This window comes from Rattus norvegicus, chromosome 6 (genome assembly GCF_036323735.1).
Source record: "Rattus norvegicus strain BN/NHsdMcwi chromosome 6, GRCr8, whole genome shotgun sequence".
NCBI lineage: Eukaryota > Metazoa > Chordata > Mammalia > Rodentia > Muridae > Rattus > Rattus norvegicus.
The window spans coordinates 54,478,508-54,550,596 of NC_086024.1; the positions used below are offsets into that span (position 1 = coordinate 54,478,508).

Consider the following 72,089-nt stretch of genomic DNA (forward strand, 5'->3'; position numbering starts at 1 on the left):
TATTAAGCACTAAACGTGCCTGTGTGAGCCTGGGGTTCTCATTTGAAATCAGAAGCTGCTGGGGAAAAGTGTTTGCCTGAAACACACCCACATACCCAGAGATCATTTTTCTCCTTCCCTCACTGAATGTCAGCTGCACGCTCAGCAGGGAAGAGCTGGATGACCTGGGTTCATCTGTGGGAAGAAAGAGAGAGAGAATTAACTCCCGTCAGAGAGTTTCTGTTCTTCCTTGCTTCCTGTCAGTGGATTGCTTATCTTCCTTGATGTTATGGTGGCTAGAATGAATGCTAGCCATGCTTAGAGCGAGCATCTGTGCCTTTTCAGTTAGCTGCTGTATGGTAGAAAATGTGACTACCAGAGAATGTCTTTCCATCTTTTTTTTTTTTTTTTTTTGGTTCTTTTTTTCAGAGCTGGGGACCGAACCCAGGGCCTTGCGCTTCCTAGGTAAGCGCTCTACCACTGAGCTAAATCCCCAGCCCCCTTGTCTTTACATCTTTAAAACAAACAAACAAACAAACAAACAAACCCAAGCTCCCCACCCCCAAAGGAAAAACAGGGTTTCTCTCTGTAGCTCTGGCTGTCCTGGAACTTGCTTTGTAGACCAGGCTGGCTTTGAACTCACATAAATTTGCCTGCTTCTGCATGCTGGGTGCTGGGACTAAAGGCGTGTGTCACCATGCCTGGCTGTTTAAGTCCAAATTTAACACACAGAGAGACACCGACTTCCCAATAGCATAGGGATGGAAGTATATGTGTGTAATATCACAGAAAACAACCAAAATATTTCTTTATGTACCCACTGATGGTGAATGAGTTTTGAGATCCATGGCCTGTTTTTCCTCTGTGTTTCCAGTGTAAGAGGAGGGTAGAACCCAGCAGTCAATCCGCTCATTGAGTGAACATCCAGATCATAATGGAGTAGCCTTGAGGTAGATTCCTGACCAAATGGCTCCAAGGCAATTTGACTTGGAATAAAACAGCAGTGGAGTATAATCCAGCAGACATAAGCCAGAGGGAGCTGAGAGGCAGCCACGGGAAACTACCTACTCATCATCAAAGAGGAAAGCAGCTACACAGGTAAAAAGACTAACGGACACTCAGAGGAAGATCAGGCAATGTAGATGAGGGGCAATGAGCTAGGGACAAAGTTTGGAAAGGGTTTTGATGGATTCTGGTTCCCGTTTCTCCACCTAGAAGCTAAGCATATGTTTATTTTGAGTGTTTTGTGAATTAGATTTATGCACTTAAAGGAAATCCCATTTTGTTCTTCATGAGAAACATTTTTGTAGTAGTACTTCCAGCCAAAAGGACCAGGCTTTCCCAGACTCTGCTTGGTTTATTTGTTTCCAACTGGCCTTGGACTGTGAACTAATGTAGCCATTTCTGGCTTAAACTGGTAATGCAGTCAATGAGAATTTCATGCTTGTAAGGGTGTCCTCTACACTGGCCACTGGTCAGGTCTTCAGACAGGAGTGGGAAGGTGACCTACACAGGAAGACTGCTCTCTACACAGCTGATGGTGTCCGGTTGGAATGGGCCTGGCTTCTTATAGAACTGATGTAGGGCAGGCTGACCAGGCAAGGAAGCAACGGAGAGATCCAAAGCCCATCCAAGGAGGGCCTCTCACACTTACGTGGTCACTAGAGAGGGGCTCTTCTGCAGGATCGACCTCCATCTCTTGCTATTCCAGAGGAGAATCATGAAGCAGAGGGGGAGGGGGATAGATGGGGCTTCTTCTGACCTCCTACTCCTGCGTTCTTTCTCTCTAACCACATTCTACTTTATTCTCCTAATGAAAACAGAATTTAGAGTTCTGGGTTCTTCCTCTCGGGGTTACTGCAATATACAAAATGTATGATCTTAAATATTAGGAATAAGACATCTTGTAACACATACGCGGCTATAGAGTTCACATAAGGAAATTATGAAGTATTTATTTTTAAAGCAACAGAGGAAAAATATGAGTCCACAGTGAAGGAGCCTTTTTTTTTTTCCCCTTCAGTAATCCTGATGTAGGATGTTTAACTTCAAACTGTCACCATAAGCTTTGTGCATTCTGATGCCCAGCAAACTCTGGTCACACAGTAGTGCCACCTCAACAGTGTTAGTGTGGACAGGGATATGGCAAGCAGCAATCTGAGTTTTGACCTTGCATCCCCCCAGTTATATTCCTTGCCTAAACAATTCCTATGTGCATCTATGAGAGTCTCTCTTCTCCTGACAGCTGGGCTTGTGGCTAGATGCTTCTCTGAGTTTCTCCTACCGCTGCATTAACTTTTGTCTAAGCTGTTTTGATTTGAGCACCAGTCTTTTGCAGCAGAGAGCATACTGCTATGGTTTGGATGTGCAATAACAGCCCCACAGTTCCGATGCTGAGTGCTTGGTCCTCTGTCGGTTACGCCTTTTGGGAAGGTGGGCCCAGCTGCAGGCAATGGCGTGGGTGCTTGACCGTTACACCTGGCCAGCAGTCTCTTCCTTTATTTTATGCTTTCAGGTCGCCGTGAGGCAAAAGGCCTTGCTACAAGTTTCCACTGCTGCGAGGAACATCTGCAGAATCCTCCCAGGGACGTGGAGCCAAGTGAGTGGGGGTAGAATCCGTGGATGCTGTGAGCGTCTTCGAGTCGCGTCTGTCAGGGGCTCTGTGCAAAGGATGCAAAAGTATCTAACACCCCAGGTCCGGCCGCGTCACTGTTGGCCTTTTATTTGCCTATGCTCTTCTTTTCTTCTCTGATCCTAGATGGGACCTTGCTTATTCACAAGGGTGTGGGGGTGTTGGGGGAGCGTTGTCATCTATGTGTGTGGATGGTCAAAATGATTGAAATTGCTCATGTGTAAATGAATTAAATATTCTAGCTGGCCCATAGAAAAGACACAGAATCCTAGTATTTTATTTTCAAGCTGTAAGCCTAGATTGGGTAGATTTGGGAGCTGTTCTAACTTACAACTCAGCCAGATGTCCCCTGTGACTCGATGTTTCTCCTGGCATGTGCTCAGGGCCCATCGTCTCTCGTGGTGGTTTTCTCCTCTCTCTCTCCCCTTGATTTCTCTTCATGGTCCCTGTGAGATCCCAAGCCGTGGAACTTTGCTCTGTCCCCTTTCTTTTGACAGCCCAGGCTGTCTTTACTAACCAATCAGGGATAACTTGGGTGTGAGGTTTATACAATAACAACTGGTATACATGAGGATGTCCTTGTCCCTGAGGCTCTCCTCACTGGAGGGCAACCAGATCTTGGGGTATAGAATTTAGCACTTGAATGCAAATAGCATCAGACCAATCCCCCTACATGCATGTTTTTCCATTACCTGTCAACTAAATCCAGCTTCCTCTGCTCAGATGAGAGGTCTAGAACGTCCTTCTTCACCCCCACTCTTCTGCCCTTCAGATGTCACTCCCAGCATGGCTCTTCATTTGTATTTCACTCCATTTGCACATCAGCCCTAATTACCTATGTCATTACTCTTTTTGATGTTTCGATCATATTAGTATCTTAAGAGCTATTCCAGAAGTCACTTTCCCTATAAAACCTTTCCCGGTTCCTTAGCCAGAATGAACTCTTACCACACTTGTGTTTTCTCAACTCTTTATTTAAACCTCTTTTATCACACTCTATGATATGGTTAGTATATGCTCAGCCCAGGGAGTGTCACTATTAGAAGGTGTGGCCTTGTTGGAGTAGGTGTGGCTTGGTTGGAGTAGGTGTGTCACTGTGAATGTGGCCTTTAAGACCCTTATCCTAGCTGCCTGGAAGTCAGTATTCTGCTAGCAGCCTTCAGATGAAGATGTAGAACTCTCAGAGTTCCTCCTGCACCATGCCTGCCTGGATGCTGCCATGCTCCCACCTTGATGATAAAGGACTGAACCTGTGAACTGGTAAGCCATCCCCAGTTAAATGTTGTCCTTATAAGAATTACCTTGGTCATAGTGTCTGTTCACAGCAGTAAAACCCTAACTAAGACACTCTATCTTGTTTTCCTAGTCTAGAGACTTGTCTGTGTATCCCTGGCCAAGGGTGTGTTAGGGGACACCTGAACACACTGGCTTGTCACAGGTTTTCCTCCTGTAGTCAGGGGTGAATGCCCTTGGTTCCTCTACCAGATGTTGTGGTGCCTGCCTTATGTTTGCTTCCCAGAATCTTATAGCACAGCTGAGTTTCGTACTACACATAACAGACAATGAGCTAAGGTCCTCTGAAGAGAGTGGTTTTGGTCTCAGGAACCATTTCCATATAGGTTTTGGTGACACTAAACTACTCTCTGTTATTGGTCTCAATATTCCTGTGGCTTTATCTTCTACCCCTCAGTACCACCTCTAAAATTAGCTTATAGACTATTCTAGCTGTGTCTGAGGGATCTGTGGTGGTGTTGCCCAAACTCAAAATGAAGACAAAAGCAGAAACATAGCCAGCAATTGTTTAGGGTTGGTCTGTTGCTATGGATTGCAATGCTAAATACTGGCTCCCAAGATCTGGGATGAAAAGATCATCACGTACACAAAATGATGCTATGTAACCTTGCTCCCCAAGTTACCCCTGATTGGTCAATAAAGATGCCTACAGCTTGTAGCTGGGCAGAAGAGAGGTAGTTGGGCCTTTGGTTCCCAGGCCTGGGGTCTGAGGAAGAAGAGGAGAGAGCAGAAGAGAGAGAAAGACACCATGGGGTAGTTGGATCATTTGAGCATGGCCATTAGGGTGGCCAGTTGAAGTGAGAGCAGTCCAGGCAGGACCTGGCAAGTTATATCTTAGGGTTATTGACAGGGATACAGACTAAGTAACATAGAGGGTTGATATCTGCCCAGCTCTAATGCTTTTAAGACTTATCATAAACATAAAGGTTTTGTGTCTTTTACCTGAGAACTAAATAATAAAAAGTGATAGAAAGCCCCATTAATATTTATCACAACAAGCAATTCTTCAAGTGTTCGAGGTGTCAGCACACAGCTCAGATCGTCTTTGCCTCTGTTTAGATAAGGGAAAAGGGCTGACGCCTGTGCTCAGAGCCTGGGGACTGGGTATCTTGAATGTTTCTCGCTGGCTGATGTTTGGTTTCATGCTTGTCAGTGAACCTGTATCTGACAAAACCAGAAGACAGAAGAGGGAGTGTGACAGAGCAGAATGATCACTTTGTAAAACACGACTCACTGTGTGCTTGCTTGCTGGACTGACTGACTGACAGCCCTTGTGACTCTGCTGTCTCTAGATCTGATTGACATCACCAGGCAATGACTGTCCCAGGCACTATGCTGAGTTCTTTCACATTGCTTATTTATTTTGTCTTTGGTTTTAATTAAAAAACAATTCTTAAATATATTCTCTATGTATTGACACATAGAAGATTATCTCCAAACTTAATGGTTTGAAAGCACAACATCATGTCACCATTTTCTTACTTTAATATATTCAAATTATTTCTTTACCTCCTTGTGGGCCTGCAGAGGGAACCCAGGGCTAGGGATGAACCTCACTGCCAACCCCTCATTGTTTCATTTCAGGACTTCAAGCATGGGTTAGATGTACCCTGTGGCTCTTGATCTCTTAAAGTTTCTGCTTGAAGGTGTCCATGTTTTTACCTTCTGATGTATCTTCTGATGGAGTTCAGCTAGTGGCTAAGACCTTGGATTCCTTGTCACCCAGACCTTCCCACAGAGCAACTCCTGATTGGAGGACAACTCTGTTAAGCTGAACATTTAAGAATGAGAGAGCTAGAGAATGCCCATAGGATGAAAGGCACAGGTTTTATAACCCAATTTGGAAATGAACTCAGGTAATCTTTACCACACTTCACTTGCCAGGAGCATGTTGCAAAGCCTTGTTCATATTCAAGGCAAGGGGAAATCACAAAGGCAGGGGTACCAGGAGGCAGAGATCACTACGGGCCATAGTACCTGCCACTGATGCAGATCTGTGCTCACTTCTAGGTATCATGCAGTTGATGGGGTATTTGTCACATGTGTTGAACAGCATGTCTGTCAGTAGTATTTCTTGAGCACAGAGTGGATATGACTTCAACCTTGTTTGTCTTTGTTCCCTCACAGAATCTATTAGCCATCTGGAGTCTTGTTGTGCTCAGTGTTGGAAAGCTATAAGGTAAGCCTTGGCTTCACCTAGGAGCCTGTGGGAAATCAGACTCTTGGGATTTTCTCAGACCTCACCCCTGATGTCCTAGTTTGCTGTGATAAACACTGACCAAGATCAACCTGGGAGAGGGGGTTTACCTGACTTAGGTTAGAATAATAATAACAGTTGTTCTGCACCGAAGAAACTAAGACTCTGGTAGCTGCTTGGTCCTTGAAGCTGGGTACCTAAGCTGGGTCGCCTCACACTGGAGAGGCCAGCAACCTTGTAGTTCCTCAGTCCACAAGGCTGGGTACCTCCACCATCCTGTTTTGGGACCCCAAACCAGGAGAGTTCCTGGAGAGTTGCTGCACAAAAATGTAAGCCTGGAAATGCTGGTTCTGATATCAGGGAAGGACTTGTTATCAGAAGCAACAGGTAAATCAACAGCATCAGATGGGGAAGCCCAGGAGGGCAGAGGGCAGTAACTTTCCTCCCACCACATCCTCTCAAAAATCTGGCTTTGCCAGGTGGTGATGGCACACGCCTTCAATCCCAACACTTGGGAGGCAGAGGCAGGTGGATCTCAGAGTTTGAGGCCAGCCTGGTCTACAGAGTGAGTTCCAAAACAGCCAGGGCTACACAGAGAAACCCTGCCACAGAAAACAAAAAATTCCGGACTGTTACTAGGTGATGCTCACACTTGGGTGGGTTTTCCCATGTTGATTTAGGTCACCAGGATAATTCTGCATACAGGGCTACCTATCCTGGTAGTTCTAATTTGTAGCAAGTTGACATTAAAAACTGTCACATCTGGTCTGTGGGATCCAAATGGGCAGTGCAGTAGGTTCATGAGCACAGTCTATGTTGTATAGAAGCAACAAAGTAAAAGTAATAAAGAGATCCTTCTTAATAATCTTAGACAGAGCACGAGCTACTGCACGGCTTATGTCACATAGCAGGTGATTAAACCTGAAGGCTGGTGTTTGGCTCTAGAGTAAAGCTACGGGAAAGTGCGCTTTTCTAAATAATATTTCATTTGGGAAACATAGGTGACACTAAAGCAAAGACATTAAATATGTTATAGGGGGATTTTGATATGAAACACTGGACAAAGCAAAACGAGAACTGACAGGAAGCATTTCAGTGGCTGGTTCCTAAGTGTTAAGAGATGTGGAAGAGATGGGGTTGGAGATGGCACTGGCTGCTCTTCCGTAGGACCCGGGTTCTATTCCCAGAACCTACATGGTGGCTCACAGCCATCCATAACTACAGTTTCAGAAGATCTAATGCCCTGGCCTTCACTGGCATTGTATGTACATGATTTATAGACATACATGTAGTTAAATCACCCATACAATAAAATAAAAGTAGGTACTTTAAAAAAAAAGAGAGAGAGAGAGAGAGATATGGAAGAGTATTAACTGCAAAAAAGTAAGCGAGAACATTCTAGAATAATGAAATTTTTTTTTTATCCCGACCAAGGTAGCAAATACATAAGCTTATAGGTCTGCTAGCACTCACCAAATTATACATTTAAAAATTAGTGAATTTCACATAGGTAAATCCTCCATCAGGCTGATAAAAAAGGTGAAGAAGGGAGCACTTAAAACTGATTGCAGTGTCTCTGTTTAATCTATAATAGGCCCAGAGTCGGGAGCTAATTTGCATTGATTAGAATAGTTCCTCAGAGAAGCTTGATGCTATTTTGAAGATATTGAATGGAAATTATTTTTGCCTTGAAGTCTTATTGGGGAGACATCGGTAAAGAACTCTCGGAAGTCACATGCCATGGATGGAGCCACCAAATTCTGTGATTCCGAGATTCTTCAGGCTTTCTTGGAGGAGACCAACCAAACAACAGGTAACACTTATTGAGTGGTAACTCCAGGCCAGACTGTAGGCCGCCAACGCGTCTCATCTGTTTTTCCATTTAATTGCTGCTGCGAATCTGTAGAGCCTTACTTCACTGTAAATATGAGAGCCGACACTGGAGAGACTGGATAATGAAAATTTTCAAGTGAAAATTGACACTTGGTTTTGGATGTCCTAACACCAAATGTGCCCACTCTTTTCCCTGTCCCATCTATTGTAAACTGCTACTGCCTCACTTGCTCCAACTGGAAAATAAATTTTTCCTGGCTTAGGATCTGCACTGTGGTCACAACGTAACCTGCTCACTCTGCATGGCTTCTAGGGCCTGTGACTCTCGGAATCTTTTAGTTACTTTTGTCATTAATTTATTTATTCATTTTACATCCCAATTGCAGACCCCTCCCTATTCTCTTCTCAATCCCACCCTTACAAATCCCTCCCCCAGTTACCCCCTCTTCTTCTCATCAGAGAAGGGGAAGCACCCTTGGGTACCATCCCGCCCTGTGACATCTAGTCCCACTAACCTAGTGACTCATCTTCTCCCACTGTGCCCAACCAGGCAGTCCAGGAAGGGGAAGGTGATCTGATGGCACGCAACAAAGCCGAGACAGCCCTCCTTTTAACTGTTAGGTGACCCACAGGAAGACCAAGTTGCACGTTTGCTCCAAACATATAGGGGGCTTAGGTCCAGCCCCTTCATGCTCTTTGGTTGGTAGAGCAGTCACTGTGAGTTGCCCATAGGCCCAGGTTAGTTGACTCTGTAGGTCTTATGATGTCCTTGCTCCCTCTCCAGCTCCCTCAATTCTATCTCCCACTTTCCCACAAGACTCCTTGACCTCCATCTGACGTTTGACTGGGTCTCTGCATCTGTTTCCATCAGCTGCTGGATGAGGCCTCTCAGGAGACAGTGATGCTAGGCTCCTGTCTGCAAGCATAGCAGAATATCATTAATAGTGTCAAGGGTTGGTTCTCTCCTATGGGAAGGGTCTCAAGTTGGGACAGACATTGGTTGGCCATTCCCTCGATCTCTGCTCCATTTTTATTCCTGCATATTTTGTAGGCAGGACAAATTTGGGGTTGGAGGTTTTGTGAGTGGGTTGATGTCCCTTTCCCTCCACTGGAAGTCCTGCCTGGCTACAGGAGGTGGCCACTTCAGTCTCTATATCCACCACTGATAGGAATCACAGCTAGGGTCACCCCTATAGACTCCCCAGAACTTTCTCTATCCAAGGTCTCCAGCTAGTCCCAGAGATGCTCCTCACTGATTTCTGTTCTCACTACTAGTCCTCTCCTGCACCCCCTCTCCCCACATCTGATCCTCACTCCTCCCACCCTCCATGTTCTCCTCCTCATACTCAGTTCCCTCTCTCCATCCACCACTGATGACTATTTTGTTTCTGCTTCTGAGATTCAAGCACCCATCCTTAGGCCCTCCTTGTTACTTAGTTTCTTTAGGTCTGTGGATTAGAGTGTGGTTATCCTATACTTTGTAGCTAATGTCCACTTACCAGTGAGTATATACCTTGCATGTCTGGGTTATCTCACTCAGGATGACATTCTCAAGTTCTGTCACCTGCCTGCAAATTTCATGATGTCATTGTTTTTAATGGCTGAATAGTATTCCATTGTGTAAAAGTAACACATTTTCTTTATCCATTCTTCTGTTGAGGGTCATGTAGGTTGTTTCTAGTTTCTGTCTATTATGAATAAAGCTGCTATGAACATAGTGAAACACATACCCTTGTGTGACAGTGGGGCATCTTTTGAGTATATGGCCAGGAGTGGAATAGCTGGGGCTTGGAGTTGAACTATTCCAAATTTTCTGGAAAACTGCCAACTTGATTTCCAAAGTGGTTGTACAAGTTTGTGCTCCCACCAGCAGCGGAGGAGTGTTCCCCTTGTTCCACATCCTTGCCAGCCTGTGCCCTCACTTGAGTTCTTGATCTTAGCCATTCTGTCCGGAGGTAAGATGGAGTCTTAGAGTCGTTTGATTTGCATTTCCCTAATGGCTAAGGATGTTACATATTTCTTTAAGTGCTCCTTGGCCATTAAGGAATACTCTGGTAAGAATTCAGAATCCTTTAAATTTCTGGAGCTTTAAGGTGCCAAGCCTATTTACTTACTGAAAGCTTGCAAATGTGTCAGTTCACATTGAGCAATTAGTACCTGAGGAAGGAATTGCTCTTAAAGTGAGAGACTGTTTTCTCTGGTTTCTGAAACTGTGAAACTGTGGATTGAGCAGAGCTGGGGTGAGAATGGGACCGGAGTCGGGAGAGTCAAGAACTTGGCACTTCTATGTGGCTATGAGACTTCCTCAGGGGAAACCCTTAGTAGCCACAGGACTGGTAGCTTAACGGAACACATGCTTTCTGATGATGTAAAGGAAAGGTGGTGTGTGTGTGTGTGTGTGTGTGTGTGTGTGTGTGTGTGTGTGTGTGTGAGAGAGAGAGAGAGAGAGAGAGAGAGAGAGAGAGAGATATTAGCGTAGACTTGGCCATCAAATGCATCAGGTTGTAGAAAGCCACTGTTCAACCGTAAACCTTGCAATGGTCGGAAACCATGGACGGCTTTCTACCAGACAGTAGGAAACTATTTTAATCCTAAACCAGAAGATTCTGGGGTTGATTGTCAGGTGATTTGCTCCTCTGCTGAGGGGCACACAGTGCTGCTCCATACTGCAAAGTGGCCTTGCATTCCTTGATAGGCCACAGTCCCCCTGACTCAGAACCACACAGAGTCCGGCATAAGGGGTAATTCTTACTGAAGCAGCAGGCAGGGAGATTAACTCAGTTGTGTTAATGAGAAAATGCTTAGAAAAGAACCTGACATTCACAAGGAGTGAGAAGGAGGCTGTTTGCACCTCCCTGACTTCAGATGTGAGCTCAGCAGGACCACACAGGCAGCACCCCGCTGAGAAGAGCTGCAGCGAGCAGGACTCCCCAGATGGAGATCTCTGCATGGCACTGCACTGGCACGTCAGGCATGTGGCAAGCCCACCTTCTTCAAAGCACTGCTGAGGCTGAAGAGAAATCAAGGACAGTGTTAGGGTGAGCAATCACCAACAGGTAGATAAGGCTGGAGACTCTAAGGCCATTGTCTTCATGCTCCAATTTCCAACAGTGGCTTTGAAGCCTCTGCTCCATAATATGGGCTTCAAGCTTAGTTGTTGTTTTTTTTTCCTCTGAGCTTTTAGTGAGGCTTGATCTATGTTAAAAGAGACAAAGAGACGATTGTCATGTGGAATTCATCTTTTCTTTTCAAAATGAAAATATTAATGCTTCCTCCTGGTTAAGAAACCCAAATTCCCCAAAATCTAAGTGAAAAAAGTTACTACTAATAGTATAAACTATAGTTCACGGACACTCAGGAGGCTGAGGCAGGAAGATCACAAGCTCAAGGTCTGCCTGGGTTACAGCGTGAGTTCAAGGCAAGCCCACGTGACTTAGGCTTATATGTTGAAAGAAAAAAGAAAAGAAAATGGCTGGAGATACAGCTTAACAGTAGAATGCTTCTCTTCCATGTATAAAGTCTTAGATTCAATTCCCTAGTACGCTCAAACAAAATCAAACACCAGTATGATATCTATCTATCTATCTATCTATCTATCTATCTATCTATCTATCTATATCTGTATATCTATCTATATCTATATATCTATGTCTGTATATCTATCTATATCTATCTATATCTGTATATCTATCTATCTATCTATCTATCTATCTATCTATCTATCTATCTATCCACCTCCTCTCAAACTTTTTATGTGTATGTATGTATCACCTACTACCGTTTACATTTTAAAATTTATGTTTGAGACAGGGTATCTAGCACAGGCTGGCCTCAAACTCCTTAAGTATCAGAGAATGACCTTGAATGTCTGATCCTCTTGCCCTTAGCGTTCACGTTAGCCTTATAGGTGTGCACCTTCACTAGTTTAGTCAGCACGAGGGGTTGAAGCCACACCTTTGTGTTGCTGGGCAAGCACTAGGAACTGAGCTACACCTCTGGATCCTAATTCAATGGCACTCAGCTAATTGATCTCTTGCAGAGAGGCTCTTAGGTTGTTTGCAAATTTTAGTCATAGAGAATCGTGGTGACTGCTTTACCGGCTTTCATTAGTGTGTGGACATGTGTAGACTAGAGGTCAACATCAAGATCCTGCTTTATTACTCTTCATCTTGAATGTTTGAGGCCGGACCTTTTACAACCGGAAGCTTACAGATTTGCAGAGGGCAAAACGGCCTTGTGCACACAGAGAAGCACCGGAGAAGCCAGGGAAGTTAGACACACAGCTTGCCCCTTCAGCTGAACGAGGTCCACAGCTGGTTCTTCCTAGAATGCCAGAAGTGAGGGAGTTTTACAGCCTAGTGATTCTTTGCTGTCTGATAAGACAGGCTCTGCCCGTGTCTCCCAGTATTTACTTACCCCAGACCCTTTCCTATGAAATCCTGAGCATTGCTTCTAGACCATAAACCCATTTGTTAAAGTGATGTCACTTGCAGTTTACAACAGCCCAAGCGACTTCTAGGTTATCTTAGGGCCAGGCCAATCCTGGTCCCACAGGCATTATGTTCACATCAGGTATTCTCCCTAGAACGTTATCTTCAACACTGTTTCTAAGTCAAGAAGAAACCATCCTATGGATGAAGCCATATGTACTTTGCAAAAAGCTTCAAAACAAACATGTCTTAAAATTGTTGTGCATTTGGGACTAAGTTAACTGTTATGTGAATACCTTTTTCCCCCAAAATTGTCCTTTGCTTAATATGACTAAAGTAAAATGATCTGGGACAGACTCTAAAAGTTCTGGTTCAGCACTGGCTACAATGAAATCCGGCTAAACAGAGTTCCATATCTTGTCCTGATCATTTTCCCGTGGCTGCTGTGAAGCCTACAAGGGAACACCACACAGATTCTGCTAAATTAGCTGGTTAACTGGCCACAGAGAGAGCGCTGGGCGCCTGAACGCAGGTCCTTACGTATGCACTGTTTGGTATTCTGTCTAAGCTCCACCCTCATAGCTACCTGGGAATAGCCAGGTATGCTCCGCCCCACAGTTGCCTGGCAACAGCCAGCTGTGCCTCTCTTACCCTCTCTTCCTCCCTCCCCTCTTACCTGCTCTTGCTCTTTGTTCTTCTCTGTTCTTGCCCCCTTCCCCGTCCTCCCCATTCCACGTGCCCGTGGCCGGCTACCTTTCCGCTCTTCTACTCTTCTCTCATTAAACCTTTCCACGTGGAACCATGGTGGCTAGGTGTGTTTTGTCCCTGCACGGGCCGAGATTTTAAACCTAACATGCACGGCATAACTTTATCCACTGAGCCATCTCCCCAGCTCCTGATAACTATTTCTGATGATTAGTCTTTACGTGCTTCGTCCTTTCTGATGGACAAATTCTTGGATGTGGACCAACTAAGGCAGAGAATAGATACAGTAAGTTTGATAAATCATATCTCGATTTACGGACTCACTCAGCTTTTGGTGTGTGACAGACAGGGTACCCTTTCCCTCGAGTCAGCATCAGCCTTGGCCAGAAACCAATTATGGCTGACTGAAGATGAGCGTAAGTTATTTTGATTGTACATGTTTAATAAACATTGTGTTCAGTTTGCTGTCATGGTTACTGGACATGCACAATTTATTCTCTGGAAATTCAATATTTTCAAGAAGTTTTTATTTTTAACCCACTGAATTAGAGTTTCTTGTCATTATTACCTTTGTCACAGTTTAAATTGGTTTAGATCTTTCTGACAATAGCAGAAAACATCAATGAAGTTGGCATGTAACTCCTGTGATACCCCCATAGAATTCCATGGAATGTTGTTAGTCACTTGGATCAGTACCCTAAGGATATCAGAACCAAATATCACAGACTGGGTGGCCTAAAACCATAGAAATCAATCTTGCCACAGTTCTAGAGGCCAGAACTCCAAAATCAAAATGTTGGCATCCTAGGAAGGGTCTAAGGAAAGGGTCCTCTCCGTCTTTTCCCTCCACATGTTCCTCAGCCTGCAGAAGGTTCATTCCAATATCGTGCTTGCCCCGTGTGTCACTTCTCTGCATTTAAGGAGACCAGTCATTGGACAGTATCTTAACTCGAATATATGTATAAAATCTGTTTCCAGATAAGATGACACACAGATACAGGAGCTAGGATTTTCATGTGCGTATTGAGGGTGGGACACAATTCAGCTCACAATATATTTCTACTAAGAAATATATTGCTGATGGGGCCTACTGCTTGACCATAGAAAGCTTGTCTAGTGTGTGTGAACTCTGGTGCTGTCCCTCCCCAAAGAAAACCGTTGACCTGAAACTCACTGGCAGTACTGCATTGGGGTTAGGGAGATGCTTTAGTCTGTAACAGCTTGCCACACAGGCATGAAGACCCGAGTTTGTATTTCCAGCAGAAAAAATACAGGGTACAGTAGTCTGAATGAATAGCCCCAGCATGGGATGAGCGGGTTGGGGAGGGCAGAATGGCTCACAGTTACAGGAGGTCCTCTGGGACTTGCTGGCCAGCTATTCCAGCCAGTCAGTGGAATGGTTGCAGTGAGAGAATCCATCTTAAAAAATTAAGATGGAGGGCAATAGAGGAAAGCAGCCAGTGTTGACCACTGGCCTTCATAAGACACACACACACACACACACACACACACACACACACGCATGCATGCAAGCACATACACACACGTGCACATATATACACATACACACACATACACACATATACACATACACACACATACACACACATACACACACATACACATATATACACACACACAACACACACCTATACACATAACACACACCTACACACACATACACACATGTGCACACATACACACACATACACATATATACACACACAAAACACACACACATACACATACACACACATCACACACACATACACATACACACACATATACACACCACATACACATACACACACATACACATACACACATACACACATACACACACATACACAAACATACGCACACAACACACACATACACAAACATACAAATATACATACATACACACACAACACACACATACACACACATACACATACACACACATACACACACCACATACACATACACACACATACACACATACACATACACACACATCACACACACACATACACATACACATACACGCACATCACACACACACATACACACACACACCACACACACATACACACACATCACACACACACATACACATACACACACATACACACACCACATACACATACACACACATACACACATACACATACACACACATACACACATACACATACATACGCACACAACACACACATACACACACATACAAATATACATACATACACACACACAACACACACATACACACACATATAGACACACGAAGAATTTGCATCACCAGCATCTGATGAACGCTATAGGAACTGGGACTCAGTCCATCTTGTTGCGTACTCAATTTCTCAGCACACTGCGGTTTCTCGTAGGCAATGAGCGTTCAGTAACGATTTCTTAAAATAAGTCTCAATTTTAAAATGAGTTTCAGAAACATTTGGAAGTTTAAACATTAAAAGATACACAAGATGTCAAATTCTTTTTTTAATTTAAATTAACATTTGTAATTAAAATACAGGAGACTGTCTTAGTTTCCAGATGGGGCTAGCTACGTGTGTGATTTAGAATTCCCTGGCCTGTGTCCTGAAAGGAGCCTGTGAGAACACTGGAGACTGGAATTGAGTGTGTTCACAAGAATTACTAGGTTGGGTTGAATTGGAAATAAGTCAACAGAACCTTTAAGAAATCCCAGCTTATTTTATTTTCTTCATATTGTTAAACATAATTGCCAATGATTTCAGAAATGTATTTTCTAATTTTTTATTTAACATTATAATCAGTTATCATGAATATAGGACTAACAGCTTCCAAATCATGCTATAGAATGCCCATACTGATCCTTAACGACTTACTGTTTTACCTATAGATTGGTACATCTCTCGGCCTATATCAGAGTAGTGTCTATTCGCAGTAGACGATCACCACAGAGACTCATGACTAGCCATGGTGCAGAATAAGAGCCTACGGAATACTCAGCCTTAAGTGGAGCCTCTAATCTTCTCCCTCTCCTTCCAAGCCTCAGTGATCATTGGAAGAGGGAGGGACCTGAGAGACCGGGAGACAGAGGTGGTGAATGGAGGCAAGGAATCAGAATCCTCCGGACACAGCAGAGAAGCTGCACATATGAACTCGTAGCAGTTATGACAAGTCCCATGAAAGCTGAAGCCACATCAAGTCCCAGCAGGGAGAGGACAGGTGGATACGAAATCCCACCCCAGCCAAGAACTATTGGCAACTGACAGTTGCTGGGAGAAGAAGTATTCTCTTAGAGTGTTGCCATTGATGAATGAAAAGAAAAAAAAGGGAGAGGACACAATTGGGTGGGTAAGGAAGGGGGTGGGAGTCTAGGAGAAGTTGGGTGAGTGGCTGCATATGGGTGCATGTGGTCAAAACTTTGTACACAATTCTCAAAGAACTAATAAAAATAAAACAAACCATCTCCTGAAAAAGATGTACTTGATATCAAGAGCTTTTTTCCTAGTTGATATGTTTTACTCATTATATCTTTCTGCATTTTTCAGAGCATCACCAAACCAGTAGGGTCATATTGGACCAAGTCTACAATGGATACTTTGTGTCTTTTTTTGGGGGGGGCAGTCTTAGATACACATAAATTGCTTTGACCTGACCCATCTGACCTGTGATGTGTGTTTTCTTCACTCAGCACTGAAGGTAGAGATACTGGTATTTACCCAGTGGCAGGAGGACCCTAGGTCTAGAACATTTTCAAAGGTATAGAGATCACCGGAATGTATCATTCACAGGAACGGCGAGGTAGCAAGCATGTGTGCAGGTGATTTTTGTTGATATGCTGGTCTATGGAGTTGAAAGTACATTATCTTGAAAATGGAAGAATGAAACTCAGTATGTGTCGTCATGTAGTTCAGCTTTAAGGAAAGGCTGGCTCATTTAAAGAGCTAATATGTATGCATGTGGTGTCGGAAGCTAAATATAGATCTACTCCGTAATTGTTTTATCATCCAGATCATCATTCCAGCAATTCAGATGAAAGGCAAAGTCTGTGTATGGTTCTTTACAGGCTTAAGCATGCTACCCTTTTGGAGTTAGAAGTCATTACTCTTCCTGTTCTTAGATCAGTAGGAGTTACGTTCCAGAAATGCCATGAAGTACCTAACTTACACTCATAGAGAGAAACACAATTTCAGCACAGGGCAGGGCCTGTACAGGAGACAGCATGATTTTAGAATGGTTACTTGCCAGGGATGAGGAGTTTTTTTGTAGATAGCTATGAGCTAGGGACGGTCTTGTGAGCAGGGGGGAAGGACTACCTGTACCATCCCGGACCAAATAAGGCTCCTTCCCCTGCATGGATAAGAGATTTAGCCGAGTACTTTGAAAACTTCCCAGGCTCATTTCACACTAAATGAAATTATAATCTGAAAGTGGGGTGATTTTAAAATGCAAGGGTGTGTTAAAACTGTCCCTGATGGTTCTTATTTGCAGCAGAATTAGGTGCTACTTGGCTTCTGTAGACACAAAGGGAAGGTTGGGCGCCATCTAATTAAAGCGTCTATTTTGACCATTTAAAAATTGTCAGAAAGAGTTATACCTGATTATATCTAAATATGGACATCTTTGACATAGTTCTTTTTATCAAATTAATGATAGCTAAAGATGTTTGATTAAATAATTTACTGATCTCTCTCGAAGGTGGATCAACATTGATAATATTTAAGAAATGAAAAAATACTTCAAAGGAAAATTGGTTCAATTATCTTTATGAACTCTGGGGTACCTCAAAATTTAAAAGCCCTGTAAGCTAAAAAATGAATATGTAAATGGTATTGTTATAAGCATAGAATACATTTGATAGCAGGTATCCTCTATTAACAAATAAAGAAAAATTTTAGATTTAAAAAGTGAAATTAAAGCATTTAGAAACTAATATTGTCTGGAACTCTTCTTTTAATAATATACTTTTTAAAAATCCAGGAAGCAGCTCCACAAATAAGTATCTCATGAGCCTACAGTGGACTTTCTTTTTCGAGTCATTTTCAGCTGTCTTTGAAGGTTCCACAAGTCCAGGTGAGGCAAGGTGGTGAGGCAGGGGAAGGCGGGGGAGGGGAGAGCAAGAGGGAAAGATGTCATTTGTAGGCATCCAAGGGTCCAGTTAGTGACCTCCTGTGTCTGTGCAGGAGACGGTGGCCGTGTTAGGTTATTCACTCTTGGTCAAAGGCCTTACCTCCACTTTTCATATCCATAACCCTTGAGTTACAGCAGCTGGGGAGGGTCAAGGTTCAGGCTCAGAGTCTGTGTTCCGTGTCTCCATCTCAGTGGCACACTAGGAGACAAACTGCTGACGGTATTCTGGTACTCTAAAAGCTAACTTGCACTCTTTGCTTCTAGCACATCACCGACATGTTTGGGCACGGAGGGGATGCTCGGAAACATCCTGTGAAGAATGCAGCAGAGCTTAGCAATGCTTGTACCCTTTTCTGCCAAGAGCTCGAAGAACACAACCAAAAGACATGGTGAACACATGTGACAACAGCTATTGCCAATTATTGTAACTAAAGGATTTTCAGAGTTATTCAATACAAGATCATCAGGCATACCAAGCCATTTAAAGTTCGAATATTGTTCAGCATCATGGAGACTGAGGCGGGGGGGGGGGGAGCAGCAGAGAAACCTTACACTGAATATTAATTAACCAAGCCATCAGTAATGCCAACATGTTTTCCTCTCGTGAAGAGTTCAGCTGGGGAAAGAGCTGTATTTCTGAAGTGCAGTGTTCAGAGAGTCCTATTGCATTCTAAATGTAACCCTGATGACTGACATGCTGGTTTGAAAGCTTTAGAACACTAAATTGCTTTGGGCTCTAGCACCAAATATCAAGCGGAGTGTTTCTCTCCTTGCTTGATGCCAAGAACAAGATGGAGGAACCAGTTAAACTGCACAGTCCATCCTTTGTCCCTGCAGACTTCAATCTGATCAAGGAAATACTTCTTGGCGTCCTCCTCGCTTCTCCCCACCATGAGGGCATCCCGGATGTATTCAATGTCCTCTTTGCTTGTCAGCTGCGGCATTCCTGTCATCAGCATCATGGAGAACAGGATGATCAGCAGGTTTGTGTGGTGGCGAAGAGCTAGGTAAGCCCTAACGCAGACATCCTGGGCAAAGGAGAAGGACATGCTGTTATCAGTGTGTTTCCGCTGGACCTTAAACGCTCCGGCTGACGGTGCTTTTTGGCTGCTACCAAGGGGGGTGGGTGGTTGTGGTGGTTCTGAAGACATGCTATTTCTTCAGATTCAAGTTCCTCCCTAGGAGAAGGTAGAGACATCTGTCCTATCTGAAGAGGCCTGAGACACCTTTGAGTACCATATGGGGATCAATAAGCTTTATGTGAGTAGAAGTAATGTTTGCCAAGAGCCCATGGATTCCAAAGAAATGAGGGGAATTTAGCTCTCACATTTATTTATTTATTTATTTATTTATTTATTTATTTATTTATTTGTTTGTTTGTTTGTTTGTTTGTTTGTTTGTTTGTTTTTACAATTTGTTGTATTTTAAGAAACAGATGAGTTTGCTCTCCACCATCTGATTTTCTAAATTATTGAATGAACTTAGGAATTTTAATTCAAATTCCCAACACTGAGCAAAAGAGGGTGCTTTGAAAACTGCGATGCTAGCTAGCCGAGCATTGGTGACTTAGGCCTGTCATCCCAGCACTCCGGAGGTTAAAGCAGGAGGATCACTGTGAGTTTGAGGCAAGCTTAGGCTACAGAGTACGTTCCAGATAAGCCTGGCCTACAGTGAGATCCTGCCTCAAGAAACCAAGAGAAAGGGGTTGGGGATTTAGCTCAGTGGTAGAGTGTTTGCCCAGCAAGCACAAGGCCCTGGGTTCGGTCCCCAGCTCCAAAAAAAAAAAAAAAAAAAAAAAAAAAGAAAGAAAGAAAGAAAAAAAAGAAAGAAACCAAGAGAAAGAAAAGAAGGAGAAAGGCAGAAAGACCCAAAGGCTTCTGCCTCCATACACGCCATTCAATGAGTCATGCCGTCCTGTTAAGCGACCAGCCATCTGTGCCATTAAATTATTTTAAAGCACAGGGAAAGGCAGAAGATGCTCAGTCTCATAAAATCAGGACTCAACCTAAACGGCATGACCTGGAAGGAGCATGTACAGAAAGCTGATGCTAATGATTGCAGGCGCTAATAGTTCATATTAAGAAACTATAAAAATGTAAAACAAAGATATGAACAAACAAACCAAAGCCCTCCTACACCATACTAAATAGGACTTATGCTCAAACTGTAAGATCTTCTGACCATAACTATATCCATTTACGGTTTTTATAAAATATGAAAACGAATATGACACTAAAATGTAACATTGCGAAGTACCAGACTTCATAAAAAATGATTTAAAATTCTAAAATGCCAGAAAATAAAACAAAAAGAAATAGAAAAAAATGAATTATAAAGTCAGAAAAGTGGAGATAAAATGATTAGTGTGTATAAATGATATGTTCGTTTTCCTGGACTTCTGAGGGAAAAAAATCAAATATTATTATAACCAGGTTTTGGTAAACTGTGCTTTGTGTCTTTGCGTGTATGTATGCATATGGAGGCCAGACATCAGTGCCAAGCCTTGGGTGGCTCCCTCAGTCACTCTCAACCTTATTGTTAGAGACTGAGTCTTTCTCGGGTCCTGGCCAGCAGACTCGAGAGCCACCCATTGCTGACTTCTCAGCACTGGGAAGTCATAGGCTTGTGCCACCATGATTGTCTTTATGTGGGTGCTAGGGAAGCTGAACTTGGGTCCTCACGCTTGTGCAGCAAGTTCTGTCCAGCTGAAGCATCTATCCACCCAGGCAAACATTTTATAAAAACAGTCAGAAATTAAAAAGATAATGTAAACAGTCACCAGCAGTTGGCAAGCATCATGAAAATCAGAAACAACAGCTGCTATGGGTATTGATAACAAGAAGAACACGGTACCTGGAATAAACACATTGCAAACTCATGTAGAACCCACTTAAAGAAACTGTAGAATTCTACTGTATCACATAAAGGAAGACTGGAATACATGAGATAACATAGCATGTTTCTCTGAAAGAAAACTCCTCCTCAGGATGTTTATGACACCTGGGTTAATCTACAAGCAGTGATTTCAGTAAAATTTCTCACTAATTAAATTCAGGTGTGGGTTTTAGTTCATTCAACCTAGTCAGGGTCGGAGAAGATGTTTTTAGAGATTACAGTAATGAAAAGCTGTGCTTGTCACAACAGGTATTAGGGCATTTTATGGGGCTGTGGAGATGGCTCAGTTGTTGAGAGCACTGGCTACTCTTGCAGGGCATCTGGGTTCTGTTCCCAGCACCCACAGATGGTTCACAGCCATCCCTGGTTCCAATTCTAAGGGGGGAAAACCCAACAACAAAACAAGACAAACAAAAACAGTTTTTGAAGCTATAACGAAAGGGTGAAATAGTATTTATTGTTTAGAAACAAAGGCAAGATGTCTTGTGGAATAGGATAAAAAGTGTTAAGACACAACAGAGTGCATAACAGTTGAGATGTCATTCAGACAAGCTCCGAGACTAGTGAGGAAAAGGTCTATTCTCTGATAAACGGGGGCTGCACAACTCATTATTCAGGGAAAATAAGGTTAAAATTTCACTTTCTGAGATATGCCAAAAGAAATTCCAGATGAACCAAAGGTTTATACATAAAGAGGCCAAATATTGAACTAATCAGGATTAGGAAGGTGCTTTACCAAGGTGGGGAAAATGGAGAAATTATAGAGATGTGGGGGAAATGGAGAAATTATAGAGATGTAAACACATCAAGCAACTGTTGAGGAAATCACAAAGAAAGCATTATTCAATGTGTCATATGACTGTCCTATCCTAAAGTACAGGCAAGGATATGCGAAAACTCATGCCACCAGACATGAGAGCAGACGAAAAACCTTGAAGAATGTGAATTAGCAAGCCGACCAGCAAAACATGAAGTATGGCAGAAACACTCCCATACGCAACAGAAAGGTTTTATTCTCTCAGTTTCTTACAGAGAGAACCTGTTCACCCATAATAGGTGATAGGCGGTCATAGCTGTGACTTTGCCGGCACACCACTTGATGACATTGTTGTTGTCATGATAGGGACTTAGCTGTGATGGTCAAATGTCACACTGGTCAAAACTCAGAACTGTATGCCTAAATTAGGTGAAAATTTCTGGCTGAAATATGCCTCAAAGTTTGAGTTTTAAAAGAATCTACCTGCTTTTCTCTAGATACGTCCATGAGAGGAACTGGACTTGTAACAAGTCGGACACTTTTTCCATAGATTTACCTACAAGCGAGAGTTCTCAAGAACACCATGCAGGAAGGTGGCAGCCTCAAGGCCCTATTGTAGGAGACGGATAAGGAGGCTGAAGAAAACTAAGCCGTAGGTCCTGAGACTCTGAGAATGGTGCTATCGGAGAATGAATGGACATGCGAACATGTGTTATGGACAGGAATAAGAAGAGTACATCCGGAGGATCCTTCCATCTCTGTCAATTAGCACAAGATGACTTTGCCTGTATCTACTAGTCACTCTTTCTTTATTACTGTGGCGAAGCCCACATCCTAAAGGAGAAAGGATTTGTTTCAGCTAAAGGTTTCAGAGTGATAGTCTTGCATTGTAAGTAAGACAGCATGGCAGGAACTTGAGGTAGCTGCTTGGTCACACTGCAGCAGACAGCAATCTGAGAACTTGGATAGGAATTGGAAACAGATAGAACCTTCAAAGAGCCTGTGACCCGCGTCCTCCAGCTGTACCGTATGTCCTAAGGTTCTACAACTTACCCACACAATGCTGTCAGCCCAGGACTGAGTCTCAAGAAGCAGGCAGGTATGGTCTCAAACCATAAAACACTGTAACATTTGCATGTGGCACAGTGACCACAATGACAATAGAGGTGAGGCTTGTGTCACACTGGATAGTGGAGGGTGGACATATTTACCCTAGCTTAGTCAAATGACCCAGATCATTCTGATCCGGTAAGGCAATTTGTATAAAATGTAGGCTCAGCTGGCTGCACAGCCTGAGTGTGCCAGATATGGCGGTCCCTTCCTCTGTTACCAGGATTCAGAATCTCCTCTTTGCTCACTGTGGCAGAAGTGCTGAAGTGGTCCCCAGAGCAGCTCTGGGCTGTTTCAGCTGCAGCCCAGATTTCAACTGTCACCTGGCGGCAGCCCCAGTACATCAGTGCTCTTGCAGGCCAAGTGATGCCTCTGATACCCGGAAATCATTTTCTTTGCTTATCCAACCCACCAAGGCATCTTGAGTTTCTTGGTAATTACAGAAGCTAAGTGCAGACTTCACCTCAGGCCACAGACTCATTAATTTGCCAACTCCTGTGCTTTTCACACAGACTTAGGGGGACGTCTTTCAGTTTGGAACCAGGAGTATGTTTTGATTTTTAATTATTTTTTCCGTTCTTCTATACACTATAGGCTCCAGGCAAAATCTCCTGCTGTGGGAGCCCACTGTGGGGTCAATCTCCTTTTTAATGGAAAAAATTTCAAGGAGGTAAATGAAGCCCAGACAAAGTTGCTGTCACCCTAATCCATAGGTAAATAAATACTTTCAGGTGATGGTGAGTAGATGCACCTATTCCTGTGCCCAAAGAGATACAAATGAGAAAGGAACAGCTTTCCCCGGTTCCTTGAAGGCCACCCCACCTCGATGAGCTATCATCTGGAGGACACTGAGGAGGGAATTCAGAACCTTAAGCATGCCCAGTGAGCACTGTATTAGTAAACTTCGTTCCTGGCTGTGTGGCTGGGTTTTGTTGGTTTTAGCTTGTTGGATGAGTGCTGACTTTGACGTGCAGGCTCTTCTATGAGAAAGAGACGTCTTCCCTAAACTTAACTGTATATTCCACATTTGGCACACAGAAGGTCCAGGTTCTGGACTGACTGCGTAAGGCTTAAAACTCGAGTGCAGACATCACTGTCCTCTGTTGAAGGTGGGGCGGAACAGCAGCTAACAGCGGCTTCACATCTAGTTGAATGAACTCAAAGTATTTGGCTTTCTTAGTGACAATCAGGGAGGTCATTTGGGCTCCTTTGGGCCTCAGTGTTTTCATCTGTAGGATGAGTACAACGGTAACACCCATTTCATATGGCTGTGGTGAGAAATAAGTGCTATGTAACGAGTTGATTTTCATTATGAAATACTACAAAGAATTGCCTCATTGCACACACTTCCCAATGCTAAATGCGTTGGTTTCTTATGCAGACTGTCCACCAAAATGATCCCTTTAGCAGGTGAAGGGAGTGGGAGTGGCTGAGTACTTTTTTACAACCCGTATGGAAAGGACTGTCTTTGCACTGGCTCACGAGGAAGGGCACATTGCATGTTGCACTCTGGGCATCTACAGATGCTTCTTTTCTTTGGGGGACTCATGTTTGGGTACTACTCCACCAACTCAAGCCCCAGAAGTTTCATTTCTGTCCTTTATACTCAGTGACAAGGCTTGTGAGCATGTCCTGGTCACATTGCTTCAGCCCGGAGGACTGTGGTTTGAGTGGCTAAAAGGATGTGGCTGGGGAGCTCAGGGGAAAACCCAGAACACAGAAGTTACTGCCTGTTGAAAGTGATTTTTTTTTTCTTCCATAGTTCAAACACTGTTCTTCTCAACTGCCTGGGAGAGGCTGTGTGCTACTGAGTAAAGAAGAAAGTCTGATTTGGGGGACTTGGTTTCATGTGCTGCTTAATGTGGAAAACATTCCATTACCAATGAGGACATTAGCTGGCACGCTCTTCATTAGTAGGTAATAAACAGGCTGAGCCTGCATAGTGCATCTGCTCCTAATTTCATTGCTGTCTAAATTCCTTAATTGTAGCATCTACGCCCCGAAAGAAAGAAATGTTTTTATAGGCTACCACCTCCGCACGTCTTAGAAACAAAGGAATTCATTACCATTTCAGGATCCAAACCTTGCCTTGATTTATTAACCATCCCAGTCACTGAACCAACTAATCTGACCCATGCCATCAACTAATTCTTAACCGCTGAAGAGCAGGTCTAGAGTGTTCAAGGTCATAGGGATACTTTTTCTAACAACTGAAGCCCTCCATTCTCCCTAGAGATCAACTGTGCATTTTCAGTCAAGTAAAGAAATGACATCAGGACCATGAAACAGAAACTCCAGGGAGAGATTCTGAGGCTGAGGGGCAGGAGAGAAAAACTGTCAAATATTCATCACTGAACAAAAAAAAAAAAAACCTCAAAAGCCTCTGTCTGCCTAAGGGACAGTAGAGAAAACAATAGTCTACTCCAAGGCATGCAGTAAATGTATTTTAAATAAAAATCAATGTATTGGCCAGCCAACATTCTTAGTATTTATCTTAACAAACCAGAAAGGGTTGATTCATAGACTTAACAGTGCAGGAAGAAACTGTGGTAAGTCTGAGCACGTAGAGTGTCTGATCCTTGGCTATTCACTTATTGAGGTGGAATTAGTAGTTTCATATTTATGGACTTGAACATGAGTCACAAACTAGCTGTTTGCCATGGGAAGGGATATACCATTGTCTCTCAAATATTTAGATAAAAATTCATTAGGAATACAAAGGCTATATTTAAATTGTTTTCTTTAAATCTGTATTAAGAATGGTCTTTGTGTGTATATCTCTATCTCTGTTTCTTTCTGTGTGTGTCTCCCTCCCGACCACCGTGTGTATCTTCCAGCTTTGTACCAAAAAGATTTGAAGTGATCTATTTGGATATATAAAAGAAAAATTAATGTAACTTAAAGGTAGAAGAAAAAAGGAAGGGAAATATTCATAATAGGCCACTGAAATAAATAACCTACAGATTTTTCATATTTACAAACCACGATCTTCAACTATATTTCTAGCCAAAGGAACTGTCTAATTCATATCACCATCCAACTTTGAGAAGTTAAAAACAAAATCAAACCTCATTTATGAGAAGCAGTGCTTTTATAGAAACTGAGACCAATGGAATTTCCCAAGAAGGATGTTGTGGAGAGCACGCTTGGAAGAGAATGAAACACACACCTTGTAGTATTGTAAAGTAGACACAGCAATCCTTTAAAAGGAGCTAAACATCTAAAGGATGCCTTGGTTGACATGCTGAGTGGTGTTTAAAATGACCAGGGCTCTAACATCTTGGATGTCGAATAGCATTTCATGCTGGTGGATTAGTCCATAAATGACTTTACTGGTGTCCTAATGCCATGCCTCCAAGCCTAGATTTGTATCTGTTCCAGATAAACCAATTCCCAAGAATCTGAAACCCCATGAGAGTCTTTTCCTGAGGGAAACACCTTATCAACATGTTCAAACTCTTACTCTTTTGTATGTGACTTAGGGGTAACGTGGAGAGATGAGGAATACTCAGTCTTCATGCTGGGATGGAGGAGGCTGAACCTCCTTGTTAACTGGCCAGAGTGAAAAATCCCAGGATAGGTACACTTGTCATCTCCTACTTGACCTAATTAGTCATTAATTAGGGTAATTTGTGCTTAACCAATTGTGTTCCAAATGACTTTCCTTTGCTCTGCTCCCTCCCTCCCTACCCAGCCGGGGCCCTGTTTCGATCGATGTGCATTTTCCTTCCCAACTCAGATTCCAAGAGAAGACTCCACAGAGACCCGGGTCACACCCAGACTGAGCAGTTGTACTTTGTGTTCCTGAATACTTATTGCCTGTACGTTGCCAACCTACGTTCTTGCTCATGGCGTTTTTTTTTTTTTTTTTTTTTCTTCCTGCTTGGCTGTTCCTTCCTCTCCCTGCATCTATCAGTAAGATGAAATTAAATTCATCCCCAAAGGCTCCCTTCTAGGAATAGCCCTCTCCTGTCTTCCTGGCAGGATTAATTATTCTCTCCACAATTCACTCTCTGTACACTCTACACAAAGCATTTGCTGGCATGGCACGGTGCCAGTCTGACTTCCGAGGCTGCTGTGCCTTCGCTTTGGGTCATCAGTGCCCGGTGTGGTGTTCAACACACTGCGGATAACCTGCCCATGCTAGATGGCTGAAAGCCTTCTGTACAGAACACAAGGTAGAGCTCGGGCAAGACTCACTGCTTTAAAATGACAAGGAATTGGAGAATAGTTACATCTGGAGAGGATTGGAGTGGGCAGACCTCTTAGCCTCTTCAAGAACAATACTGGAGCTTTTGTCCCGGCCCTGTGCCAGTGTCCTGTCTCACATGTGGTGAACACAGCTTGATGATAACAGGGATGGACCGGGAGGCTGGGAAGTGCAGCCAGCAGGTAACAGACAAACACAGGCATGAACCTCCACCCCACAGACAGGAAAGGAAGCTCAAGAGGGAATGATAGTAAGGTGACTAGTAAGGTGACTACAGAAGATTGTCAGATGATAAGGTTCCCATTATGCTGTGGCTGGGCTTAGGGAGGACAGTTGTGTTTCAGTGAATCAAAGCAAGAGGAAGTCAGCATTCCACTCCTAGATGGAGGCTGAGGCAGGTGCCTCGAGGACAGGCTGGGGCAGAAGCAGTTAGAACAACCCAGGAGCCAGGGCTTCAGCCTGACCACTGCAGGCGTGTACTTCAGTCAAGGAGCTCCAGGTTCTTGGCAATTTTCTGAGTCAAGCCTCTGTCCTTGGACATGCACTTGGACCTGTAGGCTGAAGACCTGGTGGATTCTGATATGGGGACAAGATAACAGCTATGGGGAACAGGGCAAACTGGTAAGACTGTCAAGGTAATGTCAACCGTGTAGAATGAAGTAACCAGCCCCGGGCTTCCTAGGAAATGCTTCTTAACAGTGACATCTAGGGGCAAGTGGCTTTGAGGACACTCCTTAAATTGTCTCTTCTTCACCAACGAATGCTATTTGTCTCTGTAGATGACCAGCATGGGCTGACACATTTGCTCAGTGCCCGCAGAGAGCAAAGACCATCTTCCTTTACAAAGATCTGGTCATGGGAGATTAAATTGCTCATGATCCATGAAATAAACTTGGATTGAACATGTCCTGTAGGAATGTGTCCCACATTCTGTTCTCTGGGTATAGATGGCTGCTTTGCTTCACATACACACTATTCATTTCAGCAAAAAATTCTTCACAGAACACGGTAGGTAACACACAATATCCCCTATTCATATTACTAATGAAACAGTAGATTTCCTCATAAGATTTGCTTGTCATTCCTTGCATGGGCAAGCTATTTGTGTAGTAAATAAAGCTTTCTAGGTGGTTTGGTTTGATGGTGGTTGTCGTCGTGTGCCCGAGTCAGTAGCTCGTGCAACCACAGAGCACAATGCACGGCTGGGAATCAGGGCTCCCTGGGGGAGAGTCAGTTTGACCCTTTGAAGGATTTGCTCTTTCACCTCCTGCCCTTTCTAAGCAAACATCTTCCAAGTGCTTCCTGTATCACAGGCGCACATGACAGAGACGGGACACATGCAGCCCCGGTGACATTTGTAAAGGGAGAGTCACTCAGGATGAATAGCTATGAACATGGTAGATGCAAAGCAGGAGACCAGGCGGGCAGGAAGACCTGGGCTAGAAGTTGCTCTGAGGTACCTCGTTTATGCTGACACCTAGAGGGCGGGGCAGGTCTTCTTAGTGGTAAGCCCAGGCAGTGAGACAGCATGGGGTGGTGGAAGACATAGAAGAAATTACAGTGGAGCGTGGGACTGCTGTGGGTGAGGCTGCAGGGGCTGAGGGGGCACAGCATGGGCCTTGCAGACCACTGGGATGGCAATCAAAGGGATGAACGTGCGTGTGGCACATAGAAGGTAGGAAGCCATCCTCAGTTCACCATTTGCAGTAAGGAGGGACCACACGAATGCACACATATGCACAGGATCTTAGGGTCATAGTATACAGTCCATGTAGTCCAGGCTGACCTCAAAGCCATTCCTCTTTGGCTCCAACCATTCATGTCTACTTTTAAGTTCTAAAGCAAATTCTGACTCTCTACAACTTTTGAAAAGATAAATGTGAATCATGGAGAAGCCTTGCAATGCTGGCAGAATTGTCTCTGGAAGGTGAGACGACAAGGTTTACATATCTGACATTTGAAAGAAAATCGCATGACTTTAGTCTAGTGCTTGGGAGGCAGAGGCTGGCTTATCTCTGTGATATGAGGACAGCCTGGTCTATATAGTGAAACTTTGTTTCACAAAGCAAAACAAATAAACCAAAACGGGTGCTTTTTATGTTTTAATAAAAAAAATACTGCTTAGGAAAAAAAGCAGATACTATTCTTAGTAAATAGAAATCCAATTTCATTTGGCCTTGATTTAAATAAATGTATGTGTTATATATGTTTATAGCTAGTCACTGAAATTTAAACGATAGTGCTATTGAGACAGGATAGAAAGAAAGTAAATTACAGGGACATGGAGACAAAGAGGGACTTCTCATCCGAGCATCTGATTGAAGCCTCTTCTTAGATAAGAAGCAAGAACTGCAGAATACCTAACATTTGCTGTGGAGGTTACTGGCTTACAGGCAGCATTCCTTTCATATGTAGACATTTTATGTTTTAAAGAAAAAAGAGCAGAGAACCAGGTTGGAGATGTAGTGTATAATATTGGATTTAGCCTCATTGCTACCTCAACGTTTTCTGGGAATCTTAAACAACACTGTTGACTGTGTTTCCAGTGACGATGTCCTACTTTCCTGTATCCCACGATCTAGACTTTAACTTTATGTATTGTCACACACAACAAGGAGCCACCACATGATCTCAGGTCCCTTAGAATGCATGAGCTTCAAGAATCACAGATCATTCATAAATCTATCTATCTATCTATCTATCTATCTATCTATCTATCTATCTATCTATCATCTATCTACATTGATATAGTGAAGGTCAGCTCTTAGAGAGGCCCACATATCTTACTTTCTCTATAGCACCTTTCTTTTTAACATCCGTGCTTAAAATCTATACTAAAATATCATTAATAAACTTCAGCTCTGTTTCATATTTGCTTGTACTCAAAATACCTTCTGCAGTGGAACCACTGATGTGTTTTTGTCTTAGTTGCAGCCCCTAAAAGATGAAAGGGATGCTGGGGAGATGGCTGAGGGCGTGAGGTGCTGACCCTGCAAGCGTGCCAACCTGAGTTCGATCTCCAAACCCACATGAAGATGGAAGGAGAGAACCGACCGCCACATGGAGGGATAATCTCCTGTGTACTGTGTGGAAGGATCGCCTGCCAATCAAAATCTGACGGCTAATAAGCTGAGGCAGGATGGGAAGGTGGGACATCCGGTGGGGAGAGCGAGAGAAAGGAATGCTGGGAAAGAGTTGGGCACAGGGAACTGCCATTCAGACTCGGGAGAAGTTGAATGTATGAAACTGGGGAGAGGTGACCGCCATATGGCAGACATAGACGAATATATATGGGGATAATTGAGTTACGAACTACTCGGGGAACAAGCCTAGCTTATGGCCTAGGCATTTATTCATACATAATCTCTCTGGATCATTATTCAGCAACTGTAACAACATAACATTTAAGGATCAAGGGAACACCCGCTGCTCCTCAGAGCCACATTGTGCTTCTAGCCCTGTGACTGCTGTTAATACGTAACAAGTCACCAATGTGTTAAAAAACAGTTTACCTTGTTTAAAAAATATTCTCCGTCAAAGAGATATGGAAACTGACATCATTAAATTCATTTAACCTCTGCCTGTGGGAGGCTGCCCTGAAGGCTGCAGATGTTCATAGATTCAAATGGTGAGCTTCAGTTTCCTGTCTCTGCCTCTGCCTAATCACAAATTCTAATGTTTCCCCCTACTCTAGAAGTCACTGATGGATATGACCCCAGGCTAGACCAGTTGTCTTGGACAGGGGACTGTGAGACAAAGCACAGCTTTCCTCTTTTGGTTTCCCCTTTGCTACCCCAGTCCATGGCCTTCCATGTTTGTATTGTATATGGAGAAGATATTTGTATATGGACAAAAGTCAGGTCAGCCTTTCTCTACTCTTCCCAATAGTTTATTCATGTGACACAAATTAATTAACACCATGAGGTCAAAACTAGCAGAGGGACTTTTAGTTCAAAGGGCAAATGTGTACATTTCCAACTAGGAAATGACCTTATTACACCAGACTCCAAGACATTGCTGAGAAAATGTATGTATGCAGTCCCTGGGATAGAAGAACCTTTCCATTAACAAGAATAAAATAAAGATACATACACTTCTGAATTAGCAATATGAAGAAAGAGAGGAAGGAAGAAAGAGAGAAAGAAAGAAGAAAAAAGAGGTAAGAAATGAAAGAAAAGGCAAAGGAAAATTTGCCCAAGTCCGGTGTTAAATGACGAAGGTCAGCTGCCCATCTTTGTCAAACTTTGGAAATGCTGCGTGTGAATAATTTCCTGCTTTAGTGGCCAGCTTCCTCTTGTGTGCAGAGGATGAACGGATTTGGGGTGGGGGATGAGATGGTGTGAGGACAGGTAGAGGTGGGATTCAGCTCTCTCTTTTACCATGACAGGCTTCTTTGTCATGGTTTGTATATTGTCTGAGACTCCACATCTTAAACATTGTTTCTTACACATTTCCAAACTTGGAGGACTTGCCTGATGTCTAAACCTATGATGACAGAGTCTCTGTTGTGGCCCTGATGAGCTGATCACTCCGCACTTTTCATTGCAATGACGCTGAGCATCTCGCTCTGACACGTGCTCCTCCGTTGCTATAGCCACAGTGCTCTCTCTAGGCCTAGAGCAGTGGGTCTACACCTTCTTGGTGACCCCCAGCAATAAAATCATTTTCATTGCTATTTCATGACTGCAATTTTGCTACTGTTATGGATTATAATGTAAATATCCGATATGCGGGATATCTGACATGCAACTCCTGTGAAAGGGGTCACAACCTGTAGGTTGAGAGCCACTGGTCTAGAGTCCTGGGGCTAATGGTCACAGTTTGGAACCTTCAGAACCATGAGCTAAATAAAAGCTTTCTGTTGATAGTGCTAACTAGATCAATAGTACCTGGAAAAATGGTAAGGAGGTCATGTTCCATTTTTACAGATGAGGAGAGTTCTGGAAGGCTAAGTAACTGCCATCGTGGACATAGCCTTCAAGCGTACTTAGGTCTGTCTGCTTCAAAGGCCACCCCTTGGATCCCTGTGCCATGGTTAGTATGTAGGTAATACAAGTGTGTAAAGTACAACACAAGCCACAGGAGTGTGTTTTGGGTGGTGCATGCTATGTAGATGTCACGTGACTGAAGGAGGTTTAATTGCTTGAGAAACAAGCTTGGTCACAAAGGTTGGAGAGATGTTACAGAGTGTGAGAAGCTCCCCACATGCGTTGCTCTGAGTTGATGTTGCTGGGTGGGGCGGGGATCCTCTTCTAGCTTCCTCATTATAAAGATCTTTTCATCACAAACGTTTTTAAACTGAAAATCCCCTGTAGAAGCAACAAAGAAAGCTAACGGGGAGAGCTGCTGGGGTTTGGTGGAGTGACATGAACTCTGTGAGTCCATAAGGACATCACAGCCGCTGGACAGAGGGACGGACTGCTAGGGAGTTTCACTCATTGGCAGAAGGAAGAGATCATGCATCTATAGGAAAGAAGAGAGCCCTGTCTAAGGCAGGATTCCACGCACTTGTCTAACACTCTGAGCCACTGTTTGCTGTTGAAGCTAGTCAGATCACCCCCACTTTCTAGAGAGTGAAACTGAGGGCTTTCTCTTCTTTAAGTAGTGAAATCCTTCTACTTTCCCCTGAAATGTGTCCAGTTTTTGGAAATCGCCTGAAACCCAAGTAAGTGTATGCAGAAGAGCACATACCCAAACTCCTAAAACCATCTGACCAGAGAGTGTGAGTCACGTCGTTACCACAGCCAGACAGTAGATCAAAAACACAAGTTACAAAACAGCACACGGGAATAGCTGTTTCCCTGCAGTTCCAGGCTCATGTCCCTTCCCAAGTTCATGCTGGATTTAAAGGAAAAGCCTTCGCCCTAAGATGTGGAGTACAAATCAAACCACATTGAAGGCACACTAAGAAAGGTGGCTATGTGGAGACAGGCCCAGCAAGGCAAAGGTCACTCTTGGTTTCTGTCTTGTGTCTCTATTGTTATAAAATGGGTTACAACTTTTCTGAATTGTGTTCATTCACAGCTATCACATTTGTGAGTAGAAGATGCTCTCATTGTGTGTTTGACTCTAACCATGCCTTGTAGGGGCTTGTTTTCGGGTTAGTGGAAGAACTCACTGTAGAGCCTGCGGTCAAGCTCATGAGACTGACAACAAGAAAAGGATTAATACCAACAAAGTCAGTCTGAACAAGATTCTCCTGTTGGTAGTATGATAAATGCACACCAAGTACATCAGCCTCTATGGCTGTCCTTCCTTGAAGCTGTCCTGAGCACCCAGCATCCCCTCAGGGGTCTGTGGTCCCCAGGACCACCCCTTATGAAGCATTTTTTTACTTGCTGTTTGGTTTTAGTGAGCAGGTTCCTGAAAGCATCACTTTGCACATGTACTTGTGGGAATGAACAGAGATGATGAGGAGGAACAGGGCAGCCATATCATGAGGGTAGAGAGAGGTGACTTCTACAGTGTGATTGGTTTGTCCAGGCAGGAGGTGAGGAGGATGGGGGTGACATACCTGGAATTTCTGGAAGTGTGGACTTGTCTTTTTGCCCGAAGTTCCCATCACAAACAAGAAGTCCGGGGTTAGGACAAAAGGTACTCTCTCTTTATTGATGCCCAGGAAACTCTTGTAATTGCCAAGAATGTGTCCAAAGTCTATGTGAAATAGGTTTCCTTAAGAGAAGAAAATGTCTGGCATCATTACATGGTGTAAATGTTTTTAAACATTTTGGTTTTTTTTTTTTTTTTGAAGAAAAATTTCAGTTACCTGAAAATGAACTATTTTGAGTGGGAGCATTTTATCCTCTTTTATAATTAGCCTTTGATATTTTCAGTCTTAACAGGTGCTTGAAAGTTGTCGCCACAAAGCTTTCAAACGCAAACAGGTATGTTTTTCTTTAGATGATACCAAGATGTCATTAAAAATAAGCAAGAAGCAAGCTAGCAAAGAATTCTCAGACAGGTAAATAAGAGCTCTTGCTAATTTGTGACCATCATGCTTAAGAGACTCTATGCCCTTCATATAACCGACAGGCTGATGTTGTACTTTGTCTGGTAAGAGGGGTGATAACCTCAATCACAGAAAAACACACTTGGTATGCACTCATTGATAAGTGGATATTAACCAAAAAGCTCGAATTACCCAAGATGCAATCCACAGACCACAGGAAGCTCAAGAAGAAGGATGACCAAAAATGCAGATGTTTCCACTCCTTCGTAAAAGGGGAGCAAAAATATCCATAGGAGGGGATATGGAAGCACAGTTTAGAGCAGTGACTCAAGGAATGGCCATTCAGAGTCTGCCCCACATGTGGCCCATATATATACAGCCACCAAAACTTGATAAGATTGATGAAGCTAGAAAATGCATGCTGAAGGGGACCGGATATAGATCTCTCCTGAGAGACACATTCAGAGCATGTCCAATACAGAGGTCAATGTTAGCAGCAAAACACTGAACTGAGAACAGGACCCCCTTTAGGGGAATTAGAGGAAGGATTGAAAGAGTTGAAGGAGCTTGCAACCCCATAAAAACAACAATGCCAACCAACCAGAGCTTCCAGGGACTAAACCACTACCAAAAGACTATACATGAACTGCATATGTAGCAGAGAATAGCCTTGTTGGGGCACCAGTGAAAGGGGAAGCCCTTGGTCCTGCCAAGGTTGGACCCTAGTGCAGGGTTATATGGGGGGCAGTAAGGGGGATGTATGGGGGAATACCCGTATGAGGGAGGGGGAGGGGACGGAATGGCGGCTTATGGACAGGAAACCGGGAAGGGGAATAACATTTGAAATGTATGTAAAGAAATATATCTAATAAAAAATTTTAAAAAAGAGTGGTGTTAACTTTTTACTTTTAAGTAGCGCTATAGAATTACCATTTTGAATTTCTTTGGAGGTCTGTTTCTAACATTAGCAAGGTCATATTAGTTTTTATTTATTTGGTCTTTTAGCATTTCTATAGTCCACAAATATAGCATTCTTTTGTGTTGACCCTGTTCTTGCAAAGACTAAGTAATTCAAGCTCTGGTGCTTTTTCCTGAACTCTACTCTTTAAAAACAATTTGTTTTTTGTATTAAGGTCTTTCTGTGTAGTCCAGGCTAGCTTTGAACTTGTGATCCTTCTCCTTAGGCCTCCTGAGTGTTGGACATTGGCTACAATACCTGGAAGACTATAAAAATGGATTCAGATTTCATACATGAATGTCTCATGGTATGGTGGCCATCACAGGCCACTGTCAGAGTAGCATGAACCAGTGTGGCTGAGAGAGTTAGGGACTCAGGTGTTTCAGATGAGGGATAGCTCATGTGCTTTATTATGTGTTCCAGTTGTTTTCTGCAACATTTGACATTGCTGGCCCCTCCTTTTAGGTTCTGTGTCCCACTTTCCCTTTACTTCTTCCTGTAATTTTTCTCTCATTTAGTCTCATTTCCTGCCTTTTCTTCCTTCATCCCTCAACTCTCAAGAAGTATAGTCTGTTGAAAGTAACCAGTGTCCCTACACACAGTGACTTGTAAATCTGAGCTCCAGCTTAGCCTCTCACTCTGTGCCAGCACGTAGTCGGGAGGCAACATTTAAAGAGGACAAGTGCTTCAGATGGACAGTGGTGATGGGTGCAAAATAATGTGAATGTATTTAGTGTCCCTTAGCTGAATGCTTAAGAATGACTAAAACGGAACTGCTTGCGTTATATGTATTTTACTACAATAAAATTTTCATTTTATAGTGGGCAAACTCACCTGTCTCTGAGATCATGATGTTGTCGTTGTGCCTGTCACCTATCCCAAGAACAAATGTGGCCACACAGTAGCCTGCACAGGAGTAAACGAACCTTTCCACTGCTGCCTGAAACTGATGAGAACGGATGTGAATGTTGATGGCTTTCCAGCTACAGAGAGCAGCCAAGTCAACGACAAGGCCTCCCACAAGGACAGTGCCCTAGGAGCCATTTCAGACAGCAAGAAGTTTGGGTCCTTAGTTTTATATCAAGGAAGTGCCAACTGTCACATGATTCTGCTTGTATTTTCAGTGAGGACTCATCCAAACACCACATCATGAGGAAGACCCAAGAAGGAAAGGGCCACAGTCATTTATTAAAATTTCCCACCCTTTCTTTTAGCCACTTGCCCGCAACTGTACAGAACTCATAGCAATTTCTTCAATTATGCCTTCCTAATAACCATTTAAGTGTATGGGTGGTTTCACAAGCCTTCATGTATAACAGAGTAATAAAGGCTACTAGTTATATTCCCTCCACCAAAGACTGCTGGCCATACAAATGTGAGGTGCTATTCCTGTGTGGTAGAACTTTAAATGGCACCAAGACAGTCTAGTTGAACAGCTTTTGAAGGATCCAGCATATGCCCTTCAGCAAGATAGACAGTTTCAACATTTGTAACTTCCCATTTAGAGCCACAGTAGAAATTGTAAATTTTTTGGGGGGGTTGGCAATGAAAGAACGTATATATGGTAACCAAATCTGTGGGTTAAACAACAAAAGTGTTCAGAAAAAGTGCTAACAGATTATTTCACAAAACCAAATTCTATGCAAAGCTTGACTGGTATTCAAAACTGAAGCTAACGTTTTCCGGGTCTAGAAGTAGGCCTCTGTCTCATAGATAAGCTGTGTCATTAGGGGAAAACCCTCACAAACCCCGACAGCCTCAGGAGCCAAAGACTCAACCAGTATGTGGGGCAACAGGGACATCCATCAGAAGAGCCTGCTACACCAGAAACCACCGCTGTCCGACAGAAGACAAGCTGTATGGAGCAGTGGGTCTGGGCTGAGGAAGGGAGAACTCACCTTTTCTTCAATAGGGCATTTTTCCTTGAGCCAGTGATTCAGGACTTCATCTTTGAATGCCCCCGTGTTACCCACCGTGCTCTGCTGAATTTGAGCAATCGTCGTGGCGTCCTTCACAATCTCTATCATCCCTGTGTGAAGAGACAGAATTCTGAGGTGGCTGATCCTGCTAAGTCTTGGCCGAGTGAAGAACAGAAAGGTTTTTATTAGGCCAAAGATCTGTTTTCCAGGTCTGAGCTATTTTGTTGTTGTTTGCTTGCTTGCCTTTAGGGAAGAAAATATCAGTAAAGCTCCAGAACTTGCCAAGGACACTCTCTCAATAGCCCTGACTAAGGAGAGGAAAGGGCTGCTTTGGGGGAGTGACAAATAAAGTCATTTATGTGCCAAGCTTAGCCTTCCTTGCTCAGAGATTGGAACTTTTCCTTTACAGGTAACAAGGCCAAATGTTTTCTACATTTCTCATATCAGAACCTTGAATAAAAATAAGCGTGATTAAAACTAAAATGTTAAATGCCTATAAAAGTACCTGAGTGGAGTGTGTAATAGCTTTGGTAATGTGAATTCTGGAATTTAAAAAGAAGTGACAGTTCCTTCTGTCTAATTTTAAATATTATTTGCGAGAGAAAAGCTTAATGTGCAAAGAAATGAGTTTCGGTTTAGAGGAGGAAAAGAGCTGGGGAGGGAACAAGTTCTTGGGAAGACTGTTCCTGTGTGAGGGCCCAGGCGGGAGGCAGGTATCCCTCCATCATCATGTCCTTATTGAACTGAGAGCCACTTTCCAGCCTGGGGACATTTCCTCTTGCCCATGACTGTAACTTTCTGGTAATGGACTGCTTTCAGTGAGGGAGTGATGCCCTTTTAAAACCATCAGAGTGGGGTGCTGCTCATCTCCTGACATAACTACAAACCTATTTTGTCACCAGTTGAGATGCAACCGTAAGGCAGAAGGCACAGGTCCAGAGATTCAGCCTCCCAAATGGACTCCATGATGCGTAGAATCTGGGAACCAAGGCACAGGCAATTTCTATTACACATAGATGTTGGCCAATGCGATTTTCTTCTCTCTTACAAAAGCTAGCCATCGTATCTGGCTGCATACAAAACATGAGTCAATGCAAAATACACAGGTAATAAGTTTTATTGGTCAGATTGATACTCAAAAATTTCCTGTCATTGCAAATCTGTTAATTTGCATATACCCCGGGGGTACAGGTTGAAGAAAAGTATAAAGGGTTTTCACTTGCAGGAGGCTTTTTTGGCATGTTTCCTTATCTATCTTATCAGAGCATTCCACTCTGTTATGTCTGTTTCCACACAAAAACTGTAATGTCCTTATATATGCTTACTACTCTACACTTGATCTTAGCCAAAAGGCCGAGAAGCGATGCTTACTACTCTAATATCACAAGATCCATGCTACAACCAAGGCAGTGAGATAAATAATGGAGATACCGACCCTAAACATTAACTGTTTGCTCTTTTATGCGTGATTCTTGTAGGAGCCTTATATTGGGAATATAATTTCTGTTTCCATTCAGTGGAACGAGAGCGAAGTCTTGGAGAGTTTTAGTGAACAGTGAGCTTCAACAATACAACCCGGTCTAAGCAGAAGCTGTCTCTCAAAATGAAAGGAACAGCTGAGTGCTGTTCCGTGGCTTTGACATGCTCATCTTTGAACAATTCAAAAGAGTTTTACAGATTTGTTTAAAACTAAACCGATCTTTAAAAATATTAAAGGATTCCTTTCTTTCTTTTTTAAAATATTTCTTGGACAGAAAGCAAAACAACAACAAGAAGACAAACCGTCTTGGAAAAGAACCAGGTGCTATATTAGAAATAACGTCAAAACCAGAATCTTCAGATGAATTGAAAACATTGTGTTTTTAAATAGGCTGCCTTCACATTAGTACACGTTGTTACCTAAATAAACTGTATTAGGTTTTGGAAACCCTCACCTCCTTCCTTAATAAGGCTTGAAAAGCTGGACAGCAAAGATTTACAGACTTACACAAAAATGTTAAAAAACCTGACCTGGACAGTGACGGTACCTTGCTGGTCACCTCTTCCCGGCCTATGTGATCACCAACCTCCTCATCATTTTTGCATCAAATCATTACTTGAGTTTGTGTATGAATATCGAAGGATATGTATTTACGGAGTATGCCTACCAGTGTGTTGATATGTCAGTGAACAGGAATGAACTGTGCACTGGAGACAAATAATCCCACAGCCTATGCTACCACAGGTAGAATGGGGTGTTTAAAAAGAGGCTGGGAAAGGCAAGCGTGTCTAGCTAAGAGGGAATGTGGACCACCCAAGTTTGAAAGGACAGACAGAACTGTGGTCCTAGTAAAACTTACCTATCAGGTACCTCTTGATTGCTGTTTACCATATGGAAAACAACAAAACAAAACAAAAACCCAGAAAGGTTTGTCGTAGACCAGCACAGCACTCTTTCTTCAGATAACTGCATAACCCCACTCCCTTCACACTAGCCTACCTGTAAGATCAACATGTCTTGGCGTAGATCGTCGCCATGTTTAAAGATGATCCCAATGGTTTCATTGGATAGGACTGTAGGATCGGCACGTTTAAACTCAAGCCACAGGGGCTTCTTCTTGGAGGCCATCACTTTACACTTCTCAATCTGTAAGGGAGTGGTCACACCGTCACATACGATGAGCACACATGGAGGAGGCACAGTTCTCTCGTAGAGCCTTGCTGGTGAACTGGCTGGAAAATGGTTTTCAATATTTGGATAAAAATACAGAAGTTGTTCTCACCCAAACTGGAAGGGCTATCTATGTGTGAGAAAATTCACAGCCCTTGAAACAATGGCTCCTAGGCTGTACTCCAAGGAACTCTAACGGTCTGTGGAGAGTCCGTGGGGAGCGGCAGGTTATCATTTTAATCACCCTGCCCCCGTGGAAACTCGGTATGCCCACTAAAAGTGCATAGTTCAGAACACTTTCTACTATCTGTTTACACATTCCCTTCTTCAGATTTCATTTGAAGAAGGAGTTCTGGTGCTACCACAGTGGCTGAAATATCATTACTCCAGAATCCAATGTAGGCCAAATCTAACTGAGGGAAATTTAACAGGAGTAAATGGAAAATCTGCACCTGAGCATAGGACTTTCAGCCCCAGCCCCTCACAACTAAGCAAAGCACTGTGACAGCAGTCGTAAGAATAAACCAAACCTTTGATGGGTTTTAGACAAACGTGAATGCACCACATAATGCAGAGGTGGAGGAAGGCTCAGCAGTTAGGCGCACTCACTATTCTTGCTGAGGACCTGGGATCAGTTCCCAGCACCCACAGAGGGCAGCTCACGGAAGCCTGCAATTCCAATATCAAGGCATCCGCCACCCTTTTGGGGTTTCCTCAGGCATTGCATGGATGTGTCAGGCAAGCAAAACACTCATACCCATAAAAATAAAAGTAGATAAAATTATGATGCAATTTTAAAGGAAAGTCAACAGTTTGAAATCTGTATCAATATATTGTAATTTCTGATATATAAATCATGACAATGGATTGTACATGCTTTTCCTAGTTTAAAGCAGAATAATACACGGGGGGTTTGTAATTCATAGAAGAGGCACATTAGTGGAAGTATACCTCTGTAAGATTCTTACATGCATACAAAGTGGTCTGTTACACTATGTGGTATTGACATACGCACAGACACTTAAATCAACAGAAGGGGTCAGAGAGGTGAGGCATAGATGGACCTACGATATGGACAGCTGATATTGAATTTCTGTTATATTTCTAGAAGAATGTTCACTGTTTTGATTCTGCTGGTGGTTGTATAGAGGCATTTATCTGTGAAAACTCACTGAACTTCACAGTGTGGACAGCTGTGTAAAGAATACATCAGTAAATTGATTTAAAACACAGTGAGAGGGCATTTACCCTCCCACCGGTCCTGTGATGTTGGGTGCTAGTGATTACAGAGGATCTTGACAGGAACCCATCTGGTGATGCTCTAGATTCTTGTATCTACCAAAAGATCCATTGTGATGGTCCCAGCTCTACAAAGCACGCTAGCTAGACATTTGCAGGACAAAAGGAACAGACAGAGAAATCCCACTGATACCTACCACCAGGGTACCTGCTTTCAGTCCAGGATCATAGGGAACTCTAAAGCTCTCAGGAAGACTGGAATTCTGCAGGCTTTCAAGCTTTTGCTTAAGCTGTGAAATAACTGCAATTATGAAAAGCATACAGGAGTTAAGTGAGCATAAGACATTCTCAGTACCGTCAACGATCTCAGCACTTCCTGGAGTCACATTCCCTGAGAAGTCCATGCATATGAAAATTAGTAGTAGGAAAAGGGATTTAGAGTTCTGTCTTTGGGGAACTAACCATTGCAAGTAGGCAAAGTAAGTCAGGATAACTGTGAACAGCTTAACTGTAAATGTCCCTTCACAGGCAGAGGACATGTGAACACATGTGTGAAAACCTCCAGTCAAGAGAGTGTGCTGAGAGTGAACCTAGGGATTGGTACTGCCATCGTTTTTCCAGCCTATGAGACTTTCAATGGCTATCTGGTTTGTGGAGCACACATTTGAACACACTCTTTACGAGAGCCGGGTTAGAGTTCTGCAAATTCTCAAAAGAGGAAGTTAGGGTGTGTACAAAAGATGTGGCAACCTCGAAATTCTCAAGGCAAAACACAGAGTACAGATCACTGGCTGGATAAGAGGCAGAGGCCGGCCCAAATGTAAGATAGTTACTGCTATCGTCAGTAGCTTTGGGGGTAGTATGATCAGTGAACTAGAAAATGATTAAAAGGGAAGGTTAGAAACGTAAAATATTTAAAAGCTTAAGTCACTGGGCAGGGATGTTTGTGTCTGTTTTAAGCTGTAGTGCTAGGTCTAGGTTTATAAAGCAAGTAAAAGATACTCTCTAGGTTCAATCATCATACTTCATTGTGTCAGAGAGATGTGTCAAAGATGACAACTTAGGGTGGTGTTAACCCAAACCTTATAGGAGAGGTTAATTTTCGTAGAGCAGAGATAAGAGATTGGAAATGGACACAGAGAGGAGGTGTGTGTGTGTGTGTGTGTGTGTGTGTGTGTGTGTGTGTGTTTGTGCATGCGTGCATGCACATACACATGTGTGCATGTGAAGGTGACATAGATTGACCTATGTGTATTATTCTGAGACGCAAATGTATGCATATGACAAAATTTTAAGATCAACCTAATCTCTCAATATTACCTTCAAATTCTGACTATTTGAAATCACCATGAAAGCATTCAAAGATGAGGAAAAGGATATTTGGAAGTAACTTCTTGTGTGTGGACCTGTTATTGAAAATTACATCTTCAGTTCACACACAGTTCTTCAATTTCTCTCAGTTCCCACACACAACTTCATTTGTAAGAATTTACATTTATGGTCATAAAACATCATGCCTTATAGTAAGAGAGCTCTAAATCTGTTCACTTCATTGAAGACAAGAGACCAAAATGTTTTCTTAGCTGCCTTTCACAAAGTACTACTTGAATTCCAGAAAGAAGAATCAAAACAATTATGACATTTGGAAGGAGAACTGAGAAAACGCAGCCACCGTACCTTGGGAACTGACATCATACTTCTCAGCCGAGAGTGATTTGATATCAATGGTGACTTTCTGTAACATCTCAATCACGTGGACCTGCTGCGTGAAGTCCTGTAGCATGGCCTTGCCACAGCCGCGCAGGTACGCTTCCAGGATCACAGCGAACCTCTGCTGATAGTGTCTGGACTGGGCTATCTCACTTCGCAAGAACCAGAATAAGAAGTGACCAATTCTCTTGTTCTGAGATGGGTACAAGATGGTTGAGATCATGGTGACTAATGCTGTAGGGATTGCCACCGGGCAATTCCTAGTGGCCAAAACTGTTACACTGCTATTGGAGTGGAAGTACTTACTCTCAAGCCACGCTTCAGCAAGAATCTGGCCAGCGCACTGTCATGGTATGGTTCAAATTTCACAGCCTAAAGGAAGAGCACATCAGTGTTTGAAGGACTGTACTTTGTGGTGGTCAGTCAGGAGAAAGGAAATGGGGGAAACCCACAGTTCCACGTCACTGGGTCTTTCCAGCTAAGGTGCTAAGAATCTCCCCAGCCACTGAAATCCAGTTCCCCGTTTAGCAGACACTGAGGGCAGCAGGAGGAGGCACTTGATTAGCATTTGCAATAGGTGAGGAACATGCTGAGGCTGGAGGCCCGAACTCATGAAGCACAGTGCTGCAATCTGGGTTGTGGCAGAACTGAAGTTGGGAAGGCTTTTGCTCTGAGTTAGAATGACTTGAGTTATTGGAGAGGGAGAGGGTAGAGGTAGGCATGGCTATAAGAATTCTTTAAAGTAAAAGGTAAGGGTGGTTGTTACAAAGCGAATGGACTGTGGAAATACAGCACTCCTCAAAAGGACAGTAGGTGCAAAGACGGGTGGAAGTGTGAAGATCCTAACACCATGTAGCCTCCCTTTTAAGCAGCTCCCACCTTCTTACTGTAGGAAAACAGCAGCTCCCACCCTGCCACCCTGTGGTTCGGAGCATTGTCAGAACACCCCCGACTTTCTATGCTTCTCCAGGCAGGCAGACCTTGGTCTTCATTGTTTGATCATTTTCATAGTGTTGGTTTGGGGTTGGATGTTGACTTAAGTGAAATGTCAGCTCTATTATTGAAGAAAGATAACCAATGAAATGGGAAAAATAAACTAAATCTTGGTGGGTCCCTGTATATTTTTCATATTTTATTTTTCAATAAGCTTGAAATAGCTAATAGCTTTGAAAGCAACAAACATTATTTAATTATCAATACATATATTAAGCTAGAAGGTAGCATATGTGAGTCTAATATTTAGCTAGAAGATAGGTAATGTATATAAGTCTAATATGAACTATCTTAGAACAGTTCCTTTGTAAATAGGAATGGCCTTCTTTTCCTTCAAAGAACAGAAGACATTTCCACTGTAGCCCATAATATGGAGCCTAACGTCTTCTTGTTATGTTCATAGTTCTTACTCTGGGTTTCAGTTTGACCTGATCAATACTGACCTGAATGTTTCAATCTTAGCCCTCCTTTCAAAAGTGCTTCTTTTGGGTGTGGTCAAGTAGGAACCATAGAACTGCACCTCAATCGAGTTCTGAGATGTGGTTACTCAGTCAACAGAACTCACTTTAAACGTGTTTTAGGTTTCTAACCTGAGAGCTGGTCTTTCTTCATGTTTCACTTCTACAACAGTGATGCAGATCGCAACCAAGAGACCATTTTAACCAATAGTGAGTCATTTAGTTGGGGCTGGAAATGTTTCAAATCGCTGCACAAATGAATATCACTCTTCAAATAGGAGCCAGCACAGCCAAAATTAATGAAGACTGACTGACCTCTTTCACCTAAAATATTTCCAAGAAAGACGTTACTTATCTCTGAATTCTGCGAAGTTTACTTTGGAAGATGACAATGAAAAATTGTTAGATCAAGCATTGCCTGCTCTGAAATTTGCACAGATGCGTTAATCACATCACAATTAAGTGCACCCAATCCCCTATTAGCTATTAGTACTCCATGGTTTTCCCAGAAGCCCTTGTCATAATTTCATAATTTGTTATTAAACACATTGTGCATATTTGTGTGTGTTGCAGCAAATCTGAGAGTTTGTCTTCTTACTGAAGAGGTTGTTGAACTAACAACTGAGCAATCTGTGCTGTACAATGCCATTTCTCCCCCACCATTTCTCCCCCCCCATTTCTCCCCCCACCATTTCTCCCCCACCACCATTTCTCTCCCTCCATTTCTTCCCTCTGCCCCTTACTTCCCTTTCCCTTGTCAAGCAACACAAAGTAAGCTGAGAGTCGCTAAAGTGAGCAGAACTATCACTCTTTAACAATGCCACTAAATCTCAGGCTTATTGTTTGCTGACCCCACAGAACCCCAGAGAGCATCATGGGTACTGGGTGAAACTACTTTCATGCCTGTTTAAAGAGGGCAGCTACCCAGATTCTACTCAGCACAACTATTTAGCAAAAGAGCAATAGCTTGTTCTACCCTAGGGCCTATGACCTCCCCAGCCCTGGGCTTTTGACCAGGATTACAGTACCATGTATGACATTTCTCCCTGTGGAGTAGGCCTGAAAGCCATCATGAACTCAGAGTACTGTAGTCCCAGCACAGGATCAAACCAGCCAAAGTTCTGTCATAGATGGGGTAGATAGATGATCCCTAGGCCCTACTCCATATTCAGGAGCTAGTAGCAATGGAAAGTTTCTAGGAGAGAAAAAGCAATCATTCGTTTTGGAAGATGTGGCCACTGGTAGGATTCCTTTGCTTGCATGGAAGGCTCTACACCGGTGGACATGTGGACAGTGCTAATTGGACTTAGCAGTTAATAGGGAGAAATGACATTAACTTGAAAGGGAGACACATTAATAAGGACAAGAAGAGAATCTGAAGTGGAAATAGGTATATATGATCATGTTTCAATGTATACGTATATACAATACTCAGGAGTTTTAAAAAAAAGTATTTAAAAATTCTATCCAGAGACAATATATTGTTCTATAAATTGTAATAAACACAGGCAGAGATTTAAAATACTACAGCCTGCATTGTCCTTCTGCCCCATTCATGCATGATATTTGAGGCTGTAAAGAGGATAAAGCCTAGAGTCAGTCAGCCCTTTAATTTTAGTCCACTGCTTTTTAAATATGTGGTCCTGGACACATAACTCAGTGCCCCTGTATCTCAATTTCCATAGGCATAAAACGCAAATCCAAATCTAATTTGACCTCTCTCCTCTCTCTTTCTCTCTCTCTCTCTCTCTCTCTCTCTCTCTCTCTCTCTCTCTCTCACACACACACACACACACACACACACACACACACACACAGACACACACACCCCATAAATCATGAGCCTTGGCTCAAGGAAATTTGCAACTAGTTTAGTCTATCATTAAAATAATGAGAACTATGTAATTTCCACTGGGACGATTCTTCTAAACCATGAAAGGCAGCACTGGTGTCTTTCAAATGCTTGCTGGCGAACCCTCAAAGACAGTAAAAATAATGTCAATGGAAGCGTTTACTACTTTTTGACGTGGCTTCATCGGCACCAGGCTGACTGATCATGAAACTGAACAAAGAGTGCAGTATGACTACGGAAGGGGGTGCCTGTGTACATGCAAATGAGCTCTCGGGGAGAGCACAGTTCCTGCTAACCACCAGCCCCTACCTGCACCAGCTGGAGAAGGTAATGTAAAACGTCATCGTCCTCCAAGCTCTCCAGTTTCTGAACTGCAATGGCCCTTACGTTTTCATCTGAAAAGTTGCAGTCCAGGAGTTGCATGGTTAAGCCAACATCCAAAGCACTTTGATCCCAGATCTCCCTTCTGGCTAATAGCTGGTATGTTTTGGCAACAATTTCTTGCTGTCCCCACTTTACTGAGCTGAATAGTTTAGGGTATGCCTTTGGATGCTTCAGGCTTTCATATCTAAAATGCCAGAGCAATTCTTTGTCCTCTGCTGTGAGGGGGTTAAGTGGATCTGTGGCTATGATTGCCTCCAATTGCTTTCGAAGCTGATTGGGCATTTCAGCTCGAACTCTGTCTCCTTCTGGGTCCGGAGTAGGCCGGTGCTTAGGCAAAGCAATGGGGTGACAGTAGTTGTCCAGCAAGATGGAAATGGACATTGAGTTCTCCTTGTCAGGATTGGTTGCGGAGGTGAGCTTGTCGGCATTGAAGCTGCCCTGTTCCTCTGCCTTCCCAGATATCTGCCACATGTGGAGCACGTAGCCCCCATGGCGGAGGAGGAAGCGGTGGTCTATCAACAGCAAGTTCACGTAATAGAGGAGCTGGGCTTTGCCCTTGGACTCGGAGCCTGGCGTCTCTACGGAAGCCTTACTGGACAGTGATGGGGTTTTGCAGCAGTAGATCTGTAGGTTCAGTAGGGCCCCTTTGGGCAAGTCTTTGATTTTAATGCCAAACTCCAGCCACACATTCCAGAGCACCTCTTCTGTGAAGAGCTTAGGGCTGGTTCTCCTTTGGCAGAGGACTTGTTGCCCATGCTGGATATTTGCTTCCACAAAAACAGTGAGGTCGGTGTTCCGAGGCAAGACAGGGATATCAATGCCTCTGATCTTGACCCTGAACTTTCGGTCACAGTCCCACAAAGACACTGTGAAAACGCTCTCGTGGTCCTTGCCATGGATGGTCAGCTGCTCATGGTAGCCGGTGACTCCAGTGCAGTCATCCACCAGCGGCCATTCTTCGTTCCTCACCTCATCTAGGGCCGGGTCTGGAGGCGTGTCGAGCACCAGGTGTATTTCCTCTCCGTTCTTGAGGCACTGCCTCACCCACTGGAAATTTTTGAGGGGCGTTTCACCTACTAGGTACTCATCACGGCCACAGACCCGCAGCACAAAATCCTGCTCACTTTGACTTTCTGGGATATTCATTAGGGACTTCTTCTTGGCCATCTTGGTGAAGAAGCTCTGAAGGATGGTGTCAGGAGTATCATCTGCGGAGACCTTGATGGTTTGACTGGTGGTACCACGATGGATGACAATGAAAATGCAATTGTTGACAATTTTTTTTGACAGGTAGTCTGGAAGAGGTTTGGAGGTCACCCAAGGGTGCATGGCATAGAGTTTGGCATCCCGGCCAGCCACTTCAGCCATGCGGGGCGTAACCAGACGGCGGCGAGTGAATTCTAGCTCATCATCGTGCACGTTGCTGATGTCAGTGACGTCGTAGCCAATCAGGGAGGTGAGCTGCTTCTGGAAAGCCAGGGTCTCCTCAGAAGGTACATGTCGCTGTACCACGTGGATCTGGCCGGGGCTCTTGTGCATCATCTTCCAGTAACGTAGGCAGTCTAGGGTCTGCACCACTTGGTACCTATCGTAGATCTCATACCACTGTCCCTTCTTCTGGTAGAGGAGGAGGAATTGGTCCGGACCTAATCGGTGGTAGAATTCCGCAGCCACACTGGTCTCCAGTGCGCGTAACCACACCTGAGCTTTCATCTGCTCCACATTGCCGTGGCCAGCCACATGCAGCAGGGCCGTTTCCGGTGTCTTGCTGATGCGCTGGCTGGTGGGCAGTACGAACTCAATGGGGATGAGCTCCATGGAAGACAGGCTGCCTGCTGCGCTGCGTGGCTTCATCCTCCGGCGCCTGCGGAGGTTGTCCTCTCTCAGAACCACAGGTTGTTCATAGTTCTCCAGCTCCATGCCCTAGGTGACCTGGGAGTGGAGAAACAGAGCTTTGTCAAGAGATGCTGTTTTCTGTACAATGGCAGAGAGAAAGTATGGTGGGTGGATGTGAGCCCAAGGCCTAGAGGTACCAAGAAAGCTGGAGGCAGCGCTGTCTTTAACAGCATGGGTCTGGACAGGAATCTCTGCCAGCCACTGTCTAAGTGATGTGGCCCACTTAATCTTTGAGCTCAATTCTTATATGTAAATTTGATTACTTTCGCCTAGATGATGGAGGCAAAAGTTAAATAAGGCAGTACACTTTTTTTTTTAACATGCTGGCACATTTTTTTTAGTTGTGTGTGTGTGTGAGAGAGAGAGAGACAGAGAGAGACAGAGAGAGACAGAGAGAAAGAGATAGAGAGAGGGAGGGAAGGAGGGGAAGGGAGGGAAGGAGGGAGGGAGAGAGAGATAATGTCTTAATTAAAACTTTGTAAAGCATTATGGGGCTGGAGAGATGGCTCAGTGGATAAGAGTGCTTGCTGTACAAACATGAGGTCAGAGTTCAAACCCTACCACCCACATAAGCATTGTCCCCCACCAGGGGTGGGTCTCTCTCTCTCCTGTCTCTCTCTGTCTCTCTGTCTCTGTCTCTCTGTCTCTGTCTCTCTGTCTCTGTCTCTCTGTCTCTGTCTCTCTGTCTCTCTCTGTCTCTGCCTCTCTGTCTCTGTCTCTCTCTGTCTCTGTCTCTGTCTCTCTCTCTGTCTCTCTGTCTGTGTGTGTGTGTGTGTGTGTGTGTGTGTGTGTGTGTGTGTGTGTGTTGGAAGAGAGGAAAGCAGAGATGGGAGAGTTCACTGGGGCTTGCTGGAAACCAGCCTAGCCCCAGGTTCAGGGAGAGACCCTGTCTGAAAGTGCACTGTCTGGAAAGGAATAAGGTGGAGGGAGTCTCCTCTGTCCTCTGCAGGTGTACTTGTGCACCTGCACATGTGCATGTTTACACCACACACATGCAACCACCCTTTACACACATGTGCACAAAAAATATGTAAAACACTCATCTAGCGTCTAACACTTACTGGCTCAAAACAGCAACGGTTTGTACGTATCCTGACACTCACAGATGCATAAAACAGCGCAGTAGAGGACAAAGCCTAGTCCCTAAGTTGCGCATGAGACCCTGGCCATCGCCTTGAGAAGAAGCCGATGCATTTCCTTTGTTCAGTCTCACACTTCTCCAACCCAGACACCCAATCTTGCTTCATCTTCTCTATTTTCAAACTGTCTGAACCCAGGCTCCCTTGTCAACTTCCTGTCTCCTTTCTTTTCATTTTTTTTTCTTTCTCATATAAGAAAGCTAGTCATTCCATTCATAAAACTCAAGAGTAGCGAAATGGGTAAAGGTTGTGATCAAAGCCACTTGGGGACACACAGCATTTTGATCATGGAATGTGGAGCATTGCCATATTAGGGCAGGGGGAGGTGTCACCATACTTAACTTTCCCAACACGAACTTTTAGGTAATTTAACTGAGTCCGTTGGTTTGGTGTACCTCTGCTTTAGAGGAGACACAGTAGCAGACATGATTCCTGTCCTCCCATGACCCTAAACGATAATTCAGTTTCTTTTTGTCCTAATACTTTCATCTCCATAGCAGGAATTTACAAATTTATTCCCATCATATTACCCATATATAAATATTTGGCCTCTACAAAGCATTGAAGTGTAACAATGAAACCATCAAATAATGAATGCTCAGAGTACCAAAACTTAATAATAATCCATAAAAAAATGATTCATAAAAATGATTCATTAAAACTTTGATTTTAATACTTAGCATTGCTACATTGGTGCCACATTATATTCTAAATATTCAAATAATGAGACAAAATATTTCAGAAAGTATCATTTACTCTCTAACTGATGTTAATTAGATCCATAATTAATTATTTCCTGAAGAACAGTGGAGTATCAATTATATACCCAAAAGGAGATTTTGATTAAAACCTATGAAGGACAAGTTACACTGGATCCCAACCTAGGTACAATTCTTAGGTTAAGCTATTTTAAAAGTCAGTTCTCCCTCCTCTTAAAATATAATGAAGCTATACTTAGTAAATAAATGAAACCAACTGTCCCAAACAACTGTTGCTTGGAAGCTTAAAGCGTTCACTTTGGTCTCTTGGTACATTATAGAGTAACCGACAAAGAAAAGAACCATAAGCTATATTGATACCGACATGAACTTAAAATAAAACATGTCTAAATTTAAGCATACAAATATAACTCAGTATCTGCCAGCAGGAGTTCACACTGTATCATGGTACAAGGTACAGAAAAGGCTGACCAAATACTCACTGGGTTTCCTCATGGCTGGGACTAAGCAGCTTTGTCCTCTTACAAAAACACTGTCTGGACAGAATTCCCAAGCATGCACTTGTAAGGCTCTGGAGCCTGTCCGTCATGGGTTCTGTGGCCACCCCCTTCCTCACAAACAAAAGCAGAGAGAGCTAAGGCACCTGCAAGTCTCGCTGGACGGAACTTTGTGGATATGCACAGTTCAAGCTCAGCAAGACGAGGAAACTCAGCTCCCGGGTTGGCTCGTCTTGAACCGGCAATGGTTCCAGACAAAAATATTCTTGCGGAGAAGGAAGTGGTGCTGTTCCAAGTCATACCGAGCCAAGAGCAAACAACAGAAATCAGTAGTACCTGACACAGCACTGGAGGTGACGCTGAGGAAGGGTCATTTGTTTACTGGATGAAAACAAAACGAATTCAAACCTACCCGGGCCACTGCTCGAGACTCTTCTGCTTTTCTGGGGCTCCCTTCATATCCAGATGCAGAGGAAGTGTTGCAGTTACCAGGAAGGAAGTTTTAACCAAGTTGATTATACATGTGATTGCTCATTTTAAAAGTGTCAGAAATGCATTTCCTGCTGAAGCACACAGAGAGCAGAGCAGGACAGAGAGCGCTCTTTACCTTACTATTTTTTTCACTCTTTGAATTAATTTCTCAAAGACTGTGAAAGACTCAGACAAACCAAAAATATACCCAAGGCATAAACAAATGAAGCATGTGTGTAGCTAGCTGTTAAGTAGAAGAAAGGACTGCACGACCACCGTATTAGATAACTTGCTAAGAGCTGAGTGAAACCTCTGAGAATTTGAATAAGCCCTGGTGTGTGTGTGTGTGTGTGTGTGTGTGTGTGTGTGTGTGTGTGTGCTATCACGGTGGACTGTTGGGCTCAACCTGGATATTTGCAAGAGCAAAGCCTGTGAACTCACTTCCTTAGATTGGTGAGGCTCCCCCAGCCCCCTCCCAACCCCTTCTAGACCATTTAGGTCTCAAAATATCACAGTCTGAACGCCCTTCAGCGTGTGTACCTGTTGCTGTTACGTCGAGTGTTGAGTGTGCTGGTGTGTGTTGAGGGTGGGCTTCCTGTGCATACTGGTTAGTCAGACAAAACAGAAAGAGGTTGCTCTCTGAAGGACATTAGGGAGCTAAAAACTGGCAGCACCGGGTAGGTAATCACTGAGAGATGGCTTCCAGTTCCCACAGGTTTGGAGAACACGGAGGAGACAGCTTCTGAATCCTTTTTAAAGCAGCCCTATATTTTCCAAGTAACCTCAATTCCTTCTACAACCCTAAGCATAGCCAACTTGCCCCTGTCTCAGGGGTTTCTATACCAGAGCTTCTGCTCTCCCACTAGGCTGCCAAGGATTCCAGCTGGGCCCCAGGAACAGCAAGAAGGGTAGAGCTGCCTCACACATGCCTCAGAAGCACATCATGAGTTTCTTTGAGCTGCTCCGGTATCAAGGCAGCTACTTCCTCTCACATCTCCTTGTGATGGCTCGGACAGATTAATTTGACAGGATCTAGAATCTGAAAGACAAACCTCTGTGCATTCCTATAAGCCTGTCTCTAGACTGGGTTTGGTGAAGTGTGGAAAGACCTACCCTAAACATGGGTGGGATCACCCATGAGCTGCAGTTCTGGCTTGGAGAAAGCCAGCGGGGCACCAGGAGGTGTCGTCCTGGTGGCAGACACGATGTTAGCAGCTGCTACAAGATCCTTCCACCATGTATTTCCTGTCATGATGCACCATACCCCAAACTGGGAGCCAAAATAACTTCCCTCCCCTTTCTGCTTTAAATGGCTTCTGTTGTGTGTTTTTGTCATGGCAACAAGGAAAGCAGAACATTCTTGGGGTCTTAGCTTTAAGATAGTGGTCTAAGAGTCAATAGCAGCAGGCACATTTTAATTCAAAGGCTGCCACCTTCCAGATGTGTAGAGGGGTATCTCAGCTTCCCAAAGCATATTCCTATGTAAGCATGCTTCCTTGGAAGGTTGGTGTCTTTGTAAGTCTCATGGTGGCCTGAATCGTTCAGGGGGGAGGACAAGTTATGCTTCACCCAGAGTATGTGAGAGGGCCATGACAGCGGGTGAAGTGAGTAGGGTTCCTCAGAGGGGCGCTGACCTGAGGGACCGTGGGCTGAACAGTTCTCAGACTTCTGGACTTCTCGTACACATGTGCATGTATCTGCACACTTTCAGGCTCTTGGGTCCTTTTTCTTCTGAAAGGACTATTCAGCTAAGTTCACTCATGCAAAAAAAAAAAAATGTCAGGTCTGTGACTAAACTTTCAAATACTGCAGGCTTACTGGTGGTTTGAGATTAAAAGTACCCTGATCTTCAAATCCTCATATAGCCACTAAAATTTACTATCTGTAGTGAACGTTGTGAGGCAGCCGTAATGAGACATGCCTGGTGCCTCTTCCCTCCATGTGGGTACTTCTCCACACGGAGCCTCATTTGCCTAATAAGGAAATTTTTTTCCGCAGGATTTTCGGGGTCAGCAGATTCCCGGGCTACCTCACTTATGCTAGTGGCAGCCGCTTTGTCCATTCTGTGAGTCTCGTGCATCCAGCACTGCAGTCTAAATGTAGTAACAAACTACATTTGGAATATAGCGATCATAGGGATGGCAAGATGGGATGGAATCTTCAAGGCAGAAGACCCAGGAGGCAGTGTTCATCGAGAAACAAATTAAGAATTAGTTGTTCCATCTAAGGGAGGCTCTTTGTATGTGGTCCTCTGAGATTACCCATAGAATTGTCGGCGGAACACAGGGCATAGGCATTTCCTTTTTCATCATGCAGAAGAGAAGGGTGTGTGCAATATCACTAGTCCAGTAGTTAGTCGTCATGGTGCCATGGAGGCAATGACTTTTGTGGTATATATGCTTATTTTGATCATTTGGGGGAGCCAAATGAATGCCAATTCATCTGACATAGTTTTCCAATCTGCTCAAAATGTCACAAACTCCCTACCCCCATTTTAAAAAGTTGCTAGAAATCTTTGATTTTCCACTGAACGATCTAATCTAACTATACTATATACATATGGACATCTTACGCATTTTGGGGCATGCTAACAGACGTGTGATTCTTGGAGTCCTTGTGTAGAGAGAAAGAAAGCATCGTGGCATCTTGTGTTTTGTTTTTAGTGAGGAGCACTTTTCCCAGAAGCCTCCTTTGTTCCCTCATTATCTCTGGTGAGAGTTTTGGCAAGTGCACATCCTTACTGAGGCCAATCAACGGGAAGTGTGGAGAATTACTGAAGTGAGTTAATCAGGAGCTGTCCCCTGAGTGACCAGCTGTCTAGATCGTTAGTATATATGACAATAACCACTGGAGAGGCAGATTATAATTCTGGGACGTGGGTTGAGGGGATCCACTTCACATCCCAACAACCAGCATCAACAACGAAAATCTCAGAGGAGATATGCAGTAGCCAAGGCCATGTGCCTTCGGAATATCAGTCACACTTAACTTTCCATTCTTATTAGCAGGGACTGACCATGAAGTAGAACGTCCTTGGTTCCCTTGTTCAGCTCACTTTTCCTACCAAAGCTTAAAAAACACCCCAGAAATAATCGTTTTGTAAGTGGATTTTTAAAAATCCAAATTCCTTAACATGAGTTGTTAGACTCTATAATTTATATTTAGCCCTTGGTCTCATCTTCAAAATCACCTCTACAACTAAAGGACACTGGTCTCTGCTTTCTACTTGCTGGGCTCTGCCACATGCCACCTGCGTGTGCAACCTCTGCCCCCCTTTCTTTTCCCTTCTCCACATCCCAGGTCCTCTAATGCCCCTAGCCATTTGCCACTGCTCATGTTGGGTGACCTCCTCACAGAGGGCTTTCTGGTTTGGCGAAGCACACCGTTAAAGAATGTCTTCCTCACTAGTGGTCAACACAGTCAGAGTAATGCTAAGAGCACAAGAGCAAACTCTTCTGACCACACGTGTCCTGCACTGTTCTGAGCACATGTTTATTCGTGTAACCCTTGCATCATCCCAAGGGCATGAGTGCTACTATGATTTCATTTATGATGAAAACCAGGCACAGAGAGGTCACGTGGCCACTCCAGGCTCTGCAGTTGATCAATGGCAGTCACCCTACTGCTTTCCCACGAGAAGCCATCTCCTTACTCCACTGTTACCCTCCTCCCATCCCCCCACCAGACACTTGAGCCCTTTAAAAGGAATGACCGCTGTGCTCATCACTGTTTTCTGGGACCTGAAGCAAAGCAAGCAAGGACATAGATAAACATTTGCAGAATAGTTTGTATTTCTGCAAGGTCACAAGACTCTGTACAAGAATGTTGAGTGACAGTGGAAGCTATTTCCAAATCTTTCAGACCAATCAAAATCCAGATATTTCCTTCCTTCCTTCCCTCCTTCCTTCCTTCCTTCCAACTGTCTGACCTAACACCCAGTATGTATCCCATTTCCAGGGTCAGCACGTGGAACTCAGGAAGAGAGTATGGAATTAGGAGATAACTTAGTTGGACTAAAACTACGATGAGCCACAAGCCCTTCAGAGCCTTTCTCTTGATCCTGCCTGATGTTTAATGCCATTCTCTTGTTATGGTTGATAGAGTTTACAGACCCCAAATAGCAGCTCTCATATCCTGTGGGCAAGAGCTGCTTCTCTTCGTAAAGGCTTCCCCACAGACTCCCCTGGGACCCTGTCTTCATGACTGCCTACAGCATGCTAAGGTTTTTACATGCTTACATGCCTCTCTAACCAACTTCCTGTCTCTCCCTCTCACGCATTCCCCATCAGACTTAACAACAGGTAGGGTCTATAGTTTCCAAGTCCACTATGGGTTCTTCACGAGTGGGTTTTTTTTCCATATTCATTGCCATTGGCAACCGGATGATAGGATGGGACTTGTTCTCAGAGCTCTGGCAGCATGGCAACAGCAGGTGCTGCTCTTTCTAAACCCCTGGATTCTCAGCTTTGACCGTAGCAGGAGTCACTCCCACTGGAAGGAAGCCAACCATATCCTCTACAGGTTCAAAGAAGGGGCTTTAGAGAGTGGCCGTGGTTCAGGCTGAGGTGCAAGGAATGGTGCTAGCCCGAACTGTACTTTCCCGACCTTGAGAAGGTGACAGCTCTCCCCTTCCATTATTCCACCCAGAGAGACCCACACATTGAGGAGTAGCTAAGGTCCAAGCAAGGCCCTCTCTGTACCTGTTTCCTTTGTGCTACACCTAGGAAGAGTCCTCTTCATGTCTCAGAATAGGCAAATACTCTTTGTCTATCTGATCACATGAGAAAGTTGTGAATGTCAGGAAATATTGTTCATTCGTGTGTGTGTGTGTGTGTGTGTGTGTGTGTGTGTGTGTGTGTGTGCGCACGCGCGCGCTTCAGTTTCCCAGAGCTGGCCTCCTGCAGTTACAATTCCTCTTCTCTCTTTGAAGTGCACACTCTCCTTTCTCCTCTCTTCTTTTTTTTTTCTTTTTTCTTTTTTTCGGAGCTGGGGACTGAACCCAGGGCCTTGCACTTGCTAGGCAAGCGCTCTACCACTGAACTAAATCCCCAACCCCTCTCCTCTCTTCTTGCTTCTCTGGCTTTTCTATTAAAGTGGTATGTTCTGACTGGAAGGGGAAGGGCTCTTCGCGTCACTGGTCCTGTGGTTTCTTGATGGGATGCTCCCATCACTGGTGATGAGTGAGATTCACCTGACCATACTCACAATGGTCACCTTTCTCTGTGAGTATTAGATACAGAGTCATTAGTTACTGTTTGTTTTTTGGTTTTTGGTTTTTTTACTAGCAGTGGCCTAATCAGTGAGCCACTTCCTTAAGCATCTGGGTACCCCTGTTTCTTGCTGATTCCTGTACGAATCCTCTTTTAGTTGGGGCAGTTCTTACCAACTCTGACCTCTACCCAGTTGCTCCGTTTTTGTGTTCACTGTAGACCTGTGGGGCTAGGAAAGGTATCATGAAAGGAACAGGAATACTGTGGGAGCTCATCTGGAGGGAAAGGGGGTCTTCCATTTAAGCAGATGCTGGAGAGCTCCACCCATTTACCCGTTAACATGTGCATTCATTTCTGCTTGTTCATGAATTCTTTTTAGCATTGCTTATTGAATACCTCTAATACGCTGGCAAGTTTTTGCAAAGGCATTGTGAGTCAGCTGGGCAGAGATGCTCTGGGGTCATCACCACCCACTACAGGACATGAGATGTGTCCCTGGAGCCATCCAGGGACAGCTGGGAGGCAGAGCAGGGTGCTGTCATTTTTAGGCAACCCATCCAGAAGGAAATCCTCTAGGGCGGCAAAGAAAGCAGGTAGAACGTGAGTAGGCAGAGGAGGTGGGAAAGAACGTTCTGGCAGAGTGAATCATCAAAGGCAGCCAGTTCTTGAAAGAACAACATTCACATAAGAAATCCATAATCTAAGAGAAGGTAAAAGAGGGTGGACTATAGCCAAGTTACCAGTTGTTTTTTGTTTTTTAATTATTATGCTTTAAATTATGTGTCTGTCTGTGTCTATTTGTGTGTGTATATGTGTGTGTGTGCGTGTGTGTGTGTGTGTGCACGTGGTTGAAGCTGCCTATGAAGGCCAGAAGAGGGTGAAGGATGGTTGTGTTAAACAATTGTCTAGACCTGGAGATACAGGTCACCACTTAGGCTCTCCAGAACACTGTATACTCTTGGCCACTGAGCCACCTATCCAGCCCAGTTCTTGAAAAAGCCTGGTAAGACATGTGGCCTTCACATTCTAGGATACAGGGGTCCACAGAACTCCCAGGCTGGCTCACATTTAACACATCTATAAGTGAAAAAAAGTGTAGTCAAGTGTGTCGAGCTACTAAAATCTTGGGTTGTCTTATAACTACCGTCCAATTTAGCATGACATGGTAGCTTGTTTGTTCTTGGAGAACTAGGCTGGCAAGGTTGGGCTCCAAATGTTATAAGGTTATTTTTTCTTTAGTGAGATCAAAAGCCTTTGTGGTGGAGGTTTGTTAAAATTGGCATTAAGGGCTATAAAAATGTTTATTCATTACATACAACACCTCGTTTCAAATACATCAGAAAGTGCTATAAATATCTTTATTATTAGATATTTACAGCACAGAAGCAAACATTTTATGTGGCATTTAAGGCAAATGTTTTTATAAAAATAATTAGCAAATGCCTTTCACTGGCAGTTTTTTTTAAAAAGAGTAAACATTTTCAGTTTCTGATAGCTTTTAGCAACAGGGAGTTATACCAAACTTTTTTTTTTCTTCCTGATATTTGTTCCCCTTCCTTATAAGGATTTCATGTGTGGTTTTTCCCAGAATCTCCTCCTCCTGTCCTTTCTCCTTTTGTCTCCTCAGTTCTGCTTTGAAAATCCTACTACTGTCGTCTGCGAGTCACGGTATCAGAGATGGGCAAGATGACGACCAAAGAGGATCCTCTCCACCGAAGCGTCGCGTTCAACATCAGCTTATGCCCCGGATGGCCTCCACAACTGCTGAGGAAACCAAGGCCACAGTAGGAGATAGAAACACATCTGGAAGAAGGCAGAATGGATTGCCTGCAACAAACCTTCTTCAACCACCGGCAGTCTGGCATGCCGCTTAGCGAGAGGGAGAGAGGACTGAGTTCAGGTTTTAGACTTGAAACCCCGTTCTGGACTGTCCATCATGGCCTAACCTGGTAATGGAAAGGTGCCTGGGACTCTACTCCCACCAGACCGACACCCATAGCCTGATTCACTGGGGTTAGGCCTCTTCTCCTTGGTAGAATAGCTAGGGAGTGAGGCATCAAAGCTGCAAATGCTTTGTTTCGGAGCCCGGTGAGGCCCACCACATCGAGACTCGGTGCTGGTAGAAACTAAGCACCCGTGTGCAATATGGACTTCATGGTTGGAGTTTCTCAGCTCCCCTGGCATCCTGCAGAGACCCGTGGGTCAGTCCTAGTGTAGTGTTCTCACAATTTCTGGCCTTAGAGTAAGTCTGGGGCATACCAACTCTATGAGATAGCATAGCGGGAGTGAAGGTAATCCAGTTTAGTGTCAGCCTTCATGGTTAAGAAACTGTCTGTCTGTCCAACCTTAAGCAGCACAGTTATTGCCAGGTTAGTGGCCCCGGGTGTCAGCACGATGCAAGATCCCATGCACTGTGAGCAGGGCAGTCCATACCAGGCTTTACTCAGGCATGAGTGCTAGGCTGACGAAGGCTAACACTTGGCAGATCCTCAAGGCCTAGTTCCTAGGAATTGCCTGGATAACAAACTTCTAGAACATATCCAGGGCAAGAAGACACAGAAATGCAGTTTATCAGGCTTCTGTTCCAGAAACTGTCACGAGTAGCAACCATTAAAGGTCCTGGTTCACGAGTTTTGTTCACCCCAGCATGAGCCTTCCTTACTACCAGTGTTTAGCTGGTCTTAGAGGTTAGTCAGTCACCCACTGAAATGGGTCTTCACTACCAGCTCGGTTTACTTGTGTCTTAGTGTGAATTCTCCTTCAGGAGCACAAGAATAGACTCCTCTGCTGGTGTTTTGCGGGACTTGGGAGGGGGTGTCTCTTGCCATCCATCTGGTGCTATGGCTTCAGAGAGAGAAATGGAGTCCGTCTACGGTTGAGACCACGTGCCTCTGTGCTCCTTGGCCTTTGGCAAAGTCTGTGCTTGCCTCTCACCTCTCCTCACTAGTCGCACATGTCCCGTGTGCACTCTTTGTCCTCCAGCTGTGCCTTCTGCTGCAGAATGCCTGTTTTCCTATCCTCTGGCACAAGTACTCCTGTCCCTCTGCTTGTCCTGCCTTGCCGACACCTATAACCGCAGTCTGGACTTCACCACCACCTCGTGTGTGTGTTTCACTTCTTTCTTAGATCCAAGGACTTGAGGACTGTTGACATCTTGTCTTTTGTGGCTTTCTCCCTTTACTTGCAAGATGGCCCTGCAAGACTGAGTTCTCCTGAGCTGGATCAGGAGGCCAAGCCCTAACATGCCTCTCCTGATACAGGAGAACTGGGGATGAAGGAAGCTCTTTGTCTCTGTCACCTGATGCTAAGGCCCTGGTGCTCACATTCCAGCCTCAGGGTGTCATCTGTGGCTGGGATTTTCTAGTTTGACCAAAAATAACATGACCAAAAAAGAAGTGGCTGGTTTTCATAAAGCATAATGAATTGGTGTCAGATTGTAAAGATGCCTTAGCATTAATAGCCTACTCCACAGGTTGGCAGGCACTGTGCTCACATTTGAGCGCACAAGGCAGCAATGTGCAGCATTCTCAAACGCTGCCACGTCTGGTAGACCTGGGTCAGGTAACAGAGGTTATGAGTGTAAGGCTTCCTAAATCCTTTCCCCCTCTCTTCCTTTGTATGTTTTTATTCTTCAAGAAAAATGCTCAACAGGGGAAAGAGGGGGAGCTCCCAGTATTCTTCATATGCCAACTATGCCGTGCTCCTGATGGTGCCAGGAACCCTGTGCAGTCTCGATGTCTTCTCCTTAGGACCGTAAGACACCCAGGTTATTTTGTTCCTGTGAGACTTGGCTGGGTAAGAAGGGTATTTGCACAGTTGCCATAGGCACGTCCCCAGGTTCTATCACATGGTTTACATGGATGGGTGGCTCCAGAGTATGGTTCTAGCATCCAAATGCTATCACCTGTAGGCATGTGGTCATGTGTGGGGCCAAGCGGCACCCTGACCCCTTCCAGCAGCATCAGGGTGCTGTATTTAGATTGTGCACTTCCTCCTCTGATTTTGTTTTTATGCAGAAAAATATTCAAAGTTGCTGCCCGGAATTTCTATCAGATCTTGATCTTCAAAATACTCACCACAGCAGCTTCCACAGTTGGGATAGCCTCTTACAAGGACTACTGTTTTAGTGTAATTATCCCTGTAGGCTGATGCTTTGAATCCTTGGCCTGTAGATGGGACACAGTTTTGGAAAGTTCTGGGAACTTTAAGATGTGGGACATACCTCAGGATGCAAGTATCGGGGGAGTAAAGCAGTCCCATCTCGATATTTTTCTGCTTCCTGTCCACTGTGAGGCATGGGAAATAGTAGCCTTTCATACCCACACATTTCTGCTTCTGTGGTAGACACCAAGAGCAGGCAGAGACATTTGAAACGGTGCACCGGTAAATTCTCTTTCAAGTTGTTCATGTTAGGTATCTGGCCAAAATGACCATAAGATTAACATATCAAACCAAGACGCTTCATCCCAAGCAAAGGAAATCAAAAAGAGTGTATAAATGACCTGTAAAATGGGTAAAAAAAAATTTGTAAAGTTTTGAGAAGAGTTTGGTATCCAGACTATATAAAGGATTTTAAAAGCTTCAACAGAAAGTTAATGAAACCTGATTTTAAAGGGGCATAGGTATAAGCAGATGTACAAGTAGCCAATAGATATATGAAAAGAAATTCCAATAACAACCACAATGAAAAACATCATCTCACCCCAGTAAAGGATGAAAGACAAGGAACAAGGGCATGGAGAAAAGGGAGCCCTAGCGTCCCATTGGTGGTTGGTGGGAATGCAAATTAGGACAGCTGCTGTGAAAAACTGTATGGAAGCTCCACAAAGGTCAAAAATATAACTGTCTCATGATGGAGAAACGCCACTGTAAATATCTAGAGGAAACGAAACTGTACATCAAAGAGAAATCTGCACGAACATGTTCAATGTGGGACCATTCATAATAGCCTATTTTACAGCATCGACCTAGCTGTTTATCAATATGTAAGAGACAAAGAGAGTGTGGTACATGTATATAATGGAGTACTGCTCATCCATAAGAAGGGTGAGACCCCACACTGGGGAGATAGCTTTCTTGGTAAAATGCTTGCCACCCAAGCATTACATCATAAGTTTCATCCCCAGAGTCGATGTAAAAGGACTCACTGGCCAGCCTGTCTAGTCTAATTGGTTAGTCCTACTGACAGATTCTGTCTCCAGATAAAGATGGATGGCTCCTAAGTGCTGGCACCTGAGGTTTACATACATGTGCACGTGTGCACAGTCACACACACACACACACACTTGCACACACACTTGCACACACACATACACACACACTCTCACACACACACTTGCACACACACACACATACACACACACTCTCACACACACACTTGCACACACACACACATACACACACACACACACACACACACACACACAGATACCCTAAAATGAAAACAAGGATAAACCATGTGGTATGCAACACCATAGACAGAACTAGAATCGTTATGTTGAGCGAAATAAGCCAGACACAAAAGACACACACTGCCTCATCTCACTTACACATGGGCTCTCAACATGTTGATCTCACAGGAGTGTAGGTGAGAATGGTGTGATACGCCCGCCAGAGGATGGGAAGACTGCAGGGGTAAGCAGTAAATCTACCGATGGTTACTACACCATAGTCATAAAGAGTAGGGAACACAGCACAGGTAGTTGCCTATAGATTACAGAAAGTGACTGTGCATTTCAAAAAGATAGAGGAAGCATTTTGAATGTTTTGAGCATAAAGAGATGATAAATATTTGAGAAGTTGAAATATGCGTAACCTGATTTAACATATGGATGTGAAGTGATAATATATGCTGCTCCATTAGAATATACAATTTTTATGTGTTATATTAAAAAATCAAGGGGAAAAATCAGTAGCAGTATTACTATGTTTACCAGCGGTGCACAGGTTTGCCAGGGAAGGACACCTTACATCCTGGATGGCAGGAGGCCTTAGTCAATGCAACCGAAAGCAATTCCAAGGTTAGCAAGCTCTCCTGTGTTAATAGAAGAGCAGGAAGTTCTGGTAGGAGACAGAATGGGCTCTGCTAGGGGTTTCCAAATATCTATCTTTGTTCGGGTTATGACAGAATTTTCTGGGTTTCAGGTTTCATCTCAATCTCCATGAATCAAAACACCCAAAGAAGTACATAGGAATCCGATCTGTCCAGACAGCTCTGCTGGACACTGGGTCAGCAAAGGCCTCTGTGTCTGTTTTTCTCATTGCTAGAATGAAATATTTGAGGCTATATCACTTCACAGTGACGTTCATTTATCTAAAGTTTCAGAAGATCTGGGGTCTTGGTTGTTGTATTCAGTTGGACCAAAAAACATGGATGATGAGTGAGAGTAAGACCTGGCAGGAAGCCCGAGAATGGGCACTTGAGGCTTTAGAACCACTGCTTTCATGAAAGTGAAGTCCAGGTCCTATGAGGACCACTCCAATGGATTCAGTGACCTCAGTGACCCAAGGGCCCCAACTGGTTCCTTCGTCTGAGGTTCCTTCCACATGATCTCTGGAGCTATAGAACCCCTCACCCTGCAGGAGTCAGAACATATACCCACCAGCAATTCGTCCCTGAGAATTCACGTTGACCTCCATCCAAAGCCACCTGAGTGCCTAGTGGTGGGAGACCGTGGGAGGAAAGGAACTGCTTTGGTGGGCACTTGAATGTTGAGTTAGTGAAATATTTTTCTGAAAGAGACTCACTCAAAGTTCCTAAGGCTGAGGTTCTTTAGTGAATGTAATGCTTCTGTCAGGAGGGTCAAGAGCTGGTGATCGGCACCCTTTGTTCTCTGAACAGAAGGATCATGGGAGTCAGGGCACCCTTTCACCTTCCAGGCCGTCTTGCTTTTCCACCCTCTTTTGGCATTAAGATGATATCTAAGGAAAAGTGGTTGAAATTATGTGGGAATGATTGTTTCCCAGAATATATTTTGAAAAACATTATTCTAGATTATTCTCTCTCTCTCTCTCTCTCTCTCTCTCTCTCTCTCTCTCTCTCTCTCCCTCTCTGTCTCTGCCTGTCTCTCTGTCTTTATGTCTGTGTGCACATGTGATATGTGTGCATGTGTGTGCGCACATGTGTGCATGTGATTATATGTATGCCTGTGTGCATGTGTGATGTGTGTATATATGTGTGTGTGCACGCACTTATGTATACACACCCACTTATCTGTGGTTTTGTGTTTTGTTTTTTCAGCTATCCATGGCCAACCATAGCTTTACTCTCACTTATATCCTAGTGGCCTCCAAAATGACCTTTCTCCTAACACTATTGTGGTCAAATTTTCACCAGAAGCTGCTGGGTCTGGGGACACAACATTCACCATGTTATTGGAGTAAGATGAGTTGTCCTGGAGAAAGTAGAAGTGATCTGGTGATCAGGGAAAGAAAAGCAGAATCCAGAGTTTATCGAACTTAGTGAGGAAGTGTTTATCCTGATTCGGATATGGCAGTTTCAGCAGGAAGATATGACATCCTTGTGAGGTGAGAGTGGACATAAGTCAGTGGCTATGAGAGAGCAAGATGCCTGCAACTCTCAGAACATCTTACTGCCTTTAGCCCAGATTCAAGGGAATCATCCAGTGATGACCTGGAAATGCTCCATTTACTTTGGTCAATGATAAGCAAACTGGTCCTGTCTGTAAATCACCCTCAAAACAATGACTTCATTTATTATTCCCATCAATTCCCCAAGACAGCAGCTTATTGCACAGTGACTACACACTAGTGGTCTGCACATGGGGTTGCCAGAGTAGTGTTACTAAAACAACCTGGGTACCACCCCTTGACTCGAACATGTCTGTCCATGGAGACAGCAGAGGTTGCCAACTTCCAAAATAGATTTTTTTTCCCTCTAGATCTAAGTTCAGAAGGAAAAATTTAAGTGGAAACAAGATACAGAGATTACAGCATTTCTGTAAATTGTCTGCCATGTTAAATAAGAGTTCCATTGGGGTATTGCAGAATTTATTTTTGGATTCCCTTGTCGGTCCTTCCGTGACAACCTTCTACTGCACCTGAAATCACTGGCCATGTTCTCAATTGAAAACACATTGGTGGGGTTGGGGATTTGGCTCAGTGGTAGAGCGCTTGCCTAGCAAGCGCAAGGCCCTGGGGTTCGATCCCCAGCTCCGAAAAAAAAGAATAGAAAAAAAAAAAAAAAGAAAACACATTGGTGCATGTCTTTAATCCCTGCACTCAGGAAGCAGAGGCGGGCAGATCTCTGTGAGTTCAAGGCCAGCCTGGTCTTCAGAACTCGTTCCAGGGATGCATAAAGAAACTCTGTCTTGAAAAAAGATAAAACAAGACAAAACAACAAAAAAGAGAGCAAGCACACTGTCTTATGTCAGTGAGCGCCAGGCTTCTCTGGTTTCCTTCCGTTCTGATGCCTCTATGAAGACCCTAGACTCTTTTCTCTGCACTCTCCTCAGAGGAAGCTTGCTTCCTGCTGGCATAGTCTGGGCTTCCTTGTCCTTTCAGGAATAGTGCATAACATCACATAGCTTTGCCTGGAATTTGAACTCAGGTGATCTCTGTATGGTAAGTTTCAGAGCCCCAGCTGAGCCTGGTTCTGCACATGTGTAATCTCACCTCTTGAGTAATGGACACTGGAGAATTAGATATTCAAGCCCATTTTCTGGGGGCTGGGGATGTGGCATGGTTGGTAGAGCACTGATTTGTCATGCAGAAAGTCCTGGGTTCAACCTCCAACACCACATGGAATGGGGCTTGGTGGTTTATGCCTGTGAATCCCATTCGGGAAGTGAAGACAGGAGAATCAGAAGTTCAAAGTCAACCCGGTCTATCTGAGGTCCAGTCCTGTCTCAAAATCAAAGCATAACAAAAGTAGCGACTGCGGAATTTTTCAGGTAGGTTGGAAGAAATCTATCATGTTCCACTCTGTCCTCTGCTTTAGGGTGATACCCCATCCATCAGTTTGCTCTTCCTTCCATGGTGTTTTCTATCTATCACCCCAGGAAGTTACTATGAGCAAACGTCATTAGTTTGGGAAGGCTCACTGAAGACCTGCAGCTCGTGGTCATCAGGTTATAGCTAACTGATGATATGTCAGGGCCCACCATCATGGATTTTCCCCTTCCATTTGCAGTCCTGGGCTTGGATGAGAGGAGAGAGGAAGAGTGGTTTTCCTGGCTCTCCAGACCACCCCTACCTTTGCTGAGATCAGCTTATATTGTGAGGAGTCAAGTAAGGTTCCCTTTTTCTCCGGCCTCGGTCACTCTAACTTTCTCCTCTGATGTCTAACTCCTGGGAAAAGAGATTCCTCTGTGAACAAATCACTATAGACACAAATCACAGTGGCTGGTGACAAGATGTGTGCTGGAAAAATTAAAGAAGTAAGTTATATTAGCAAGAAAAAGAATAATCCAATTAAAAACTTTCACATGGCACTGGGGTATTTTACTGTCCTTTCCGAGTCAATGTCTTCTCAAGCTTTAAGAGCCACGTTGTACTTGGTTATGAGAGACCAGGAGCTGCAGATCTTCTTAGTCAGTGTTTGTCAAATTACAAGAAGAGTAAATGAAAATAAATCATGATGTTATTCTTATCTTGTGACCTAGTTTTCCAAAAATGTCTCCAATAAGTCTTAACTCTATGTATCTTGCTTACTGGCTCACCGAATTATGAGAATCTTAAGGGTAATAGTAAGACTTCTTGTGTGAAATAGTTACCACCTACAACTTGCCTTACTAATGGCTGTTCCTATACAGTATGCATATGCGTAAAGGTAAGCAAACGTATGTGACATATAGCAATCACTTCTAGATATACCTATCTCTTTTACCTTTAGTTTATTATTTGTGAGTGTGTGTAAGAGAGAGTGTGTGTGAGATTACATGTGAGTGTGTATTTGTGTAAATATGTGTGCATGTGTGAATGTGTGTGTATATGTATTGTGTGGTGTGTGTATATACTATGTGTGTATGTATGTGTGTATGTGTGTGTTTGTGGTGTGTGTATATATATGTGGTGTGTGTGAGTATGTGTATATGTGGTATATGTATATGTATAGTGTGTGTATGTGTGTGTATATGTGGTGAGTGTGAGTGTATGTGTATGTGTGTGTATATATGTGCTGTGTGTGTGTATGTGGTGTGTGTGAGTGTATGTGTATGTGTGTGTGTATATGTGGTGTATATGTGTATGTGGTGTGTATGTGGTGTGTGTGTATGTGTGTGTGTTTGTGTATATGTGGTGTGTGTATATGTGTGTGTATGTGTGTGTGTATATGTGGTGTGTGTGTGTATGTGGTGTATATGTGGTGTGTGTATATGTGGTGTGTATGTGGTATGTGTGTATGTGTGTGTATATGTGGTGTGTGTATGTGTGTGTGTATATGTGGTGTGTGTGTATGTGTGTGTGTGTGTGTGGAGTTGGTTCTCTCCTTTACCTTTCATGTGTTTCAAGGATCAGACCATCAAATTCAAGTGGTCAGGCTTAAGCAGGAAGTGCCCTTACTCACTGAGCTATCTGGCTGACCTGTTTATAACTTTTGTACTAATGAGAAAAATTTTGTAGAAAAAAGGAAACAAAATATGCACACAGTATTGTAAGCATTTCCTTCCGAACCACTTCCTTTAGTCATGGGTCAAACACTATGAAGTTTCTAAGCTGGCTCGCTTCACTTCCCAGTTTCAGTGAGCTCCTAGCTCTGAGTCACAGGGAGCTGCAGGCTGTCCCACCTGGTGTCAGGGAAGTCCTTGAGCCTGCCTGACTAAATCATGTCATTAAGTGTCTTCATGGACTAGTAGATAGGGATAATTCCTTTCCTAAGAAGTGCAATTTAACTTAAAAATTAAATAAAAGCCAAGGAAAGATATTATAAACTATTTGAAATTGCCTAGAGAAGCTTGGGGCTGTAATAAGCATCTGGAAACATCTTGAATAAAAGGCAAGCCATTGTGAACTGCCGGAGATAACATAAACCTAGAGGTGACATTTACAAAGCAAATGTGGTATCCAGAGATAGTGCAAATTAATCAAAATTAGCCATGCAAATGTGTGTGTGGCTTTGCTAGCATCACTCTGAAGACCACACAGCAAACTTATTTTACCTACATTTTGCCTAAGAAATGAAGGCATCAGCAGGAGGCGGTGAGGAGCAGACAGATTCAAAGCAAATGCATTGGAAATGTCCCCTGTTGTAGTTCTATTGGTAAAAGAGCAATGCTTTTCAAATCATAAGCTTAATCCAAAGGAGCCTTACTCTCCCCCACTGGGTTATAATTACTGTTTTTGAAATCACTTATGAAGCTGAGCCCTTCCAAAAAACGTTCTTGTGGTATTTAATTGTAGCACAGATCCAGGTGGTCTCGATCCATTACCCCTTTGAAAGGAATGAAGAGAAGGGGAAGGAAGTGTTTGTTATCATTGGGAATTTTCAAGGGATAAATTGAGTTTGTGTGAAAACTCACAGTGCACTCACCCAGTCACTCAGTGTCTCAGACCAGGTACCTCTGAAGCAGAGAGAACCTGTGGGTAAGGGTGTGTAGAGTTCTTAAATTCCTAAGTCAGACATTGGCTGCAGGGGGCCCAGGGGAGTTGTAAGTGGCCTGGCCCTCTGAGAGAGGTGACGGAGCAGTTCCAGCAGCCCCAGAACTCGGTTACTAAGACAAATTGGATGTTGGAGGCTTTGCAACCAAACAGTGAAGAAAGGGACAGAGAGACATTGCAAGGAGAACAAGACATGGTACAACCAGAAAGGAGACTGAGGGCATCTGCTGGATTCAATAACCACACGGCTCTCAGTATCTGTGTATTCTTCACCCTTGTATTTAACCAGCCCAAGCCCAAAATACCCATGCCAAGTTTCATTAGTACTGGACACGGGCAGACTTCTTTCTTGTCTTTATATTTCAAATCATAAGCTATTCACATTGTACTAAATACAATAAATAAAGCACGGATGATGCATGCATGCAGGAGGATGTATGTAGGTTACATGTACGTGCCATGTTATATAGGCACTCGAGCATCCTGGAATTTTGATATCTGTCTGAGCGCATGGAATTAATCTACCAAGGGGACTAAGGCATGACTGTGTTGGGCACCTTCTGTATATTAGATACTTACTGTTCGAAATCCTGGGAATTGGGTGGAGTGGAAGGCTGCAGAGCTTCCAGAGGAGGTTGGAAGAGGAGGGCTATGGTAAGCAAGTTAATCCAGGAATGACGCGCAGCGCATGATCTGCGCCATAGTGACTAGCAACCAGGGAAGGGAAGAGAGGATGGTTAGACGTTCTGTGTCACAGAGTAATTAGGGAAGGGTCAAATAAACAAATTCTATAAAAAGTGCTTCAGGCTTTCATGGGGCTGTTCCGTGGGGAAGTGTGGGTATTGTGTATTGTTCCTTCTGAGCCCTGGGAACTTCTCTCACTTGAGCTGGTGGAAGGGAAGTGAACCTTCCATGGAATAAAGTCTTCACAATAGGTATCCTTGTTACAGGACAACAAACATGAGATGCACCCACATCCACACACGTTTGTTTCTAAATGTCTCGATATTTGGGGAAGTGATGGTGAAGGACATGGGTTATGTATGTTAAACCTTCCAAAAATGTACATTAGTAGTCACCTCAGCTGTGTTTAGGAACACGCAAGGAATTTGTTGTGTGGAGGGGAATAAGAACAGATAGCAGAGAGGGAAGTAACATATTTACCTGTCTTGGAACATAAAAGTATCTTTGGATATTTTGGGGTGGGGGTTAGGATAGCCACAATGGGGATTGGACTGAGAGCACTGTGCATACGAGGCAAGCACTGAACTATATCCCCAGCCCCAGCTTTGATGTGCTTTAATTGAAAATCAAGAGTCTAACTGACAGACCAAACCTTAAGAAAAGTGTGTTGTTGCAGAAGTGACGGCCAAGTCCAATCTTGGATCTTATTTCAGAGGTGACTGGATTCACTAAGACTTAGATATGACTAGCAGTCTGCTAGCTTCTGGACTTATATTTGTGGGACACTTCACTGAAAAGTGACACTTTAGATTTTTCCCCCCTCCAAATTATTTTGCCAGAAGTCACATCTGGTACCTGCAGGCAGTGAATCCTTTATCGCTCCCTAATTTCTCTCTGGCTTTTGGGTCAGGACGATGAGCCAGGGGCAGCGGCTGATAGAACCAAGAGGAGTTTGTTAGCAGGGACAGATGCTGACTCCCTTTATCCTTCTGCCTCATAGTAAATGTTTCAGAACCCTTCTAGTAGAAAGGGGAGAAGATGGGACACAGGCAAAAATTGTTCCACTGTGTAGGTTTTCTTGGGTAGCTTATTCTAGCTTTATTTCTTTTTAATGCATGTTAAGAGACATTGAAGCAAAGCAGCATTGCTCCCAACAATTTCATCCCTGCTTGTTGGTGAGTCTGCAATGGGCCAGCTAGATTTTCAAAAGACCTGCAGATCATTTGGTGAAATCTGAATTTCCAACAATGAATAGTCTGCCCCAAATACTACTGAGATGTTACACTGAGAAGTACCCACTATTTGTCTGAAATTTAAACTGGACTGACTTGATCTTTTCTCTACAGTGCACAGTGAGGGGACCTGACTCTGAGCCTAGGTAACCACACGGACTCCACTGTCAACTCCAGGAGTTCTAGGCAAGCCAAATAGGGATAGTGGCTAGCGTGTAACAGGACCAGCCCTCTCTGAAACCGACTATGGCTGCTGAAATTCAACTTTACACACTCCCCTGCCCCAGTGAAGCCCAGAACAAGATCGCCAATCTGCCAGGGTCTTCAACCCAGAGCACATTAAATTGAGCTTATGCCCTGGACTAGAGGACAGAGTGAAGGAGAAAGAGATAGTGGAAGATTTGCCTTATCTACAGCACTCAGCACTAATCAGCCACGAGACTAATGGGTCCCAAAGAATCCCAGACCGTGGTCCAGGAGGTATGCTCACCTCCCCAAGGCCCTTCCAGAGAGCCTCAAATTGCGGTGTTAGATTCTCTGAGAAGAGCAGAAATCTGGTGTGGACTTCCAACATTAGTTCCCAGGACATCCATGTGTGCAAGGGTCCTCTGTAGCAACATCTGGAATCTTCCACAGTCCAGCTGGCCTGGGGTTTATTGTTGACATACTCTTGACAGTTGTTTGTACCCCATACAATTTGGGGAGACTAGTCCAGTGTTGCAGAACACTGTTTCAACTACTCTGCAGTTGAGGCAGGAAAACAGCCATGGACAATACGTGGCTAAATGCTCATGGCTGTGTACCAATAATACTTTATTTATAATAAAAAACAAACAAACAAAAAGTAAAATCCTGGGAAGATAGTGCAGTAGGTTAAGTGATTTTTAAACCTCATCAATGGAAATTCATCACCGCTATCAACATGTTAATAATTCATAATTCTAAAGTTAAATAGCATTAATCAATCTAAATGATCAAGCCTTGGATTGAGAGGAGTTGTCAGACAATGCATGCCATGCTGTAAAGGAGGCTAACACTTCGGAGCTCGCTTAGCACTGCTGTGACAGAGTACTTGAAACCAAGTCGTTAGAGAAAAGTCAAAACTAAAATCCACTTTCTCACAGGTTTAGGAGCCCGAGCAGCAAGGAATAAAGGGCTCCAACAGGGTCGGGTGTCTGGTATGCTTCCTGCTTTCATGGAAAGCAGAGGGTGTGCTAGCCAAATGCAGAGTGAGTCTCCTGCATAGGACCTGATTACCTTCTTGAGAGGAACCTTATGATCTAACCTCTGCTTAAAGGCCTCACCTTGTTGTAAATTAGTAAGTTCTGGATTCTGGAGTGCCCACATTCATGTCCTAACTGCCAGCTTTGGTCTACCTAACATTCTGAAAAAGGAAACTTGCTGGAGGTGTGTGAAGTCAAAATAGATTGAGACAGTTATCCCTCACCACGTGTTCATCAGTGACCTACTGATCAAGGTGCTAGGCACACATCGGTGAAGACAGAAGCAGGTAAAACTGCTAAGTTAATGGGAAGGCTGGAATCCAAAGGGAGCCGCTGTGTCAACCCCAGTCACAGCATCCAAAAAGGAAACGATCAGACAATACTCCTAAGAGACTGCTACAGCTACAGCCCATACAGAGGCCGCCACAACCTCACACAAAGGTACTGTGAGTCCTTACCTGTTCAAGAACTGTTTGTTTAATGTTGGGCTGACACTGCTGCTGTTACTGGTTACTATGCCCAAGGATTATCGTCTCAAATCATCTGATGCAGGCTTCCTCCTGTCTCTGAAAAGTGCCTTTGCCTCCACCTCTAGGGTATACCCACTGCAGTGTCCTCCAGTCCTATTGCGTGGCTGTTCCCAGGTGCCACTGTCCTTTGGATGTCCTCTCTCAGACAGGCTTTTCTTTGAAATGTCAAAACTCTGTCCTCGCAGAGTTTAGACTGCAGAGCTGGGATAAAGACACTCGTGAAGATTTTGGCAAGTGTGATGAAAACAAGCGGAATGCTAGGGTAAGGCTTGGCAACCTTTTACTATTAGGGGCCAGGCAGTAAGCATCAGGGCTTCTGGTCCTAGACTCTTGTTTCAGCTACTGAGCAACTGAGGCAAAAACATCACTGGACAATGCGTGAGTGAATGCTCATGGCCGTGTTCCAATAACATTTATTATCTATCTATCTATCTATCTATCTATCTATCTATCTATCTATCTATCTATCAATCTATCTCCTGAGCCTGAGGTTAAGGGATCACACCATACATGCAAGGACCTGTGTTTGAGCTCCAAAATTAAAAACAAACAAGACGATATTGTAGTGCACTCGGGTAATCCTAGCCCTGCGGATGAAAAAATAGACCTATCCCAGGGTTTAGCAACCAACAAGCCTAACTCAGCCAGCAAGTTCCAGGACAGTGAAAGACTACGTCTTAGA

The 72,089-nt window shown here is 43.8% G+C and overlaps 1 protein-coding gene and 2 long non-coding RNA genes across 8 annotated transcripts; 2 read left to right on the forward strand and 1 right to left on the reverse strand.

Moving 5' to 3' along the window:
* Positions 1-3,714: 3,714 nt before the first annotated feature.
* Positions 3,715-16,235, forward strand: LOC134479360 (uncharacterized). 2 transcript variants are annotated; one of them, XR_010052586.1, is made up of 4 exons: positions 3,715-3,871; positions 6,032-6,083; positions 7,696-7,914; positions 15,930-16,235. It is a non-coding gene; the product is annotated as an uncharacterized LOC134479360 (long non-coding RNA). The 2 variants fall into 2 exon arrangements; XR_010052585.1 differs by having other exon boundaries at positions 3,724-3,871; positions 7,796-7,914.
* Pik3cg (phosphatidylinositol-4,5-bisphosphate 3-kinase, catalytic subunit gamma) lies at positions 15,740-51,056 on the reverse strand. 4 transcript variants are annotated; one of them, XM_006240003.5, is made up of 11 exons: positions 50,914-51,056; positions 46,176-48,182; positions 42,870-42,935; positions 42,531-42,756; positions 41,051-41,154; positions 39,444-39,590; positions 37,852-37,942; positions 36,944-37,074; positions 35,880-35,991; positions 33,653-33,810; positions 15,740-19,194 (listed from the first exon to the last, which is right to left on the reverse strand). In XM_006240003.5, the coding sequence occupies exons 2-11, from the start codon at positions 48,168-48,170 to the stop codon at positions 18,916-18,918; spliced, it is 3,309 nt and encodes a 1,102-aa protein (XP_006240065.1). In that variant the 5' UTR covers positions 48,171-48,182; positions 50,914-51,056; the 3' UTR covers positions 15,740-18,915.
* Positions 30,070-37,458, forward strand: LOC120103521 (uncharacterized). Of its 2 annotated transcripts, XR_005505847.2 has the most exons (4): positions 30,070-31,297; positions 32,067-32,172; positions 33,972-34,022; positions 35,867-37,458. It is a non-coding gene; the product is annotated as an uncharacterized LOC120103521 (long non-coding RNA). The 2 variants fall into 2 exon arrangements; XR_010052587.1 differs by lacking the exon at positions 30,070-31,297 and having other exon boundaries at positions 31,883-32,172.
* Positions 51,057-72,089: the final 21,033 nt, after the last annotated feature.

What these genes read in the sequence shown, in the direction of transcription:
- Pik3cg (XM_006240003.5), bottom strand. Translation starts at nt 48,170, where the DNA reads ATGGAGCTGGAGAACTATGAACAACCTGTGGTTCTGAGAGAGGACAAC. An exon ending in TGCTGAAGCGTGGCTTGAGA is followed by an intron (nt 42,757 to 42,869) that starts GTAAGTACTTCC and finishes TACCCATCTCAG; the next exon opens with AACAAGAGAATTGGTCACTT. An exon ending in AATGCCCTATTGAAGAAAAG is followed by an intron (nt 35,992 to 36,943) that starts GTGAGTTCTCCC and finishes CGTTCTCATCAG; the next exon opens with TTTCAGGCAGCAGTGGAAAG.